Source organism: Agelaius phoeniceus, chromosome Z (genome assembly GCF_051311805.1).
Source record: "Agelaius phoeniceus isolate bAgePho1 chromosome Z, bAgePho1.hap1, whole genome shotgun sequence".
Classification (NCBI taxonomy): Eukaryota; Metazoa; Chordata; class Aves; order Passeriformes; family Icteridae; genus Agelaius; species Agelaius phoeniceus.
In genome coordinates, this window is record NC_135303.1 from 63888047 (window position 1) to 63960135 (window position 72089).

The 72089-nt window shown below is 36.9% G+C and overlaps 2 long non-coding RNA genes across 2 annotated transcripts; both read left to right on the forward strand.

The window, feature by feature from the left end:
- The first annotated feature begins 463 nt into the window (after positions 1-463).
- On the forward strand, positions 464-33202 carry LOC143692190 (uncharacterized). The gene is made up of 3 exons (XR_013180049.1): positions 464-523; positions 2258-2377; positions 32839-33202. It is a non-coding gene; the product is annotated as an uncharacterized LOC143692190 (long non-coding RNA).
- Positions 33203-56082: 22880 nt separating this feature from the next.
- LOC143692125 (uncharacterized) lies at positions 56083-62805 on the forward strand. The gene is made up of 3 exons (XR_013179991.1): positions 56083-56583; positions 58744-58794; positions 61787-62805. It is a non-coding gene; the product is annotated as an uncharacterized LOC143692125 (long non-coding RNA).
- The last annotated feature ends 9284 nt before the right edge of the window (positions 62806-72089 follow it).

Below are 72089 nucleotides of genomic sequence, written 5' to 3' on the forward strand. Positions count from 1 at the left end.
TTAAAACAGCAAAATTCTTCTAGTTATAGGAAAGGGACAAAAATTAAATTTGAAGCCTTAGTCTGGCACTCCTAACTTCAAATTCTTCAGGAATAAAGAAGATAAGACATTTATCCCTGAGCTGAAATTATGTTCTATCTATTTTGAGTCTGCTTGCACAAATGTGAGCCTTTCCAATGAGGAAAAATTTTTCTTTTTGTGGCAATGCTGTTGCAGAATGCCCATCTAAAGCAAATGCTGCTGGGTAGCACATTTAAAATAGCTGTATTTGCTGACATTTGGAGTTGGTCAGCGAGTAAGGATATTTACAGTATGTCCTGTTGTCTGAACTAGTACAGAATCACCAAAAAGTTGTGGCAAGCAGAGTTGCAAAAATTGTCCTACAGAAAGGAAATAAATCAATAGGAGCAAGGTCATGAAGAAGGCATTGGAAATTGTTGTTATGCAAAAGCAGCTTGTATCATGCATTTTTTCAGCTAAAATTCTGTGATGAAATTCATGATTCAAATCCAAACTCTCCACAGTAAGTACTGCAAATTATGTATTTGAAGTAATGGTATGAACTGTGAGCATATTCAACCCATGTCACTCTGTAAAAGATCAGAAGCATTGTTCAGGGTTTTTCCTAAAATTAGAATGTACTGCAGAAGTAGGAATATGTCCTTAGAGACCCTTGTTGGATAAAGCATCATTCTTTACCTATTTGAATTGTAAGATCAGCTTATATAAAAAGCAAGTAGTTCACTGCTTTTTCAAAAAAAAAAACAACAAACCAAACTCAAAAAGAATTAAAGGAACTGACATCATTTTTAATCATTAGAATACTTAAACATAATGTAATTTTTCAATGAGACCAGTACCTATTTTTCAAATTTAGAATTGAAATTTCTTTTTTCATTGTTAATTTTTATTAGCACATTTACTTGACTTTTAAGATTTATCCATTGCAAAAATTCAGTATGTACAGGAAACCACAATGGAACAGAGCAAATATCAGAAAGACGACAGTGAGAGTAATGAACTTTGGGGGAAATGGACTTGAAACCTATGTAATATAATGAATTGACAGAACTGAAATTAGCCTGATGTAACTTGAATTAGTTTTTGGAATCTGATTGCTGGAGTGATCAATGACCAAAAATTTATTATAGTGCCATTTTTAAATTTGCAAGCCATATGTCAAAAATCCTGTTCAAAATTGAGCCTTGCAAAAATGAAAATAAGTAAAGCCAATTGGAATGAATAATAGTAATAAATGGTGTCTGTATTTTCCAGAAATTGGAAACATTGGAGAGTGGGAATGAGATTTGTCCTTTTATATATATATATATATATATACACACACACTGTATTTGTATTTTCTGATTCTGCTTTGTACTGTCCCTTTTAAATATTACATGTTCCATTTCAGGAAAATATTCTGCAAATTTCTGAATAATCTGACACCTAAATGTGTGGTTGGTACATTGAAAAAAAAAGTATTGTCAGCAACACAAAGTAAACAAACAAGTACATCAGTGAGCTAAAAGTAAGAACACCAAACAAAGCTCCAGCAGAGCCATCAAATGTTCCCAAGAGGAATGCAGGTTAAAGAAAAAACCAAAACCAGTCCTGTACTATTTTTTTTTAAGTGAGAAAGATCAGGAAAGGAAAAGGTAAAACAAGTAACAGTAGAACTTACTGTCCAGTGCCATTTAAATTGCAAGTTATCTGCCTAGCTCAATAATATTGCAGTTTTGAAATCCTGAGTATCCAGAAATCTAGCCTACAATGAGACACTTTGAAAACTTGCATGTAAGAGCATTGAAGCTAAAATAGTGGTTAATCAGAGAAAATGAGTCTTGATAGCCAGACTATATTTGGGGAACAAAATAATTAATAGAAAACTATTGTGAAATACTGCTAAAGCAAATGTTGATCTGATGAAGTATCTTTTGAACTGAAAGACTTATTATACAAAATATATTAGTCTATAGGCTACATTACATTGAAAAACAGGAAACTGATTCATTCGCCTGTCCATTCCCTATAGTACCTACTGTTCAATATTCACTTACAAGTGTTAAATTTATCCTTAGGTGGGGTGCCAGATAATTTATAGTACTCCTAAGTAGAATGTATATTTAATAAAAAAGTAAAAGTATATTGGAATTTCAGAAATTTAATGAAGATGCAAACAGCTTATGAGTAACTTTCTCAGTGTGAAGTATGCCAGAATGCTGTGGGTAAGCTTAAATGCATTTTTTATCTCCTTTAGGTGCAGCAGATTTCCAACCAACACCACTGATATATGAGAAACTGAGGTGCAGCTACCAGGGAGATACTGGTGAAAAACATAAGAAGAGGTTTCACTTTTTAGTTCTATCCCTTGTTCTATGTGAGTATAGTCCCTTGGGGTGGTCAATGTAATGGAAATATTCCTCATTCTTAACCTTCCCAGTGTTTCAGTAGCAAATGAGCCAATCTATAAAGTAACAGAGCAAATTCTGGATTTATTTCTGTAGCATTATGAAAGCATTATTATTAAATTCACGACTGATATGGGTCTAGGACAGGTGGTAATAATTTATAAAGATGTTATTTCATAGCAGTATTTGAGTATTGACAGAAATAGAAACTAAATTAACAAAGATTATTATGCAATTCTACACTCAAGAAATTCTAAAACATGGAAAGTAGAAATATAGTTTCAAAATGCAGCCATTTGCATTTCAAAAATGACAGCAGCAGTACAAAGGGGAAGGAAGCTGCTATAAAACATCTGAGAAACAGCTTCTTTGAAAAGGTTCTTCATAAACAAACCCAGAGTGAGGCACTCCAGAAAGTAAAAGGGGCATGACTTGAGTCAGAGTGTTTGCAACTTTCCAATGTGACTTCAAAAACATCTTCTAAAACAGCAATAAGAAAGAAAGTACTCGGGAGAAGGAATGACTGAAAGCTCTTGTACACATATGCCTTTTTTCCTGACTCAGGTAGTAGTAACAGTTATCAGTGAAGTGCCCACTGATTCCTAGTTTACTGTGAAACAATCCTCTTCTCCAGTAGAGTTGACAGTTTCTCTTGGAGAGTTCTGGATAGTGCACTCGAGAAGAAAATGGGCATCATATCTGAGCAAATGGGGACTCATCTGACTCAGCTGATTTTCTCCTGAAAATAAAAAATTGGGCAATCATAATGGATTTCAAACCCCATATTTATGATGACAATTCATAGGAACTAAATCACTTGCTTCTAATCTATATGAAGAGATACCTTTGAGTTGAAGGATTTTTAGTCCATTTTGAAATATTTTTAAGGCTACTGAGGAAAAGAACCAGTACAAATAATTGCAATAGTTCTGGCTTCATTTTTCTAAGCCTCTTACCCTCCAGACAGGATAATTTACTGTTGAGCAAAGCTTTTAACTAGACAAGTGAAACAAAAATACACTGAGCTTGAAACAGCAACATTTGCTAATCAATCATGGTGAAGTAGATAATACAAGCAGTTAGCCTCAATTCTTACCAACTCAGAAAGTATGTGTGTGTGTGTATGCATGTGTCTGTGTCTGTGTCTGCGTGTCCGTGTGTCTGTGTCTGTGTTGATATGGACCTGAGCAAGCAGAAGGTCTGGGTTTCCATTTTCTCAGGCTTATGCTTGAGACAGTGCAACAGAGTGCAAATTTACCCAGGTGAAAGGGTAAAGGTCTTTTCTTCACATGACATTCTTACTCACTATTTGGTTTACTGAAAAGGTAGCCTTACTCTATGTTCAAAACTCACCTTGTTAAATTAATCCATCACAAAACAATAATAAAAGAGTTGTTTGATTATTCATTATTTATCTTTGATTTGCATTAAACAGTGTGCTGGTTCAAAAAAAGAAAAGATTAGCATCAATCTGATCAATATTTCTGTAGAAAGTTTTTCAACAACTAGAGGTAATATACACTTCTCTCTCTAAATTATATATAGTGATATACATATATATATATATATAAATGTAAACATCAGTTTATTGTTTAGAGAAAGGTTTTTATTGATAATGTGAGTCATTACAACAGTGTCTACCTGTCACATAAAAATATGGCTCTTTCACAGGTCTCCATTTCTTTTCCAGAGATTTTGAATGATTCATTTTGTAGTAGTTCCCAGGGAATTTTATTTTATAGATAGGATGCTGGTTATTGTCATGATCTCTTGAAAAATTTCTTTATCAGTACAGTGCTAGCAATTTATGTAAACTTTATGGTTTAATAGAATTTGTCTAATTGTGATGTGATTACAAGTGAAATAATTAAGCATTAATTATTGCCTTTTTTAAGATACACAGGATTTTCTTATGAGCACTTTTCAGAGATGGCTACTACAGTAAATATTTTAATTTCTTGATACTCTTACCTAAGTGTTCCAAATTAATAAGTGTTTACTTTTCTCCTCAAAATTGTAAAGGAACATACCAATGTAACCATTAAGATGTGTAGAATGGGAATTTTTATATCACCAAAATGTAATTTAATTGATTAACCTGATATCATTTTTTTCCATAGTGATCACCCTTCTGCTTAAAATATTTTAGAAGTAGTTAGTCACTATACCCTCTATGAGAAACAGGACTACTAATTAAAAATACCTAAGGAATCTGTTTTCCTTTTTCATGAAGAAAATTCATGGTGCCATTTTAAATAGTAAAACTTGTTTTTTAATTAGAATCTTACAGAAAATAATCTTTTGACCCGATCTTCCTTAATGTTTACAGTTTTAAGTACTGTTATATAGAATGAGGAAACAGCAAAAGAAAAGCTTTAAGAGCTCAAGTTCAGACTTTCTACTCAGTCATAACAGCAACTGAATTAAACAAGTGGAACTCTCCTGTTAAGGTTCTTTCAGAAAGTCACCAGAAATGTATTGTAATTCATATGAATCCTGCTTTCACACTCTGGTTGGCTCTTGCAGTTCTTGGCAGGTCAACCTAATTTATTATTTCCAGTCCTGCAACCTTCTCATCTGTGTGGTGGGTGATTCAGCTAGTGGCACATTTCCCTGTCAATCAGTAAACAAGTCAAGTGATACTCATTGTTCAACCAGAGAGGCCATCTTTCGATGAGACATATGAATAAAAGTATGATCTCGCAGGAGTTTGTAATACCTCACAGAACATTTTGCAAATCTGGGAACTTTGTGCCTTTTGCCTGAAGCTTAGTTCTCTAGTACTGCAATCAGTACTTAATTTTACTTTATAGAATATTCACAGAATACTTTGAATTGGAAAGAATTTACAAGGACCATCAGGTCCAACTGTTAAGTGAATGGCCAATTCAGAGATAAAACACACAACATTTTGTAAAATAACATTTTGTAACATTTTGATTAATTAAAATGGCAAAAATATTTGTATTTTTTCATGTTGTATATGCACGTTGTCTCATCTCCACATTACGAGTGGTACACATCTGAACAACTGTTTCTCCAATAAGAATTTTTCACAATCATGTTTCTGTTCATCTTCACCCTTGCATTAATGGTACATTAATATAGTGGATAGTAGTGTATATGTAGTGTGTAGTATATATGTAGTGTATAGTATATATGTAGTGTAAGTTTTTGACTTTATACTAAATCTGTTGTTTTTCTTTCTTCAGGATACAAAAAAAAATTAATCCATAGAAAAAGTGTGCTAATTTCAGTCAAAATTCAGTATTCATAGCTATAATTTGACTATCCAATACCTTGTACTGCTACAGCACCTGCAACTGTTTAGTTATCAAAGGGCTTCAAGAACCTTAGCTAAAGACACTAAATTAAAGTTGAGGCCTGATAGTAACATCTTCAGGTTAGCATCTTTCTGTAATGTGCTACAGTTTTCTTTGGGATTGTATTGAACTATTACAACATGCTTTTAAGGTAGGGAGGTAAAGTAATCTCCATTATATTGACATAAATGAAACCTTCCATTCAGTTACACAGAGACATCAAACTCTGAATAATTTCACCTAGACTCAGACATAGCTGTCCTCTTAAACTTGAAATATTTCCCTTCAACTCCATCTGTGAAGTGTTTGATTGCATGCCAAAGTCATTAAGTGATTGATTTATAACACTTCTTATATTGTTAAAATGAAGCCTTATTTTACCTCAGAAGCAGCAATACATTGATGATAGGTGAAGTGACTTTTTCATTATAAATTCCTTAGACACTAAAAACCTAAAATAAATGTTAATAATTTCTTCAATCATCTTATTGGATGAGAGAGGTTTCATATCATTCTCATATCCATTTTCCCTTTTGATGTTTTCCCATCCATGTTTCCAGATATTTAGAAGTTGTGTCAACTAAATAGCTATTTCAATAGTGTTTCTTGCAGTACCATTTATTAAAAACTATGTCATTTTCAAAGTTCTCCCTAACTTTTATACAAGAAAGTCAAAGTCACAGTATTACTTTTGAGGTTTAGATTTTTCCTAATGTCCTTCTTAATATCAGAGCTTTGACTAATGCTGTTATTCACTATTCTTCACTCCATTTCTCCAATCTGTGTTTCAAGTTTTCTGATCTGTTTTTCTTTATTTTTTTAAACTATTTTTTAGAAAGACATTGGCAAAATATAATAATCCATAAATTACTGGGCACAATAGCTAATTCCAGAGTAGAGGTATGACCTCTTTACTCCTGAAAACATTAATCAACTAATTTTTAAACAAATTGTTATCTTTTTGCAGCCACATTATCCTTATTGAAGTGTGGTTTTTCCATACATGTGAAATCCAGAATGTTTTGCATGGCTTAACTGGGATATGCATGGAAAAATGGCAGAATGAGGATTTTTTTTCCCTTTTGTGTTTTCTAACCTTGTTTCATAATTATTTAAGCACAAACATACTTCACTACTTGAAATTACAACAGATTTAAAATTATAAATGAGAAAATTTGATTCTAAGGTATTAATAAATATTGCTAATAATTACACTCGGATATTTGTCTTTCCTTGGAGTTATATTGTAGCACTTCTCTTGCTATGCAAGCATCTACTTCCCTATTGTTCTAATTTTGATCTCAAAGGATGCATCATCTGTCACTAAATGTTCAATATATAAGTGCTCATTTTGTTTCTTTTCATTCACTGTAGAAGCAGAGAACAAGAGTGTCCCTCTGGTGTGCTCATCAAAATTGTGATCTCACTCATTAAAATGCACAGAAACTGGCTTTTTTTCTTTTATCCACAGTCCATCATAACTTTATTGTTTGAATCTCATTAACACTCTGTTACTTCTCTTTCTCTTTAGAATTCGTATTTTTGTTTTGGTTTTAGATTTTTTTTTGTTTTCATTTTTGTTTTTTTGTTTTGCTGTGTTTTTTCTCCTCCCTTATAGGAAATTAATTAAACAGAAACAAAAAAAAATTATTGCATATAGATTTCTCAGCTGACTTTATGTGTCAGCATTTGAAGCATATCTTATAGTATTTATGTAACCTTGTACCATAATTTAATGGAAAAGTAAAATACTTTATGTCATTTAAACTTCATGGTTTTTTGTGCAAAATTATCAGTTATTAAATATTTTTCTATTTTATTTCTTATTTTATTTCTTTTTTATATTATTTATTATTCTATTTATTCCCATCTGAACTTTTCTTCTCATACATCTTCAGATATTAGTATTAAGATTAGAATTATTTTTTAAAGTTATTACCAATCTTTCCTTATCCTGGAAGTAAGATATCAAATCCAATATCTTTTTCCAAAAATTAATCAATCAGAAGTATTTTAGTGCTATATTATTTTCCAATGATCATCTAAGACTGTACTAGATGTACATTCATTCTCCATCTTTGTATATGTACATGCATGTACAGACATAAACACTACTTTTTCAGTATTATATTCTGTTTTTTTCTTTTAAGTCCCTCTTTCTTGGCAGAAAAGAATAGTGCAGAATTTGGGATCAAAAATGAATTAAGTGTATCCAGTCTTCCTCCTCTTTTCCCTTGGTAATCAATATTCACAATAAAACTTAGAAGTACTTGTGTACAGTTCTCTTTAAGACCCTGAATTCATCACTGAAAATGGGAAAAAGTGTTGAACATTTTTGCAGTCATTAAAATAAAATACTTTCTTTACATGTTACCTCATCTTATCTCTTGGACAATTTGGCATCCAATTACTGGTATGAATGTGAATGAGTATATATTTTTCCAAATCAATAAATTTATTCACTTAACTCAGAGCCATAACAAAGGAGTACCTATTGATCTGCAAACTGGACCTCACAGAATTTTCTATAGCTAATATACAAGTTGGTTGGCAATAGTCCCTGAAGATCTTCTTATCACTAGATAACAAGAGTTAAGGATCATTAGAGTAATGAGTGATTTGACTATCTGTCTTCACAGTGATTTTTGAAGTAATATTGTTTCTTAAAATCTTCTTCAAAAAAAAACCACAACTCTATCAATAATGTACTATTTTGTATCATTAGTTCACATGTTTGTACACACATAGATTTTGTATTTTTTTAAAAAACACAGTCCTTAGTATGTAAAAAGTCTTGAGCCTTGAGCTGTAAGGCAAATACTGCATCTTGCAGCATTTTGCCTGTAAATAAGGGAGTGAATTTTATGTTCATCAGACTTTGTAGTTATTACTTATTCTGGAACATGCCTTCCTGTGCAACTTGTCTACTCTACTGGAAGATGCTGTGTAGTGTCAGGAAAGTGCGGTAACTAAGAAAAAAGGGATTTTACATATCTTTTCACAAACACTAAAAGATTTTGGGGGACTTATCTTTCTTTTCTTTCTCTTTTTAAGTGTGACATTTATTAGAAATTTTAGGGGTCTTCTTTTTGTTTAAATAATTTCTCTTTCATCAAAATTATGCCTGGTTTTCAGAATATTGCATCAAAATATATTTAAATAAAATACATTCAAATCTTCATTTCAAATCAAAATGGAAAGTGATCCCAAGAATTTAACACCTAAGTTGTATAAGCAATTTTAGCAGGTATAAAAAATGTTTCATTATTTTTAATGGTATAGTTCCATTCCTACTGAAAGTGCTTATGTAGATTAAGAAACAAATTATCTGCAGAAGTCCACTAAATCCTTTGGAGTTATATTAGGAAGGAATTTAACTTCAAATACTCACTTTCAGCACTTCTAAAATCCAGTAAAATCTCTCAATTTTCATTTCATTACAAGAATATCTGTCACTTGGGCTTTAGCTGTAACAGCTTTCCTTTTTTCTACACATACATTTTTTTCTGTGGATGTTCACAAGCTGATGACTAAGATCTGTGAGTAATACATGAAAATTATAGCATAAACTTAACATGGGTTCATTTTTCATAAATTCCTTTTGGAAAACATGTAGCTTTTAAGCTGTTATATTTGTCATGTTATTGTGGAGTAATTTCCTCTCACAACATTCAGAAACAAAAGAATAATTGGATGAAAAAAATGGGTCAAGTGAAAATTTCAATTTTATATGACAAAGCCTAAAGTATTTTACCTTTTCTAAATTAGATGTGCCCTGAATAAGAAAAGAATATGTACGTTTGTGATAAATGAGCAATCACATATCTCATGATAAGGAGAGGAAGGAATATGTAAAAAATCTTACCAAAAGTCTGAAGATCAGAGCAGTAAAACCCATAGGTGTGAAATCATCTGATCTTCCCTGTTTCATGCTGGACTTAGGACTGTTTCTCCAAATAGAAGAGTCATTTGAATTTGGTGCACTACAGGGGAACAGTTGTGAAGCCTTATTATTTCAGTAAATCAATGCATAGGATCATCTTGTATCCATTCTGGTATTCCTGAGTTAAATAGAAACAGAGCTTATGATTTCCTCTTAAGCTTAGTATGTAATATTTAAACAAAGGCTTTTTATAACAACAACAGTAGTTAGCCACAATTGACTGATACCGTAGAGCTAACACTTTAACTCACTCCCTAGTATATTTATAATGTTAAGAAAAGAAAGTGGAAAAATGCCCAAATATTATTATTATTATTATTATTATTATTATTATTAATAATAATAATAATAATAATAATAATAATAATAATAATAATAATAATAATGCACTGAGGCTAGATAAAAGGCATTCTTTCCTCACATGTGAACTGTACCAAACTGTATATATCACTTGCAGCCTAAAAGAAACATGAACTAATAATTCTTCCAATCAAGAATACTTAAACAAGAAAAGCTGGCAAAAGCTATTTGATTTCCCTACTAGGATGATGCTAGACTACTTTTTGCTTATGACTGTGTAAGATTTCACTTAGGAGTACCTTGGTCTATGAGAATTGAAAAGGCCAAGCAAGAAAGACCAGCAGTTTCCCTAGAAATTTCTGATACCTGAACTTTCTTCAGTTTAAATGCTAACTTCTTCAGGATAAAGGAATCTTAAAAATCAAATGGCTGGGAAATGAGATTGCAAATTAAATTCAGCATCATGGATTTGCCAAGGAATTTAAACATTTTCTATAGGAAGTGACCATCTCTGTTTTACCATGGTCACACAAAACATCTTGGCAGTGTAATGAAGTATTCTTTGAAAATGTACATTTTGGTGAGCCGGAATAAAAATTTTTAAAAAAGGGAAGAAAAATTGTGGGAATCATGAGGAAAAGATTGGAAGCATAACAGAGGACTTCATTGTGAAACTTTTTAGGAGTTTTTTGTTGATCTTTTGAATACTGAGTGTAACTCTTGTATCCTCTTTCAAGAGTTTCTTTGTAGAACTGAAAAATTTTCCAACAAAAAATTGAAGATGCTCTGAATTATTGAATGGCTTTGTATGAAGAACAATTAAGTAATCTTACAGCTGAAAGAAAGACTGTGAGGGACATTTGTGATAGAGCGTTACAAAACAGTAAACGGTACAAACAGAAATGTAAATAATTGGCTCGGCTAGGCAGATGGTCCCATGAGAGGCAGCTGTCATGCTTTAGAATGTGTCATAAACTATCAGATATCCCAGAATCATTTTTCAGCCTTCCATCAGAGGACTGCAAGTGATTTACATGAGGCAGCAAAAAAGTCTCCACACCAGGGGTGGCACTTGGAGATTCCCATCTAGCCTGAGTGTATATTAAGCCATTAAAGTTTGTGTATCATGTGCTTCATACAGCCTGGATGGATAAAGACTCTGATCGTCACTTTGAGCAATGGGTGGCTTCAAAGTTGCAACAATCAAGTCTCATTGCTGGACCCACAGGTGGTGGCATCTGTCATCACTATCCTCTCTTTCTCTTTCTCTTTCTCTCTTTCTCTCACTGTTTCTGTTTGCAACATCTTCTCAAGATATATTGTAAGACTGACTAAAAAATTCCAATCAATGCCTTATTAGGTGCCTTGGTGTTGTATTGCACTAAATAGTTTATTTAGTTGGTGTTTTGCGCTGGGTGATGGGAAAATTGTACTGAGTATGGTATGTCATGTAGAGTGTAATCTCCCCTCTCCCACTACATGGTATCCCCTCCCTTTTCATATCCCCTGGTGGTCTGTCCCATGGGTGGCCCTCCCCTCACCCCTCCCCAGTGGTATCCCATTGGCCGTGGTCCTCTTTCCCCACCCCCATCCCCCTCGGGTATAAAAACCCACTGGTGGTACAGTTTAGTCTCTTTTTCTATCGGGGTGGTTGCCGCTGCCAGCAGTGTCCTACCCCAAGGCAGTAAACTGGACACTCATCCCCACGTGGAAAAGAGCGCTTCTCATCTCTTACTTTCGTCTATGCAAGTCTGTGTGGGCCAGAGTCCAGAGCTAGCTGGATTTAGACTCATATAAAGCCCAGAGACCCACAGATTACTGCACCTTGTTATATCTGGATAAATTAAAGATGGACGAGTTCAAGTTAGCTAAGTTAAAGTTTGTGAAGTGCCTCCACTTTGGATGTAATTTTAAAATTTGACAAGTACCTTATTTTGCTTTAATATTCTAAAGTTTGCAACCTATAGTTTTTTATTGATCCTCCTGAGAGTTTATTATTTCTCTTGCACACGATCCAGATTGCATCAAACAACCTACCCCTACAGCCACCAATTGGACTGAGGCATAACACTTAAAAGGCAAAATGCATTTCCAATAAACTTTGTTTCTTTGGCCTGGCCTCCAGCGTGCTTATTTCATCTTATTTCTCATCTTTAATGAATCAAAAATTGAAATAAATAGAAAGGCATAGTATAGATAATTAGTGTCTTCCTTTTGCTCTAGTAAAGCATATACCAGCAATGATCACAGATTGTAGGCTAAATTCTTGAGCATTGTTGCAACAGGTCAATATTTAAGAACATCATACAGTTGTACCTATGAATTTTTCAAAAAGATTTAATGGAAGCATTTTACCACAGAGGGCAGAGTCCTCCTGACATATATGATTAAACAATTTGGGAGGTGGAGAGGTTTATTAGTTTTTTAAACAAATTCTTTTTTCAAATTCTTTCCAGTAATATGATATTTCCATATCTAGACACAGGTTCTAGAATGGGAATATGTTTCCACTTTTTTTTTTTCATAATAGAATTAATATTTTCCAGTGAAAGGCAGTTTTTCCTTGATAAAACAGAAGGTTTTCTTTTCATGTTTCTGCATGCTATATTAAAATAAAATTAAGCAAAAAGATAATCAGCCTGCCCATATCCCCAAATTCCCTTCATAAGTCTAAAAAATATGAACTTTCAGTATCTTTCTATGATACTGAAATGCAAAATGAGATGCCATACAAGCTAGATGCATGACTGGGAATTTATTCTCCTTCAGTTCTTCAGCTACATTAAGAATAGAAATTGTGACAAATCTTATACAGACAGAAGACTTAAAAAAATGTCCAGTAAGGGTTGTTAACATTGTAACTGTTAAGTATCCCTTCTCTATTACTTCTTCCTCTGCTGGATGTCTCAGTGGACTCACCATGCAATATTCCTCATGCTTATCTCAAGTAAGGATGGCTCTGCTCATATAAGGGAGAAATTCTCCAATCAGAAATGCAACACACAATGTTTTTCACCTGCAGGAGATAGAAAGGAAACATAACATATTCTAAAGAATACTCTGTTCATCTCTTAAAAGTTTGTGTTTTGACCACAGTAAGATAGTGCAACCTGATACACCCTTCAGGTAACTTCTGATAGCCCAAATATGAGGCAAATAATTCCAAAGCTGAATCTTGATGAAAGACTAAAATGCTTCTATGTCATTACTATACTTGATTTTTAGACCATGTTACTCTAGACTTAGAAATTAATCAAACAACTTTCAATATTCAAAAACATTTCTGCTGATGGTTTCTTCTCTGAAATATATAACTTTTTCTATGTCTTTTGGGCAGGGTCCATTATTGTTAATTTTTCTTTAAGCCAAATAAATCCTTTCCTTCGGCTTAGAGCTTTTGTTCCTATTTATATCCTGGCTTTTCTTGTTCAGAGCTTCATTGTTGAATCAAATGTTTCTTTAGTTTTCTTTGAAGATTCTTTCACTGTAAATAGGTGGCATATGTCAGGATCCCTGTCAGTCTGTGGCTAACTCAATACACATTGCAGCAATTTTTATTAAATTAGTATAAATTAATAAATTACACATAGACAGTGTCTTGGAATTATCTTGGGATAACAAGAAAGAAGAAAGAAAAAGAGCATTCTCATTTATATAATTTAACACAGAATTCTTATAAAAGTTTATAAATCAACTCATAATCTTACAAAAGTTTATAAATGAACTTAAAAACTTATTTATCATCATAATTTTTTTTTAAATCAGTAGCATTTATGTTCCTAAAGCTCTTTTGAAAATTAATCTATTTGTCTAGATCAGTTCTAAAATCTGGTTTTGATTCTGCTGCTAACAGTCTGCAGGAATGGGATGAATTAATCCTAATCTCAAAACCCTAATCTCATAGAAAAGGAAAAAGAAAAAAAAGGGCTATAGTGATAGCACTTAAATGCACTTTCATGACAAGGATCAATGTGCTCCTGAAATAAATGCATCAGCCTTCCTCCACAGACAGACACTTGCTATCTTGCTATCTTGAAATGCTTTTAAGAAAGGGAAGGAGAGGAAAAAAATGTCCAAAGGTTGCTAAGACCCTGGAAGGATTTCATTTGTTGTTTGAGTATATAGAAAAAAAATCTTTGGGAAATCATAATTCACACCCTCAACCCTGTTTTCTCCACTGTATCTTGTCCTGTCCTGTAAATCAAAACAGAAGGCAACATGATGCTTTCACACTACTAAGCTGCATTGTTACAATAATGGGTCACTGGAAGAGCTGTTTCCCCTGTCCATTCACTGCACTGACTTGTTATTATTGAGGGATATTTTCCTGCTGTCTTGACACATAACACTTCATGTCTGTATTTCCTTAGGTACATTTGGAGATCTCTGAAATGTCTTTCCATCATTTCCTTAGTCAACATCCTTTTTTCCCTTGTTACTTTTTTTCAGGACATTTTTCCTGGGTCTTTTCTCCAATAAGCATGTGGGGCATTGGCAGGCATTTTCCATCAACATCTGGGATGTCTTTGCTTTCTTTAACAAAAATCTAAGATAAATGAGGAGACAGAAGAAAATAGAATCTTTGAAAAACTTAACTAAGTACAAGATCAATCATTATGGGACTCCTGTTTTTTTTTAATCTGTCTGAAAGACACAGAGTATTTACAACTGCTGTAATAGTTAAAAAATGTGAAATATAAAAGGAATCCATTCTACACAGAATCTGTTATTTTTTCTTCCTAGTCATCACACCTAATCTATTAATATAAATGTACATGACATTCATGACAGTATTACAAAGCTTACATCCCTGTGAACTTTTCTACTGTCAACATATCTAGTCAACCATCCATAAAACTTTTTTTTACAATGTATTACTTCTTCTGCTTTGTAAGTGCATATTAACATTACAGCAGTTAGGCATATGCTCTTTTGCTATAGGAAATATGAGACTTCTTTTAATATAATCTTTTGCCAACACTTTGCCATAGGCAACTTTCTTAAAATTTAATAAATGTAGAAACTTTTGGGTTGTCTCTCATGATGCAATCACAGACTTCTACAAATTGGTATATTCTCACAAATTCTTTTTGTTCATAATGATACCTCTATAAACATAGCTCTTGGCCAGTCCAACTTTGGGGTTTTTTTGGTTTTGTGATTTTGTGTTAGTTTTTTCTGGTTTTTTTTTTTTTTTTTTTTGCTAGGTTTTGGTTGGTGGTTTTGTTTCTTTGTTTGTTTTATTTCAGTACAGAGCTATGACCTGCAGTAAAACAAGAGTACTTCATAGAATTTTTTAGGAATTGTGCCTAGATAGCTTTCATCCACAGGCCTGCCAAAAATTGTAATCCAAATACCTGATGAGGAAAGGACAAAGGAGGAAGTGCAACCACATTAATGAATTAGTATTAAATGTTAGGAAAATCTGAGAGTTGCAGTCTCACGGGCTTGGGCCTGTAAGTAGAGCAGATAGAAAACTGTCAAAATGCCTCCTTTCCTTGCCAAGGGAGACACTGGATAGAGTTATTTATATCGTCCATGCTTATCTTACACCCTTATTCCAATTATGTGATTCCTTCTGCACCTAGAAGAACAATCCTTTGTTAAGCTGTTGCTTTGCTTTCCTCAAGGCTGCTCTTGCGTCATATTTGTATTAATCTCTGTGTAGGTGTGATGGTTTCACAGCAGGGAAAGCTGAGACTGTCTAAACCCCTCCCTTCCCCCATCACAAAGAGGGGAAAAAATAGATTTTAAAAAAAATTAGGTAGGGGAAACTACAAGATATTAAAAACATTGGAGTCACAATTTTACCATAATGAGGTAAACCTAAAACAGCAGTAAACAGAACAATGAAAAGAAACTTGTACAAAAGAGGAAAATTGTTTAGCCTGTAAAAGCAAGGCATGTGTGCAGAGCTCCTGGAACAAAGACAAAATGGCCTCTGCCTTCTGGGCAGCCCACCTGCTCTTAGAACAAAACCAGGATGACTGCTATGCCCAGGCAATTCCTCATGGCCCAGGAGAACAAAGATGCGGGAGAGGTTCTCCTGTCTCAACCCTCCCCGCCCCAGGAAAAACAGAAAAACAAAGGGAACAAAACAAAAACTGCAGAGCTACTTTGTTTGAATCAGGGGGTTCTGTTACGAAAATGCTGACTTCTATTATGGTGGTGTGCGTTCAGGGGCTTTCCTTCACGGTGCAGAAACAAAAATGTGCAGATTGGGCAGGCTCTCTTCCCTCACCCTGTCCCTTTTCCTGTGCCTGTGCCTGTGCCTCTCCCTCTCCCTCCCCTCCCTGCAAGAAGAAAAAAGCAAGAAACGTGTTGTGAAATTTGCTGTGAAGCCACTCCAGATTGCACAATGTCATTTCCAGGACAGTGGCACAGAGACCCCCTGATGAGTCCCCTGGGAGCCCACAGAACACAGAGGAGGTCCTCTGTGTTTCCATTCTCTGTTTTGAAAGGTTCACTGTTCCACTCCCTTTCTGTGAATGGAGTAAAAGGTAAGGTTCTGTTTCCAGTGTCCGTGTAGTCGCCTGGAAACTGCCCTCCTCCTGGGCCTCTTCCCACCCCGCAGCAGGGTGAGATCATGGCTATGATCTAAAACGGTTTTTGAATAAACACCACTGAAAACTCCACTGCCTTGCCTCTGTACCCAAGACAATGGGCAAATAGGAGGAAAACAGTGAAGATAAGGTTGCGACTTTGAATAGAGAGAGGTGTTAGGGAAAGTAGGACAAGAATCATAATGCATATGCGCGCACACTTCTCTGTGTTAGAAGAGACTATAAATGTAGGTCTATTTTATTCAGGGAACTTTGATACACCCTTCCATTTAAAGAAAAGCATACTGCATAGAGAACGATTTTTGTATAACCATGTTTTAATAAGTTTATTTCTTTAAGTTAGAAGCAAATGGCTGAAAAATTCAAATACTGGTGATATATACTGCAGTTGTCCCCATTTGCATTTACATGATGTCTTTGTTGGAGATCTCAAATGAACTATGGCTTCAAATGAATTTATATTAATAAAGAGTTGCAAAGGTTTCAACACTGCATATGTATAACTGGCCACCTCACATTTTATAAAACTGAACCAGATACAAATTAAAGAGGATTTGTTAGATTATTGTAAAAACATGATTAATGGGAAGCTTATGCTGACCCTAAGGCTTAATGAGAGTTACAATGCAGAATAGAAATCAGGATAATCCTGCAATAGTGACACAGGAATAATGGTAAACTATAGATACAAACTGATATTAGCTGAAAGTATTTATTGCTTCAAATTTACACTTTAGAGAAGAAAGTATTTGCTAAGAATGCCTAGTTAAAAAATACTATCCAGAGCCTTATTAATGAAAATAAAAAGCCCGAGTTAATCTCACTACACAAAAGGAACAAGCATGTAAAATGAGACATAATATTGAAAAGGGGGAACAGAGAGACATTTCTACTCTGAAAATATTAAGTAATTCAAAAACAGAGTAAGCAGAACTAGATGTTAGAATAGACAATTCAAGGTAGAGTGGTGCATTTTGGGGTACAGGGGACGCATCTGAAAAGCCTAATTCTCTCACTTTTGGTTTAGAACCACTCAGTATCATTGGGTAAATAGGTGTTCATTGAATAAAAGCACATCATAACCTGTCTAGTGATGTGTGAACTAAGGAGGCTACAACAGGAAAACAAAAACCCTACTAACTGTGGAGAGCAGTGTAAAATTTTAATTCATCATGCAGTGAAATAGAGAGTAGAAGAGATCTGTGCATGTTTTCCTTGCCTTTTAAGAAAATAGGCATTTTACCATGGACAGTGGGAAGCAATAGTAAAGTCTAACGCAAGCTGTAACATCACAGCATCGACTTAATAAATTATCAATTAAAATCTGGGAAAGAATTTCAGAGATATAGCACCATGTTGACAGCATTTTTAGTCAGCTTTCTTGAATACACAACATGTCGATGTAATTGAATCAGGCAGTGATTCAGCATTGAGCCAGTCTGCAGCCTGAGTTTACACTGCACTGTTCTACACAAGAGATGTCTCCAAAATAGTAAGGAATGGAAGGGAATTCGTGCAGTGCCATCAGTGATGAAAAAAGCAACGACTTTTTTTAATTAAAATAGAACTGCTCTGGTTTAATAATAATTGTAATGTCCCTTCATTTTGCAATACATAATGACAAAAGGTTTTGGCTTTCACTGATTCTCCTTTCACTCTAGAAAAGAGAAAATTACATTAAATATGAGAATTAACTTAGCACTTCTGCTAGGACATAATTGAGATGCAGTAATACTGAGAGAACCTATTTGGTAAGCAGTATTTGTGCTTGGGGGAAAAATATATTCAATAAATACAGAGCTTGCCTGTAAATACCCTTCAGAAGTTGTAATGTCCAAGGCAGCAGGCAAATCTTTAACAGATTTAATATTACTTTCTTCTGGTGAACCTATCTGTAGTGAGTCACAAGAAAGCAAGCAGAGAGACCAACCCTCCAGGGTGCCAGAAGGAGCATTTTTGTCATTCACTCTAAGTGACAAAATACCTTGTTTGTAGAAGTCACTGTGGAAACAGAATGGTGAGGTTAATATATTGCAGCCTGTGAATGCCCAGTTTACATCTTCAACAGAAAACTTAAAAAGAAAAATTTGAAATTTCCTATAATGTTTCAAATAACATGAAATGTTTTGTACAATGATCAAAAACCTAAAATTATTGATATTTTTAAATAGATATACTGCCAGATACACTCATTGGCTAAGACTATAAGACAGGAAGGTGGCAATCCCTTCATGTGTCTGCAGTATTTGATATTAAAGTTCTGCCTTTTAGTTTCACAAAAGCAAAAAACTCATATAAATTTTAATGTTTCTTAGTTGTATTATTTTTCTTTTATGGTCAATGCCATGAAGGGTTCTGCATGATAAGAAAAAGAAAGGATAAACTAGACCATGAAAAGGAATGTTCAGCAATACTTTTTGAAAATGTTGACCTGTATCTTGAATTTTTTAGAGAAGAAGGTGGTTTTATTTCAAAACTTCTGTACAAGAAATCTTATATGTAGTACAACAAGTTTACACAGCAAGTATATAATGTGTAGAGCAGTAATATAAGTATACTGTGTCTGCTGAGTACTTTAATAACTTTCAAACCATGCATAATTATGTATGAGTTTGATAAGGAAAAAATCATACATTGAATTTGTCAACAGACAAAATTTAGATTCATGCTGTTATTCTTTGCACAGGATTTGTTGGGATAAAGAAATTCCCAATTGCCACAGGGACTTTGTTTTACTCAGTGCTATCTGAATTTTCATAGATAATTGCAGCCTGAGAAATTTACTCCAGCATGTATTATTACTGCTTAAGCATCATGCTAAAGAACAAGCATCACTCACCCTCTTTTTCTGCTTTTTACTTTTTGTGGAGCGTATTGTCTAATTTCACCTATACATTTCATCATAAAGAATGAGCAAATCCCACCTAAAATAAGAAAAATTAAAGGGAGACAATTTGTTTACCAATTTAACTTCATAAACTTTAAATTATTTAAAAGAAAAAAACATGGTGAATCAGACAAAAAATCAGAGAAAAGTAGGAAGATATTTCTGTATTTAAGGAAAATGGTGAGTAGCATGTTATGGCATCCATGCAGTGTTTTAAAGTCAGTTCCTTTGGTCAGACTCAATTGCCAAGCAGCATAGCTTTCATAAGTCTGCATCTGTAATAAATATACCAGGATCTGTACAAACAGAAATAGAAAGCTTGGGAGAAAAAAACCCAAAGAGCAAGTAACCCGGAGAAAAAATAAAAAGGTTTTGATTCTCATACCTTGCTTTAATAACACCATCAAGTTCTGCTTTGTTATAGGTTGGTTGTCCAAACAGGTGTCCTAAAGGTGCCATCAGGCGTTTGAATGCCAGCCAGTGTTTAAAGCATACCAGTCTTATAGCCATTAATTGAGATACTGCAAAAGTCCAATATTGTCTGCAGAAAAATTAGAAATACTTTGTTCACCTCAAGATTAGAACAGCAGAGGGAGCTGTCAATCTTTTCAGGAACAAGGACATAATGATATCCAGGTTCAGAGATGGGTATGTATTATCCAATCAATTCTAGAGCATCACACAGGGATTTAGTAGTTGTTTGTACACTGTCCAAATATACAGATAAATGTGGACTTACCTAACTTCATAGCTTGACCATGGCTGATAAAACAGTGCACATAGTTGAAAATCAGCCAGAATTTACACTAGCTCTAGTTACTATCTATTGAAATCTAGCTGCCTTTCGAATTTTTAATATAACTTATTTATTATGCTTTTTTCCTTCTATTTTTTTTTCTTTGTCTGTTGATAAATTCCTAGAACTTCCCTTTGGCTTCTTCAGGCTCACTTTCAAAGCTATATATATCCTACTAATATGTGAAACTCCTCTTGACTGCTTATTAGTCAATGGTGCTCCAAAACACATGATAGTAAGGGCAAAATAAAAAATACATGCCAGCAAAAATTGCAGTAAAATTAGAAAAAGGTCATGTTCCAGTCATGAACTAGATACAAAGAAATGAGCAATGAATTGTTTCTTCAAATTATCTTCCCAGCATTTAAATAGCTGTACTCCTTTCACTTTTTCTCTTGAAGCAACCGAGGCTAGGAAGGTTTTTTAAGTGTACCAGTGTGATGCTTCAGTTACAGAGTATTTAAGGAAAAAAAAAAGGTCATTAAATGTTAAAAGACAGATTTATTCAGTTTCAGCTCAACACTACTTGAGACATGGTACAAATCACCTCTGTCTGTCTTCACTTGACTGTTAAATTTGCCCAAGGCAATCCTTTTTTAAATCAATCTTAGCGGTAAAGTACATGATACCAAAATTCAATAAGCTTTAAATCAAATAAACCCCTCTCAGGTATAAACAATTCTGCATTAATTTGAAAATCAACTATGTTTTAATTTACTGCTAATACTTATTTGAGTAAAATATTAAAATAACAAGTGTAACACTTTTCTAATGAACATAAGCTTTTGGAAACAGTATCAGAAGTTTAAACTAGAGCCAATGGGCTAAGTGTTAACCTATTAATCAAAAAAATAGGGGTAAAAAGACCATGAACGCTTGAAAAATTTAAAGAGAAAATTAGTCTTATTTTCTCTGTGTTGCAGTCTCTAACGTTCATTGTACTCCATGCTTGCATGTTTTTATTTATGGGTAAAGTAGAATACGCATCTGTTTTTGGCAGATGTGTATGGTCCGGCAATATGAAGAGCAACTGGATTCCATTATCTTCATACCCCAAGGAATTCTATACCACTATTTTAATATTAAGATTATTTTATGAATGCGTTGTAGAAATAACCTTAAAATAAGGAAGGTTTATAAAAGAGGAAGGTTCATTGTCTCTACAGCTCACGCGATTTTCCGTGTATTTTCAGTGTACTTTCAGCTACTTTTGCAAAAAATGTTGTCCTCCAACACATTATGATTTGGATTATGTGCTATCACATGTTCTGGCTAGCATAAAAGAGTATTTTGAACTACTCTCAAAATAAAGAGTTTAAGGTCAAAAATGTCACAGCTACACAGAGACTTGTCTCAGATGCTGAGCCATAATGCATTGACAGAGATCAATTGGAAATGGAAAAATATGATTTTTTGAATTTCACAAAGACCGTGGCTATTAAATACAGCATTCTGCTTAGTCAACAGTTATTTTTACCATCTTACATTTAATTACATATACAAGTGAAATTTTGATGCTAGAGAAGTTCCTTTGACCACAATATCAGATGTGTAAAGCAATATATACTGAGATGTGTATTAGTGCCAAGATACAGATGCTTTTGCAAGTCATTTGTCCAAAATGTTTGAAAAACTATTTTCTTTTTTTTTAATGCAATTTAAAAACAACATGCTAGAGAATATGGTCTTCTATACTGTGAGTCAAACTGGATTTCCTTTGCTTTGTTTGAAAAACCTGTGCAGTATATGGGCTGTTAAGGTCTTCAAATATTTTAACAAGATAGATCTTCTTTGTTTTGTTACAGTGTTCTTTTGTGCAGTGTAGCTACTTCACTTTGCCCCTGACCACTTAATTGCTAGGAATTTATTTCCTCTTTTTTCTTTTCTCTTTTTTTTTTTTTTAATTTTCCAACAATAATTTTATGGGGCATTCTAAGTCTTGAAGCAAAACCAAATTAGTTAAAACAGTTAGAGCTGCTATTTGAATTGGTGTATGAAGTTTGTAATATGATACCATCTATATAATCTATCACTTTGCAGAAAATAATTACATTTTTTGAAAGGCCTTCAATTCATATTAGATATTCATAAGTTGAAAAAACCCTAAAAACTGGCAGTTCAGCATGTAAATCTCAATGTTACCCACATGTGAATTGCTGTAAAACAATGAATAAATGTGATTGAAGCACTTTCTGTAGCAGCTGCATAAATCAGCTTCTCTGCCTTGATTCTTGTTACTTTATACTTTTATCACAATGAGAAGCAAGCTTTTAATGTCATAACAGAATCTGAAAACACTAGTGGTTCCTTTCTTTATTGAGCTTTTTGTATACTGTATTTATGTGAATGTGATGTTCACATCCAAGAATTACATATTGATATATATACACATATATATGTATATATACATATGTATGTATGTATACATGGTAATAAACATTTCATAAACTATTTCATCCCTGTAAACATGAAAACTTGCGCAGACTGGCTGCAATCATCTCCATGAATTGTTAACCAGGGATAAAACTGGATTCCAGTAGTATGTACGTCATCCTTAAATCCTTTGACCAGATACTTCAAGTATCAATGTCCTTATTATTTTTCCCTATATAATTTTAGTAATTTTGGCAAACAATTTTGCTTTCTGACATTTCCTTTTTCTAACCTTTGTTAAATTTTATGTAAAACTTAAGTTTTATTCTGTCTTTTAATATTTGAAAATATTAGAATTTTTTTTTTCCATTTAAAGCAGTCTTATCTTGAGAGTGCTTAAAATTAAAGTTTCCTTACTCTTTGTTTCTTTGCTTTTTTCATAGTTTTGGTTTTGTTTAATTTTTTTCAGTGTTGAATTATCTGTATTCATTTTCTTCAGCTGGGCTGAATACTTCTGTTTTAATAAGGAATGTGTATCAGAAAGACCAAGTCAGTGATAAACCTCAAGGTGAAAAGGCCTCTTGGATCTTTCCATCTCACTACTGCTTGTACTTCTACAGAGGTACCATAAAAGGATATAGCTGCAGAATAGGTGACGTTGGAATATATACCCCGAGGTTTTCTAGCCCGGATTCCTTCTAAAGTAGGACTACTAGCATTTGATTGCCACTAGGGGGTGGATGGGGGTGGAAGGGGAAAGGAAAGAAAAAAGGAAAAAAAGGAAAAGGAAAAGGGAAAGGAAAGAAAAATTAAAAAAAGGAAAAGGAAAAGGAAAAGGAAAAGGAAAAGGAAAAGGAAAAGGAAGGAGGAATGAAAAGGAGAAGATAATGAAAAATCATTGCATAAAGTCCAAAAGTTTTATTTTCTTTGACCGATCATTGTGCACCTATGGTCATTCTTGCCCTATCTTCTCTCTTACCTGAAGATAGAAATGCTCTCTTCACTGAAATATTCTCCTCATATTGGAGTTACTGCTTTGGATACAATCAATAAATTTTGACGACTGCGGGTTCAGAATATTGGAGTGCTGAAACTCTATGGCAGTATTCTCTTGTTTTTTTCCTATGTTAAAGCTCTGAATATTTCCTTAATGGGCTTCTAATGAAAGGCATCTAGCACATATATTCTTATATTTTGATGTCCCCTGAGTTAAACACCTTACATGAATTTAGAGAAAAAAAATCCATAATTTTATATTCGTAAAAGCATAAAAAGATTATTTCTTCAATCTGAAGAATAAGCAACATCTTGACAAGTGTAAACTGTTGTCACAAAAATAAAAATTAAATACATAACTACTTGTGGAGACTCATTCACATTCATTTTAATGCTCTTAGTCAGATATTTTAGTCCAGAATATTAAAGTGATCTTTGTTGGATTTAAGAGACCGAAGTTCTTTTCAGAACAATTTATGAAAATTGAGAACTTCGTGACCTGTTTGTGAGAACATTTTCAGAAACTGAAAATTATTTGGAAATATCTTACCTTTCTTCATCTTCTTTGAGAGCTGTTTTCCTTTTTTCTCATTAAGAAAGATGTTGCTATTATTAATAGCAGCATAGTGCACCTGTAAAATATTAGAATTAATTTCCTTTAAAAAGAAGTAACTTAATTTTCATTTTTACAAGAACTATGAAGTTTTACTCTTCTTCTAGACTAAGTAACTGCATAAGCTATTTGGAATTTGACAAAAATTCTGAGACCCCACAGCTTTACAACTATAATAATTCCTACTTAAATGGTATAATTTGATCCTGAAGTAAATTATCTGCCTCAAAATTAAATGTAAACATTTTATGTGCAGATCCAGAGCTGTAAGTTCATAATGGTCAAATATTAAAACTAAACGGTGTTCTTTCTTTTTCTTTTCAGTTTTAAAATTAGTTCTACATAGTCAAAATACAGTTTATAGGAACAAAAGTTGTTCAGATGTACACTTTTTGACCAGAAGGAACCCTAATATGCCCATTTGTTTCCTGTGCTAGCGAACTGTCCCTTACTTTTATGTTGATTGACCATGATTACAGTGTTTTGGAGAGAGAGGTTGTAGAACTATTGAGACAAGTATTTGATGTGATAGAGTATACAATCTATGGGTATCTATCTATCTATCTATCTATCTATCTATCTATCTATCTATCTATCTATCTATCTAATCTATCTATCTATGTCCCTTAGCAGTGGCTCATGGAGATTGAAGAAATTCCTAGAAGGAAGAGTGTTTGGGTAACAACATAAAAAATAAAAGTGTTTGTCACATAAAAAATTTAAAGTTTAGCTTTCCTATTCAATGACTGTCAGACATTTAAAGAAAAATATTTCTGAAATGAAAGCAAGCTGTATAGTCAGGCAGAAGTGACCTTTTCCATCAACATATATGTTGATGTTGTAGAAAAAGTATTATGACCAACTAAACCAATGGAAGATTTTTGGTGAATGCATAATCAGACACCTTTTAATTCAAAGAAATTATATGGGAAGAAATGGAAAATATCAGTCAGAAAGACTGTTCAAACATTCAAAATTGTTCCTGCACAGAAGCATTCAGGCTCTGCAAAAACCTCACTTTTGGAAAGATTTCAGGAGTAACTTGTAATCCCACTGTCTACTGTTGGTGTTGTGGTCGAAGTTGACAATGACATTTCTGTAGTCTGCCAGGTGAGAGTTTGCCATGGTGCAACTCCAACCAGGTGCCAGGCCCCATGCAGCCATTCACTTACTCCCCCACCAGTAGGACTGGTGAGAGAATCAGAAGGAAAAGGGAAGAAAGCTCATGTGTTGACATAAAAGACATTTTAATACGAAAAAAAAAAAAAAAAGAAGGCTATGCCCAAAAGCAAAGCAAAACCAGTAATTAATTCAGTGCTTCCCATGGGCAGGCAGGTGTTCAGCCATCTCCAGAAGCAGGGCCCCATCATGTACAGTGGTGACTTGGGAAGACAAATGCCATTGCTGCAAATATCCCCCCACTTCCTCTTTCTTCCCTGCACTTCACATACTCACATGATGCCACAGGGTCTGGAATATCCCTTTGGGTCAGTCGGGGTCACCTGTCTTGGCTGCATCTCCTCCCAGCCTCCCAGGTACCCCCAACTTCTAGTGGGACAGTACAAGAAGCAGAAAAGGTCCTGGCTTTGTGCAAGCCCTGCTCAGCAATAACAAAAACATCTCTCTATTATCAACCCTCTGTTCAGCACAAATCCAAAAGACTGCTCCATACCAGCCACTGTGAAGAAAAGTAACCCTACCCCAGCTGGAACCAACACAAAATTATATCAAGAGAAAGGAAAAAAAAAATTAGGTAGTGAAATCAAAATTTGAAAACATATTCCCAGCTACAATTTGTATCTAATTACTTTGCTAGGAGAATGAAATAGGAGTAAAATGAATAGATAATCTATGAGTGATTAAAATGTAAATTGTTTTTGATAACTGATGCTGATTATGTCTGGAGAACTAAATTTCATAGGTTTTGGGGATTTGTAACAAAGGACATTTTTTCTGCAATTCAGATGAATTTATTTCTTTGTAGAATGGTATGAGCTGTATCTGTGGCTGAGATCCATGGACACAAGTATTTCTTAATTCACCCAACTTTGTATGTCAGGTGGGCCTTTATTTCATAATTTTTAAAAAGTAAAGGAGCCTTTCTAAAAGAATTAGTGAAAGAAATATTTGGAAAATAAAATCCCAGGAAACAGTGCACAAGGAATATCAAGCTGTTTGGTTACTTAAGAGATGAATGAAACTGAGACCTGTGAAGGATATATTATTCAATAATTCCATGACATTCATTAGTGGAATTCACTCTTGGGCTGGTGGAAGGCTGTGAAGTGCTGGTTCTCCCTGTGTAAATACTTCTGTAGACTTCCAGTAATGCAGAAAAAAAAAATTTTTACTCTTTTAAAATACCTGTGATTGACTGAAGACTAATTGTTTTACTCTTGAAGGCTGAGAACTGCAGACATTATGGGATATTGCTTGGACAGTTTCTGGCAGGGCTGTTAACACAGATATTCTGAGCCCTTCAGGTGATAATCACAGAACAATCTTTCCTTCCTGATGGCTTTAATCTATAAAGGGTTATGAGATCTGGGATAAAATAATCTGAAAAATCAACATCTTGCCCACAGCACACTGTTAAAGATGTGATGAACAGAACCATTCCTGCTGGGTCTTCCCAAATACCCTGCATGGTTCTGCTGGCTTTATGGAAACACTACATGGAACAAGTCTCTTCTTTTTGCCTTCCTTTTTCAGACACTTGAAAATATAGTGAATGAAGGTGGATGTATTTATGGGTGCATTTATTCCTTTATTGCATTCTTTGTACACAGAGGGTAAAAGCATAGAGAACAAAGTGGATTCAGACAAACAGAACTCAATAAACTTTGCTGATGTGGTCATTTTAAAATAGATAAAAATTACTGTTTGTTTTAAAGCTATAAAAGACTCTTAAAAATGTACATAAACAACATGCAGGAGTGCATAATCAGAGAATATGCCCTAGTTCCATTAATACACTTCATTCTGCAATTAAGAAAAAAAAAATCATCTATTGAAATGCTTTCAGCACTTACTCCCAAATGTTTTTAGATTGCCAAAATATTAACTTGCACATCAAAGAAAAACTAGTAATTCGTCTTGTCTACCTTACCTGCCAATTCAGACTCGGTTTCTCATCAATGCTGTATTTGTTCTCATTTTTTTCACCACTGTAGTTTTTGTCAGTATAGCATATTTTCTAGTATTCTGTCTTACTGAAGCCTTTTTTACATTATGAAGGTTTTGTAGTTAGTGTTTTTTCTTGGGAATCTTCCTTCAACAATGAAGGAATTTCTGGACAAATATTGTCAGTAGTCTGTTTAGTCTTGCTTTCTAACTACAGGAAACCCAGTTTTTCTTATTTGGACAGAAAATACCAGTTTACTGATCAATCCCATTTTAAGTTTTGCAATCTCATTCTACCAAACTTTAGAGTTTTTTGAAATGTGGGGTTTTTTAGAGAAGTAAGTATCTGGTAAGAAGGAAGAAGATAAATATACTCAAATGGTCTCATGAATCAAAATTCCTTCAATAGTCAGACTATTCAATCCTTCTGAAAAGCTTATAGGATTGAGTAGTTGGCATAAAGATACTGAGACTTGCAATCTTTTACCAGAAAAATATTTTAAAATACCCTGCATACTGCAAATTTTATTCCTATTACAACTTTTCATTTGCTACACCTCATCTGTTCATTCACCCTTGAGAGTGGCAAAATCTCCTTGCACTTAAATAAGTATCATTCCATTTTTCTTTTCACATGATTTGCCATTCATTTATTTTGTAATTTTTTTTTGTTTTATAAAACATTAATAAATAAAACAACCAAAAACTAAAACAAAAAACAAACAAAACTTTCCTTAAAATACTGATGATAATGCTATTAGAACCCTCACAATGATTTATTTGAAATGCTGGATAAGCTAAATTTTGCATTTTATGTTATACAGAAGACAAGTGGATTATTGCCTTGTAAAACAGCATGATAAAACCATTTTTGCTTCATTAGAGATGCACAAGGTTTCTAATACCCCCCTGCATTATTATGTTCTGTACATAAAAAGCCCATGTTACCTACAAGTGGATTATGTAACTCCAGAAGCTTATTTCATCTTAAGCTGTTCCTGAAGATCCTCTGTTTTGATTTTATATATTTTACTTTTAATACATTTTTTGTTATAAATATGATGTGAAACATGATTATGTTAACATTGATATCAGAGCATGCAAAAAATGCTGACATTAAGTGTATCTGATACAACATCCTGATGAGTCAAGTAATTTTAAAAGGTGTAATTTATTTTATAAATTCATTACACAGAGAACACTGCCAGAGGCTTTTCTAAGACATTATGGTATTATTCTCCTGTGACAACAGCTCCAGTACTAGCATTACCATTAGAATAGGAAGATATAAAATGGAAATATTGAGAATTTTTGGCTGCCATCTGATCTTTTTGTTTAAGAAATCCCAGAAGTATTCAGTAAAGAGGGGCATTTTACCATTCTCTGTAGAGAATGTAAATTACTAGACTTGAGAATGGCATGAACTATCAGTCATACTAATAAATTGATATGGACATAAGACAAAGGTATAACAATCAGCGCAAGCAATTCAGAAATTAATCCTATCTCTTTCCTCCTTCTAGTTTTACAAAAAATCCTAATGAAGGTTTTGAAAATTCTGTTACACAGAAGAACAGTTTAGCCTATTGTATCTGTAACATTCATGAATCAAAAAGAATTATGGAATTTCTGGATTGGTAGACAAAAGCACTATAAGTAATGCAAAAATGCACTTTCTTTTCCATTTTTTTATGAATTAATCTAAGATTAAATAACACCAGGCATAATAATGTGATTCAGGATTCAAGACCTATTCAAGGACATAGGTCACAGTCCGAGTTTTCTTGCATTAGTTTCTTATCTGGGAGCAAATATTTCTGCACATTTGAATTTCTGCATTTGGTACAATCTACTATGAATGAAGGAGAATAGAGGCTAGATCACAATCCTTTTCAAATTTCTCTATTAGGAAGTACATTTGCATTACCCTTAGGGTATGCAAGGTACCCTAAGGAAGAATGTTCTTCCTATATTTTCTTCCTACTTCAAACCTTCTGTGTTTTGGCAGATTTTGGCCAACAAATCTTTAATGCTACTTAAGTATTGTTTTTCTCTTAAATCACTACAGGTATCAGAGTTGATCCTGTCTATAGGTATTTAGGGGCTTTGAATTATGCCGATAAATCTGGTGACATATATGCACATAATGAAATTTTACTAAATATACAGCAAATCATTATGCAAAACATTTTTCACAATACTTTTAGGATTCACACCTGTACTGAGAACTTTGTGTCCCATTAACTAGGTTACATTAATTATACTACATTGAATTGTTTTTCTATAAAGAAAGTATTATAAAAATAAGTTTGCCTGTAATGTTTAATGAGACTAACCAAAAATATTTGTATTGTAAATTGCATTGCTCCTCTTTTAAATTACAGCTTCTCCACAAGTTTGAATAAGCTCTTTCTTTTTCTGTGACTTGTGGTTTTTTAGTATGTTTCTATATTCAGGAACACTTATCCATCTTACTTTGATCAGGCTTTACAAACTTAAAACAGTCCTATAAAATAACCACACAATTTGAGTGAACATCTCAAAATAATTAAGACTTGAAATTAAGTTTGATCTGAATCTTACTAATTGTGGAGTCGAATATTTAAAGAATAAATTCTAAAAGAGGCTTTTAAACTTGTTTACATGTTTCCTGAATCAGAGTAAGGAAAGTGAAACACCAAACTAATTGCTAGCATATGTAAGCTGAAGCTTTCTTTTAACTCCTAGCAAGAGAAACAGACAAGGGACTTAAAAATAGAAAAAACTGTAGGTTTCATTTAACTTTTCCTACTGGAGTTCAGACTAAAATGACTGAGTAAAAAAAAGACACTTATTTAATGGAATTCAGGGATTATTATTGTGATTAGAGGCAATTTAACATGCAAAAGTATTTGCTGAATACATTACTCCATTAATTTTTGTTACCGTTCCTCAGCTACACTAATGAACATCATTTGGCCAGTTGCACAGACAACCAAATATTGAAGAGAATATTTTCCACTATAGTTTATAAAATGATAAAAAACCTGTTTTATTAACATCTACACTCAAGATATAAGACTACTTTTGAATACAACCTCAGAAATACTGAATTCTATCATATTTTGGGGTTCAATTTTTTTTTCTGTAATTAATTTTTGCAATCCTCCAGTTAAAATTTTCCAGTGTTAAGAAACTCACTAAATTGAAATATGTTTTGTGTCTTCTTGTGGGGTTTGGACAAGTTTTTGTTGTCATCTTGTTTTGATTTTTTTTCTCCTTGTCTGCTTCTATTGGCTCAGCATCAGTCTGCTTAAAAGCCTAGAACTGTCCCTTGTCTTGTCATTGATAGGGACTAAAGGTCCCTTTGTATGGTGGGAGAGGAAGCCTTTACTCAAAGCTCAGTGCAAAAGTGATCCTGTCCTTCCAGTATTCTCAACCAGTCCCCAAAAGAACCAGAAGTAGTCCTGTAAATTTTAATCATTCATAGGCATATGTTCTACAATGTGGTCTGAATGAGAATGAATCATCACATGCAGCATAACTGGATTAAAAAATGAACAGCCACACAAACAAAACATACAAGAGATTCCAGATAAAAAAGTCTGAATCCATTCTAGGAATAAAAATCACCTAAGGAGGGATTGGTATAGGTATATACAGTTTCCCTGTGTGGACTGTTGAATGTGTGATGACAGAAACTACATACATGCAATGATCAAAAGTTATTAAAAAAATAGATACATTATTTACGTTGAAAACATTGATACATTTACATTGAAAACTGAGAGTTTTCAATGATTGACACTGTCTGCACTAAAGTGAGTGCACATTACTAAAGATGGAACTTGACAATCAGGTGTATCCAGGACAGAGTTGTGGCTGTGTGTAGTATTAAGAATAGTTTATGGAATACTCATTAGTTGGGGTCCAGCCCTCTTGACTGGCTTTGCTAAACCTTGACAGGTGTGAATGTCCACGGATATCCAACGTGAACTGATCGACATACTAGAGGAATCTATAGACTACAAACCACAGCTCTTGACATCCTATTTACAAGAGAAGAAATTGTTGAGGAAGATATAATTTGGAACCATAAAATCAGGGCAAAGAAACTCATGAACCTGTACTAGTAAAAGCATATATTACTTTTAAGCACACGTATCCAAAAAAAAAAAAAAAAAAAAAAAAGTTAAAATTGAGGCCTTCTTTCCATGAGACAAAATAGGCAGGGAATAACAACCTAAAACAGAGGCCTATGCTTTTTCAATTAAAGTCTTCTATCCCTGTGTATATCAGGTGACAAGCTACTTAAGAAGCTTCTTTTTTCTATTTAAGAAGTTTTTAGGAAGCTTCTAGGCAAAAGGAGGTACTATAAATATGAAAAATAATAGTTCTACAATGGCCAGAGTCTAAGGAACTTATTCCTCACTGCTAGGAAACATGTCAGTATTCAGTGCAAAGTAAGTTTGTAAGGGAATTTGAAGTCATCACAACACACTTTAGATGTGACATCATGAGAAGGATACACACTATATGTGCCAGGAATGGAGACATGAGAAATATACCAACAACATGCTAGTTATATGAACTGAGTAGCCAAGAGAGAATGTATGTGGGGAAGGATAGGGACAGAAGGCACTTTACATCCCCAAAGATGCCTGTGAGATCCTATAAAAAATCTCTTAAGAAATTTATATCTGGGTTATTTAATGTCATGTTGATTTTTATGCCAGAAACTACACACTGATAATGAATAAATTTTTTGGTAGATGATGTGGTAAGATACTCCCTAAGAAGGCTTCACTGAAACCCAGTAGTTTGTTTTATAAAGTAAAGCAGTTCTGCTATTTTGAAGGAGCACCACTGAACAGTTTTGACCACACAGCACCAAGTGACACCTTGGGGATCATAGTGCAGCACTTTGCAAGAGCCACACAACTGAAAAAATTGCGTGCTTCTTGTCCATGGAGATAAATCTAAAAGCTAACAGGGAAAATGGTATTTAAGAGGCAGAAACAACCGACATAATGTCAAGCAAAAGAGGTTTCTGTAACACAAGAGACAAAAGTTTCTGTATGCGAGAAAAACAGGCATACATCTAACTACCAAAAAGGCATCGCAGGAGAGCAGTCCCCTATTTATAATGAACAACACATTGAATTTATTAATGACAGGCTAGGGATAACAACAAAAATGGAATAGAGAAGAGAAGTACAGTGACAAAGAGAGACTGAAGGAGTAAGAATACACTTGAGGAGGCAAGAACAAGTCCAGGACCAAGGCAGTTTAGATTAAATTCATTAACTGACCCCATACAGGTAAAATAGCAGGAATAAAGTCAGGAAAGTACAGAAGCCATACACAAGACAGTCCAAGAAAATTGTGTACAAAAACAAATTCCTTATTCCAACAGCAAAAGTACAAATAAAAATAAAAATACAATATAGCAACAGTAAAACCTGCTTTACAAAAAAAGGTTTCCTTTTCTTTTTTCTTTTTCTTTTTATAATTTTATTCTATTTGGTCTGCAGCTTTCAAGTCCTTAGCAATGGAAATATCCAGCAGGAATTCAGGCCAGATTCCAGCTGAACTTTGACTTCAAATTCAAGAAAGAGGTTCAAAGGAACTATAGGGTGATAAATCTCAGTCCCAGGGAATGTGATGGAACAACAAATCATGGAAGCCATTCTGAGAGACATAAAGGACAAAAAAGACATTAAAGACTAGCAGACATGGATTTAGCCAGGGGAAGTCCTGCTTGACTAACTTGGTAACATTCTGTTATGGCTGTCTTTGTAGGTGAGGTGAAAGCAACTATTTTCTGCCTAGAATGTAGTGAGGTTTTCAGCATGGTCTCCCATAAGATTTTCTTAGACAACCTGATGAAGTGTGGTCTATATGAGCACTGGTGTAAGTGAGTATAAGGTGAGTATGGTCTAGGCCCCTTTTCAGTAGTGTCCATGAAAGGACAAGATGCAAGGGTCACAAACTGAAACACGAGAGGTTTTGCCACAGTTTGAAATCAAACCTTTTAACAACGAGCATGACCAAGCACTGACATTGTTTCATCATAGAACCTGGGGAGTCCTTGGAAATACTCAAAAGCTGTCTGGATTTGGTCTTGGACAAACAGGTTCTGGGTGACAATGTTTGACTCCAGAAGGCATTTCCAACATCTTCCAACCAGTGATTCATGGAAAGGTTTGAGGACAATGTTTTAGACCTGATGAATTTGCAGTTTCCAGTAAGTAATTTCACTGGATAACCAGAATAGGCTAGCAATAAGAATCAGGCCTCCTTGCAAGGTTCCATACTTCAAAGTTCTATTCCCAAAATATTATCCCTTGCTATCACAAAATAAAAAGAAGTAAAGAAGACATCTCTAAAAGAATGAAAAAGTTAACAAAATTTTTTTGAAAATTTTCATGGAAGAGAGAGGAATGGAATTCAGAGGAGAAGTCTTTGGGGATGGTCATGTGTAACAACTCAGACTGAGAGCTATCTGCAGCATCTCTAGAAATACTTGACTAAGGAATCTTGTTTTGGAAACATAAAGATCCTTTTATTAGGAAAGTGACAAGATACACTAAAACAAGCTGGGCTGTAGACAGGTGTGACACTGTGGGGAGTCATTAAATGAAGCAAACCCATTATATGACACCTGGCAGCCCTGAGAGTGCCTGCTATCTTTTCATGACAGAAGAGAAGGATGTAGAGAAAATCCAAACCTGTTTTGTTGCTAAAAATTTGGTCTTCAGGGTGAGAGAATAAACCAGACAGAGATCTTTTAAGTGATTTTGCCATTACAACTATTGTTATTATTAATAAATCAAATTAAATTTTGTATGAATGTTCATTAATCTCTGGAGGAAAATAGTTGTTTGGAAGTGTCTACGTAGGTCTGTCTGTAGACTGTCAGTAAACTATATGAGTGTATGAAATGGTCTGCCAAATAGCAGCCACTATATGGGAAAGAAATTGTAGTCTTTTTTGGATTAAATTAATGCTTCTCTTTTGGGCAATTCAGCTTAATTTTAGGAGATGAATCACAGGCTTAGCTTTCTATATTCTTTTTCCTAGTTTTTGGGTTTTTTTTTATAAATCATATAATATTTAAACAAAATCTTTTTTCTTGTATTAATAAAGTGAATACTGCTTTGCCTAGTTTGTTTCCTGGTTGGTTTGGTTTTTGTTATGAAAGAACAAGAGGAAATGGCCTCAACTTGCAATAGAGGAGGTTCAGCTTAGATATTAGAAAACACTTTTTCACTGAAAGAGTGTTAAGACATTGGAGTAAGTTACCAAGTGGTGAAGTAACTGGAAATAACCAAGAGGCACCTTGATGAGGCACTTGGGGGTGTGATTTAGGGGTGATTATGGTGGTGCTGACATTTGGACTAGATGGTCTTGAATGACTCTTCCAACCTAAATGATGCTGTGTTTCTGTGAACTTGATGAAGTAAATTTTGTCATACTCCTTACACAAAACTCAGGTTATAAAAGTTCATCACACCTAACCCATTTGAATAAAACATATTTATAATTCTTACTTTTTTTTAAGTAAGCAGGTAGTTTAGCCAGATGTAATTTTTAGAAACAGGCAAAAGACAGATTAAAATATTACCAGTAGTACATAAATATATGCTGTCTTTAGTATATTAGTAATATTTCTTTAATTATTAGCAATGCTTCTACAGTGTCAAGGCTTTCTCTATTTCCCATTCTCTACTCATTCCCACAGTGAGTAGGCTGTGTTTGAGCAAGAGGTTCAAAGGGAGATATAGCTGAGCAACTGAACCACATTTGCCACATGGAAAAAAAATTTAACCTCAGGTAAAGGAAGGAGGGGGATGTCCCTGCTTATGGACATGGGAATGTCCATGCTTATTGTAATTTTCTTGCCAAATAATTATTATATATAGTCATACCCTACTTCCCTGGAAGTGTCTAAACCTATAAACAGATAAGCATTCTGCAATAAGAAGTAGTAACTGAATTCCTCTTTCTGCTTTGATTGCGTGTGCAGGTTTTCCTTTAACTATTAAATTTTCACCATCTCAATAGCTAAGTGTCTTCACCTTCCGTTTTCTCCCTTTTCTTTGGGCAAAAGGGGTCATCAAACATATACTGGGTTTGCATGAAAATTTTTTGCTTGTAAGAAGGTCACATCTTGGCTTCCATGAGATGATGACAGAAGTTTTCCTTGTGTCTGACAGTGCCAATGCTTGCCTGCTTGAAGATGGTCCCACCTCTGGTTAAGGCTGAGCCCACTGGCAGTAGTGATAGCGCCTCTGAGGCAGTGTATTTAAGAAGGAAGGATAAAGTTGCTGGCCAAGACTAAATTACAGCCAGAGGAGTGAGGAGTAAGAATATGTGAGAGAAACAGCTCTGCAGATACCAACACCAGTAGGGGAGAAGGTGCTCCAGGCACAAAAGCAGAGAATTCCCTGTGGCCTGTGGTGAAGACCATGGTGAGGCACCCTGCCCCTGCACAGCCCAGGCAGGCTCATGGTGGAGCACAGATCCACCTGCAGCCCACAAAGGTCCCTATACCAGAGCAGGTGCCTGAAGGAGGCTGTTACTGCATTGGAAGCCTGTGCTAGAGCAGGCTCTGGGCAGGACCTGTGACCCCATGGGGAGAGGAGCCCATGCTGGAGCAATTTTTCTGGCAGGAATTGTGACCCACACTTCAACAGGCTGCTCCTGATGGACTGCATCCCATGAAAGGGAAGGGGCTGTTCCTGAAGGACTGCACCCCTTGCTGAAGCAGCTCTTGCAGCCCATGGGAAGGGAAGTTCACATTCAGGAAGTTCATGGAGGACTGTCTTCCGTGGGGAGAGACCCTACACTGGAGAAGGGGATGGCTTTGAGAAGGAATAAGCAGTAGAGATGTTTGATGGACTGACTACAAACCACATTTCCCATCTTCCTGTATTGCTGCTGGAGAGGAAGTAGAGAATTTCAGAGTGGAGCTGAGCACAAGAAGAAGAATGAGATGCATGGGAGACATTAAAACCATTGTTTTATGTTTTCATTATCCTACTCTGACTTGATTGTTAAAAAATTCAATTAATTTTCCCAGCTTGGGTTTATTATGCTATGACAGTAAATGGTGGCTGATCTCTCCCTGACCTTAGTTCAGCCTTTTGTCATAATTTCTGTCCCCTCTCCAGCTAAGGAGGGGAGTGCTAAAGCTGATTTGGTGAGCACCTTCTGTCCGGCCAGAGTCAATCCACCACACAGAAACTGTGTGACTGTAGGCAAGGTCAACACACCACAGGGGCTTTCATGCTCTTGCTGCTTGTCTACTTGAAAGTTCATGCTGTTTCTGTCTCCCTCTGAATTCGCTAATCCCTGCTCAGTGATGTTTAAATTGGTGATATATGTACACCAAGTAATTAACAGTCTTTAATACTCATATTCTAAACCAGTTTTAAGAATACAATACCATGGCATAAATACATGGCATGAATTTAGCACAGGTGTAATGGTCCATGATGAGATCTACACCTAATCAAAACCTACACACTCTCAGTTTAGCCATTGCCCCTTTTCCTATCACTACATGCTCCTATCCAAAGTTTCTCTTAGTTCACTTGTAGAATTCTTCATGTACTGGAAGGTGCTGTAAGTTTTTCCCAAAGTCGTCCCTTCATTGGGCTGAACAATCCCAAATCTCTCAGCCTCTCTTCATAGCAGAAGTGATCTCTCTGATCAACTCCTTGGGCTTTCTCTGGACTCTCTCTAAGAGATGGTGAGGGACCCAGTGCTGGATTTAGTAACTCTGGTGGGGTTTCACAAAGCAGAGTAGAAGGGGGGAATCACCTCTCCCCACTTGCTGGCCACTCTGCTTTTGATGCAGACCAGACTATAGTTGGCTTTCTGGGTGTGAGTGCACATTGCTGGGTAATGTGGAGTCTCTCAGCAACCAACATCTCGCTCAATTCTCTGCCCAGTCTGTATTGTTTGTACTTGGGCTTTGGATTGCCTGACCCAGCTGCGGCATGTTGCAATTTGCCTTGTTGAACTTCATGAGGTTCACATTGACCCATCTCTCAAGCATAGCAAGGTGCCTGTGGATGGCAGCCCTGCCCTCCAGTGTGTTTGAAAGGACAAGACGAAATGGCACTACACAGCTTGGTGTCACCAGGAAACTTGCTGAGGGAGCATTCAATCCCACTGTCCACATCACTGAAAAAAAAGTTGATCAAAGAAATTAAAGATTTAATGGGACAAATCTTAAATATACATAAGTACTTTCGATTTTATGAATAGACTTCTGGGCAGGGTACAGAGAACAAGTTCACCTTAATTGTTCACCTTAATTGTTCACTTTAATTGTTCTCTATGAGTTCAGATACAGTATTAAACAGTCAAAAAGAATTTGATAGTTGGGCATTATTCACTGAAGCTCCAGGAAACTGATTTGCTTACTTTATGCCATTCACAAAATTATTGTTGATTTTCTGTTATTTTGGTTGTTGTTTTCTGTTATTTGGGATTTTTGTGGTTTGGTTGGAATTCTTACCTCCTTTAACTACTGCTGCAAATGAACACAGGATTTCATTGGGATTTTGATAGTGATATTTTGTTCTATTCTCAGAAAACTCAAATTTCATTTAAAATTATAGGTCCACAGTGTGACAGTTTGCACAGCTTTTTTATTCCTGGACCTTGATGTAGATTTTTCAAGTACTAATAACATTTTTCCATTTGTATTTTTTTTGACCCTTTTTGCACCTGAATACCAAATTGCTAGTCCTGCACATGAGTTCTTGTACATTTTTCAAAAACCATTTTTATTAGTAATTAAATATTTTTTTCTAATCTCTTCATGCTCACTGTGTCAATTACATATTATAGAACCTAATCTCATGATTGTTTGCCTTCATCTGTACTCCTTAGAAGGACTTTTTATATTTTGATATTCTAAAATAAAAACAAATAACTTTGGAAGCATAAAAGCTGGCAAAAAGAAGTAAAAAAACATCATTTGGTTTTCCAAATGAAAAAAAAATAAAGACCGTGATTTGAAAAGGACAGTCACCAACAGGGAGCAACAAATAAGAGTCTACCAAGGAAGCTAGAGGTTACCAGATTTCATGAGACAGAAGAAATTTATCTAAGCACTGAAAAAACAGTGATGTGATTGCAAGACCAGAAAGTTTTACACAATTCTTACAAAGTATCATGGTGATTGAGAGAGATACCTGACAAATGGAAGAAAATTATTCAGCACGTACCCATGGTTTATTTAGGTAGCTGAAGCCCATTCAGTCTTACTTTTCTACTGAAAAAGATAACGGGAAATAATGTACTTCAAAACATATGCAAGACTAGATGCTAATTAGAAAGAGTACCACTGCAATCACACTTAATCAGCATGCATGCCTGCTATGATTAAATGGCCAGCTTCGTTAACAAGAATTTGTAATATACCTTTATTAATGCTACTGACACTATTCCCCACAGCATTCAGTTTTGGAAGCACAAGGGTTATGGGCTGGATTTTTAGCTACACTGAAAATTGTCAGGACCCTTAATTTAAAAGGCAATTAATCAGTGGCTTGAAAGTCATTATCAAAATAAATGCCTTGGCACTGGGGCTGATATTGTGCATTTACTTTATCAGCTGCATGGGTTATAAGATCGAAAATGCCCTCCGCAACTTTATCTATGATACTAGCTCAGTAACAGTGTTTGGCATGTCGAATGTTAGCACTTCAATTCAAAGAGATCTGGAATACCTCGAGGACCAAGCCAGAGTTAAAATCCAGAACCTTTCTGATGTTGCAAGAGGGAGAAAAGGAATCTCCAATTAGGCTTATACTTGAGGGCAGGGAAATGTTTGCCCAAGTCCTGCTGAAAAAGACCAGTGGATCCATGAGTGCTGAATTCTACACAAGTCATCAGCGCGCTTTCATGGTGAGTAAAGCAAAAGACAAACCTTTCTACTCCATGAGGAGTGTGGCCAACAGATTTAAGGAAATTACAGTCCTCTATGCAGCAGGGTCTAACATGGAACATTTCACCTGGTTTTGCACACCACACACATCTGAAGAAGGACACTAATATCTGGGCCGTGTTCAATAGAAACTACTAAGATCAAAGGGAGTTTAGAATAAAATGGACTAGTTTAACCTGGTGAAGAAAAGAACAACAGATCTCCAAACAATTGAGAGGATGTTAAGGTAATGGAACAGAACTGTTCTAGAAAGCGGTCGGTGATAGAAAAGGTATTGTGGCCACAAATTTTGTCTTGTAATGTTTAGTCTGGATATTACGGGAAAAAAAATTCATGAGGGTGATAAGGCAGCACTGGAAGGGGTACTGCAAAAGCTATGCAATCCCAGTCCTTGGAGGCCTTCAGGAGAAAGACTTCTATAATATTAAATGTTAAATTGCTGAAAATCTGTATTGACTTTCATTCTATTTCTAAAACTTGATTTAATGCTGGCTTAAAATATGCAGTTTTACTTCATCTTAAAAACTTCTGCAAAACCACTGAAATACCTCTTGCCAACTCCAAGTATATGTGATGCATAGCACCTCACATGGTTAACATGAAACAAACAGAATAGTACTATTTATAGGCTGATATTATTCATCCAACATATTGAAACTCCTGTTTCTTTACAAAAAGAAAAGGCCCAGATGGAAGAAATTATTTTTCAAGCAGACTATAAAAATTTGCAGTACATTCTTCTTGAATTTTAAATATTTTAAAAATAAGATCTTTACATTAAGAAATTTTAATACTTTCCAAAATACAATATTTGATAGTGCAGCAGCATATTTTATTAAAAAAAAAGAAAAACTTTTAAACCTTACCAGCCCTGATACTGTTTAATTTAGTCACCTTTTACATATTCGACAAACAAGACTTTTGCTGTGACTTTTCTAAGACTGACAAGTGAGTTTTTGATTATGTATGACCCATGTTGAAATCATGTTACTTCTCCAAAGCTGATACCTGGGACGAGCACAAAGTTTTTTCACTGGAAGCTTTTTCTGACTACCTTTTCAAACTCTCCATTCAGGAATAAATACTCCATGTAGCAAACTTACAGTATAGAAGTCAGAGATTATGGCATTACAATGTCATTATTTTAAGTAAAATTTCACCTGCTTGCCTGTTTTGTTTCAAGGTTTCTCTTGATTTGTATAACTGAAGTTGCAAATAGATAAGTATTTTCTGTGTGAAAGACAAAGCCAAAATACAATACTTGTCACATGTAAAGATATTGGTATTGGCAACAAGGTATGAAAGGAGAAACAACATTCTTTAAACAGAATATTGGTATTGCCCAATATAACAATGAATTTACATAGAATTACCATCAGTCTTGTCATGTTTAATTCAGTCCAAGACCAAATAAAATGATACATATTTTTCTATTGAAATCTAAATTATAAATTACACCAGAATTAGGGTGTCTGTTTCAGTACTTTATCCTTCTAGTCTACATAAAGTGGAAGACTTTTACCTTATGTTGGTTAGTTGTAGGTTTGGAATTTTTTAAAAATTATTTGAAGTTTCCAGAACTGCCAGATAATTTTTATGGTCTTTAAATTCTTATGGAATGTGGAGCTTTTAGCTTAGCAATTTAAATTCATATATTGTAGTCATACTGTCCCAGGAGGTCTGAACCACTTTACCTTGTTTCTGTAAAGAGTATATACTGGCATATTTTCATTATTAGATCAAAGGAATAGTGCATTACACAAAGCCAGTTGCAAATGAGTTATCAAAATTGGCTGCAGTATACATATTTTAATCAATTATAATTCTGTTTTTTTGGAAATCAATAAAGGAAATTAAAAAATGAGACAGAATACTGAAATTAATAAAGTTGTGAAATTTTATTTAAAGCATATTAATATATATATTCATACACAGTTGACTGGAATGAACAGAACAGATTTTGTGGTTAGGCAAAGGAAGGAATTAAGGAAGTGGTGGAAGGAAGTGGTGGAAGGAAGGTAAGAAATGGCAGAAGGAAGGGAAAGAAAGAAAGAAAGAAAGAAAGAAAGAAAGAAAGAAAGAAAGAAAGAAAGAAAGAAAGAAAGAAAGAAAGAAAGAAAGAAAGAAAGAAAGAAAGAAAGAAAGAAAGAAAGAAAGAAAGAAAGAAAGAAAGAAAGAAAGAAAGAAAGAAAGAAAGAAAGAAAGAAAGAAAGAAAGAAAGAAAGAAAGAAAGAAAGAAAGAAAGAAAGAAAGAAAGAAAGAAAGAAAGAAAGAAAGAAAGAAAGAAAGAAAGAAAAAGAAAGAAAGAAAGAAAGAAAGAAAGAAAGAAAGAAAGAGAAAGAAAGAAAGAAAGAAAGAAAGAAAGAAAGAAAGAAAGAAAGAAAGAAAGAAAGAAAGAAAGAAAGAAAGAAAGAAAGAAAGAAAGAAAGAAAGAAAGAAAGAAAGAAAGAAAGAAAGAAAGAAAGAAAGAAAGAAAGAAAGAAAGAAAGAAAGAAAGAAAGAAAGAAAGAAAGAAAGAAAGAAAGAAAGAAAGAAAGAAAGAAAGAAAGAAAGAAAGAAAGAAAGAAAGAAAGAAAGAAAGAAAGAAAGAAAGAAAGAAAGAAAGAAAGAAAGAAAGAAAGAAAGAAAGAAAGAAAGAAAGAAAGAAAGAAAGAAGAAAGAAGAAAGAAAGAAAGAAAGAAAGGAAGGAAGAAAGAAGGAAGGAAGGAAGGAAGGAAGGAAGGAAGGAAGGAAGGAAGGAAGGAAGGAAGGAAGGAAGAAGGAAAGGAAGAAAGAAAGAAAGAGAAAGAAGAAGAAAGAAAGAAAGAAAGAAAGAAAGAAAGAAAGAAAGAAAGAAAGAAAGAAAGAAAGAAAGAAAGAAAGAAAGAAAGAAAGAAAGAAAGAAAGAAAGAAAGAAAGAAAGAAAGAAAGAAAGAAAAGAATCCAAAACTTACTAAATAATTAGTCTAGTTTTTATTTCTTCAGACTGCTGAAAAAGTCCTTTTGAACTGATTGGGTTTGTGGATTTCTTTGTTTTGGGTAATGAGATAACAAATCCAATTGGGGGCAGCTAATTTGCTTAATACTCATTACTATTGTCATAGGCTGTGACACACGACCTCTTTATTAGTAAGCAGAAAGAAACAAATTTGTGAGATCAGCCAGTGTCAATAGGAGTTAATCAGTTTCAATATATTCACAAGCTAAACATTCTCTTCCTTTAGAACATAATCTCAAAGGAATCATTTATGTGGGATCATACTGAGGAAAGCAAGGAAACTTTAAATGGCATGCTTGATTCCATTGGTTATAATAGTCTACAGATTAATTGAGATTATTATATTAGTCCCTAGGAAGAATATTCACATAAGCCATAGAAGAGATTTTTTCACCTCTCCTAGAGGTAAAACAGTGAAACCTGATGTGAGTTGAGAAAACAGAACTAAAAAATCCCACAACATTACAGTTCTCTGCTTTAATTGTTTCATGGCTATCAAAGTAATTCCATAGTGAATATCTTTATAAAAATTATAAAGCTGATGCAGCTTTCTTTACCACAGAATGGTATTTTTATTTTTATTGTTATGGATTACATTTTACCATCATATGATGAGAATGCAGCCATCCAAAGGAAGCAGTCCAAAATATGTTTTATTTTACATACATGTTAGCCGAGGCTGAGTCACGTGGCCTAAGTAGAAGGATGAGCCCAGTAGAAAGGGGAAAAAACAAAAAATAAAGCTCTAGAACTGGCAAAATATTAGCAGTACCTGTAATTAGTCTAAGTAACATGCGGAGATTGCATAAACAATATGCAATCACTGGTTAAAAAAAAAGAAAGAAAAATAGTTTCTGAAAAACTATGTATCAATTTCCAGATATTTTTGATAGATCAGATCAACTTTTTTCTAATTGAGTTTCATTAGCAACACTTCAATCCACACACTTTTGTCTGTAATGCTCCCACACACAGAGACAAGACTAAAATGCTATCTTATTCTTTGGAGCAGGAGGAGGAAGAGAATGGGTAGTGGAGGAATAGGATGACATGCATGTTGTAAGGTCTGTGGTGGCACCCACCTCCATAGAAAGACAAGGTAGTTGCTAATGAATATAATTTGTGTGTAGAAGGAAACCACAGTTCACATTCACTAATTAACTATGCAATGAATTTCTGGCTGTAACTTACCAAGTTTCAAAAGGTAAATGCACAAAAATAAGGAAATTATGGTTTGAAGTTTCATTCAATATTTATGTTGTCATTGTGCATGTGACTAACTATCCAAAACAACCTTGAAAGACTTGTATACCACAAACAAGGTGGAATGAACTTCAAGAAGGAGAGAAAAGTTCCCTCTAAGGAAAAAATGGGCACATTTCAAAAAAACCTTGATTATACAAAAAAGGACTATGCACAAATTAAAGACCCCCAGGGGCAACTTCAACTTGCAGCCAAAATCAAGTTTTGCTGCTTTACTCTGTTGGCTAGTTTCTAATTGCACACTGCAATGAAAATCGTTTATAACTAGAAAGGTCCCATAACAACATGGCAAAGGCACAGGGGCTGCAACAGAATATTAGAGAAACTTACACTGTGGGCGATCACTAGTTACTGAGGAAGATAATAACTGCTCAGCTACTCTGAAATAATTTAGTCATAAAAGAATGTTCATTAAAATAACTTTAAAGAGTGTTTTCAATGTGGTGTGCAGGGACTTAGCTGCGTGATTCTTTTTAATATTAATGGGAATTGCGTGGCTAAACCCACACACACTGTGATGAAAATCTGCACTTAAAGTTTTAACTAAAATCCATAAAAGGAAACAAATTCAGGTGAAGGCTTAATTCTGTTTTGCCATGTTATTGCTAATAATACAGTATGTATGATTAGTGCATAACATTCCTAATAAAAATGCAGCTACACCTAAGCTCATAATGAAAGAAGTTAAGGAGAGAAGGAAAGGCTTACCTCTGTAGCAAAGCACTGATTAAACAGAGAGGACAAATATTGATGGTAATATATAATTCTTCATTGTACATTGTTTGTGTAGTAGGCTGCAGCACAAATGTGTTGGTGAGCTACAGAATAGTTTAATTGCATGTTTCAAAAGAGAGGAAGTTAAAAATATGAATGAAAAAGAGAAATTTTAATGTGTAGTGGAAAAAGCTCTTCTTATCAGACAAAAATAGAAACACCTTCCTTTAATGAGAATTTACATGCAACTCTTGGAGCCTAAATGTCTCAAAAAACATAGGACCCATGGTGAAGCCAGTTCACTCTTATTCTTCTCAGCTATGCTACCCTAGACTGGCATAAATATGACTAATTGGGCTGATATGAAATAGACTTCTGATAAAAAAGCTAGAAAACTGTTAGATTTTTTTTTTTAATGGTCTGCAGTGACAACAAAGAGCCATATCTGAACTTCACTCAGACCAATAACATACAGACTAGCAAACAAAGAGGTGAAAAAAGAGCAGGTCCTATTAAGGCAAATTTTTAGTCCATTTTTACTGGTAACTGCTACTTTCATCCTCATCGTGAATATCAAAGATATTTGTTCTCCACTTTTATTATATCTTGTGTTTGGTGTTTTGTTTTGTGAGCAGAGATCTGGGGTTTTTTGTGTGAATGTGAGAGAGACTGTGTTGAGAATTAAAAATTTCAGTAAATGTCAATTATTTATAACAGCAATGCCCTGAGACTTTATTTGAGTCCAGTTTTATCATATGAAGAATAGATTGGAGCTATTGAAATTTTGAAACATGAAAATGAAAAAGCAATGGATTTTCTATTATAATCACACTTGTTGGAAGCCCTCTTACCAGGAGGCAGTAATGTGAAGAGGAAGCTCAGCATATAAAGCTTTTATTATATCTTTTATTTTTTAAAGAGCGTTATGAGAGCTTAGCATTGCTTTTAAATGGTTGACACTATAAGCGTTCCATTTTAATTGGCACTTCTGTGATTTATCACTATATCATGTTGGGAACACCACATTAGGCCGTTGTAAGTGAATAGCAGGCTACTACTGTATATCTGACAATACCTGAAGATTTCTATTGAAGGCACCTATTAAGAAGAGACACCTACTAAGAGAGTTCACATCCCATTTTTTCTCACTACTGTGTTGTACTGAATTGTACTGAATTGTATCCTTCCCTCCTGAGCAGAAATATAATTCTTGCTATCCTGGCTATCACACTGCCATGTTTTCCTGTTTTGCAATGGCATGAACAATATGATTTCAGTTTCTAAACTGAGAACACCAGGAAGTTTAATCCCACTGAAAGTAATTTTCTTGATCATCTCATCTTGTTATTTCCTCTCTAATCAGAACGGTGTTCTCAGTCCTCACCAGTTTCATAATGCTTGAGGTAAGACATTATATCAAAACCTGGATTTAGATCAAGAGTGGAGTTTCCTTGTGCTGAGGTTTGGAAATATATTAAGCTGATGCCACTGATCCTGCCATGGCTCTCTTACTGAATGAATTTCCATCTAAAAGCAGTCAGACCCTGAGGCTGTAACAAACAAATATTGCCTCTAGTCATTGGTTCAAACCCCTAGCCCCATTTGTCTCTTAGTGCTGTTTTCTAGCCAGCAGTCAAGTGTTAGACTGATGATCCTCAGCAGCATTTGCATGACTCCATTTTAGAGAGCTTCATTGTTCAAAACCTTTCTAATCTGCCTCAGATAGCCTTATTTCAGGATCTTGATTCTAATTTTAGAAAAGCAATCTTGACACATTGTGATACATGTAGACTTACCTTAGTATTTTGATCTGGCCCAAATGATTTCTTTTCAACTCCTACATTGCATATTGCATTTTTTGCATTGGCATCTGTTACTCTATGTACCATCTGTCTTTATCGACACTTAGGTACACAGATGTGCTGTTGCTGTGCAAAATGTTAGAGATAAGTTTAACCTTCCATTTTCCTAAAAATTGTCACAATAACATTAATACTTGGTCGACAGACAATATTTCCTCTTATTTATTTCAAGTGGCCTTTTGTAGGCTTTTCTCATTCCAAAAACTGAGATTTTCATGAAAGAAAACCCCACCAAAATTATGATGGTAATGCTATCATCTTAGTTCAAGGTTATTTTCAATATATTTGTTTTAGTGCCAGTAAGTTGCTCTGTACAGAGCCAGAGTTTAAAAAAAAAACAAAACAACCTAATGGAGACTTGCCAAAAAAAGAGTAATATAATAGTACCTTATAATGGATGCAGGTTACTGCAATGCAAACTTATTTCTCACCCTTGGGTATAGACTCCTGTATGCATACATGCAATATTTAAAAAGATTAAATTGAAGGAAAGTTTATCATATATAAATGGCCAAGAATTATGTCAGAGAAATAAGAAAAAGTCTTATATGTTAGCTCTATGTGTACACAACTTAGTAGTGGGATACCCATGATGCCATGACATAGGGATACTAAATGCAGTCTCTTTGCCACACTTACTTTTAAAACTGAAGTTGCCCTAAAGCAAAGCCAGTATACAACTTCCTAAACAAAAAGTATGGATTCAAATTAATTTTAAACTATTGTAAATAATTAAATTACGTTTAGATTCTTGGAGAGTCTGATCTTTGATATTCCTATTATATAAGTGAAGAAGATTGAGATAGACACCTAACATAAATCATAATATCTTACAATTTTACATATAAGTAAGTTTCCTTGTTAGGAAAAAGGAGTAATTTTTCACAGAGTTTCATTCAGATTTATAACATTTTAAATGTTTCTCAGGTAAGTATTCAACAGTAACAAAAGTATGACACTCCACCCACTTGTAAAAATGGCTGTATTGTTCAATGTCACAGTATTTCAGAGACACAAGCATAGGCAGCTGCTGGAAAACAAGAAATTCCTCAAAGGAATTTCACCAAGGAATATCATGCTTTCTCTTCCCCTCTAAGTAAAACTATATCCACTGTGAACACATTGCAGGAAAAAGGTCTATAAATTAAATCACAGTTTGAAATTTTGATTTTTTTTTACTTGAATTTGAAGAGTTAAGAGAAAACCATAAGGATATTTCTCACCTGAACTTGAACTTCAGCACTAGATCTGACTTCTAATTTAAATCTACAACATGATTCATAACAATGTGTTGTTTTTCCAGACTCCACTCAAAATGTGCGTATGCCTTCACAAACACACAGTTTCTCTAAAATAACTGTATGACAGAATGCTTTCCCAAAAGCAAAAGATATCTTAAACTAAAATATTTGCATGCATTCTTTTCTATACATCTTTAACATTTCTATACATTTTCCTCCCACTAGCTTTAAAGTGGAGACCAAAGAATAATGGTCAATGACATAATTCCTCTTTGCTGAGAAACACTGCTGGACAAAACATGATGGAAGTGGACTTGCCACATGTGTGTCTAACTGTACTGCAAAATGCAAGAAAGCGTGCACCAGGAAAAAAATTACATAGAGAAAGATAAAAACAAAATTGTCGTAAAACAGGTATCCATCACTCCAAATAAATCACATGTACATAAGTCCAGCCCCATCCAATCTTAAAGGAAGATATTATTCAGATAGAGGAATTCTCTTATGTTTAAATTCTTCCCAAAATGATTTAAATGACTGAGCTTGGTGTTTATCAATTGTCTGTAATATTTTGCAGTGCTTTTGTCTTGTATAAGAGAAGAAAAAAAGCCATGAGAAATTACAAAACCAAGGTAAGCTTATTTCTTATAAGAAATTACAAAAGCTAAGGTAAGCCAATATCTTACCTAAGATTTTCCCTTTTTGCCTTTTTTTAAAAGGGCTTTGGTTTATATTTTGGTTGTATTTTATGTATTTATATATTAAATTGCAAAGTTATTATTTTAGACTATTTGACTGAATATTGTCTCAATCCATGAAGATAGTATGGTAGTCCCAATAAAGCATTTTTTAAAATCAATGTGTCCATTTTCTCACACATTCTGACTTTCAGCTCAGTCTAATTTCTCTTCCATTCTCCAAACAATTTGATTCTACAAAGGGCTATGCTGTCCCATTTCTCAAATTTCTGATTTTTTCTAGTTTCTGTGCCAGTCACAGTACTGCTCCTGCATTGCTCACTTTTGTCCTTATATACACAACACCCTTAGGTCTTGTACAGATGAGAAATAATAGCAAGACATAAAAGTACTGCTTCCTTTCTTCTTTTTTTTTCCTTCTTTTTTTATAGGAAACCTTTCTTTTCCTCACATCCATATTTCTCAGCAAATTAGTACCAGCTGGACAGAAGAAAATTTTATAAAGAGATACATGGCAAGTAAAACTAAAAAGCTCTGTAAAACTCCACACTGTATAAGATTGGTACACTGTATAAGCAGGCAACCTCTCATACTTAAACCTATTAATTCCTTATAAGAAACTGAATATCCTAATCTTAATCTTGCTTATCTTTGTTAATGCCATATACACATGTAGATGGATAGCACATAAATTTTCTTAAACGTTATTTCCTGTGTACAGTTTTCTATCTCTTGCTTAAGACAAACTCTATGTTTTCCTAAGATACATCATTTGAATTTGAGGGGCCATGGATCTCAGGTCTTCTGAGGAGCCATCTATCACAGGTCTTCTGTAAAAGGTAAGAGAGACAGCAAAACATATTCCTGGGGCAGACAGAGGAGAAAATAGGAAACTGGAGGAAAGTGTCAGAATAAGTAGTATCAGCATGAACAGAAACAGATGTAAAGTGAAGATTGGGAAAGTGAAAGAGAAAGCTGCACAGAACAAATAATGTAGTCCTCTGCATATGTAGAATAAGAAATCAGAGGGAAAGTATTACTAATGCACTAAAAGAAGAGAAAAAATGTAGTCCATGGAAAAGCATGACTCTAAAATAATAGAGCTCTGTATTACTTGATAGGTGAAAAATATCTTTGTTAATAAAAAAGATATTGGTATTTCTAGCAGATAAAATTTTATTTTATTTCCCTAAATTTTGAAGGTCTACTTAATAGTCATATGGTAACATCAGATTGCAAGGTGTCTATACATTTAGTGGGAAGGGGAACTGCCTATGGAAACCACTTTTCATCATTTGGGAAGCTGATGGAATTTAATTTGCAGAGGATCTTTAAAACCTACCTATTCCTAGTTTTTCATTATAGCTTGAGCCCACTTTGTAGAATTTACTATAATTTTGTATTTTCTACTTTGTTTTTTCTTTTATTTTTTTCTGAAAATTGTTCGTTTCAGTGCTTAGTCCTTGAAAACAATGAAAGAACCCCAATTTTCACTAGTATTATTTGCATTACATGTCAATCTGCAGACACCCAGTACTGTTGATGATAAGATATATAAATTCAAAATCATAAAATCATAATTAAAACTGGGGAAGGCAGGAAAATCAAACCAAGAAAAATTTGATCACAGAGACAAGTAAGGGAAAGTAATTTAAGTGTAGAAACAAGCAAACAAAAATTCTCCAAAGAATGTTCCAAGAAAAATGTTTCAATGATGCATCTTTTCAATTTTAGGTAGAACAGAAGACTGGCAGATGTATTTGACAGTAATTTCAAGAGTCACTGCCGTGAACAGTGCATAAGTGAAAGAAAATTTAATATTTATAATTATTTGGTAAACTTATGCATTGATATTGGAAAATGCTTTACTGGGTAGAGCTGTTGTGTAAGATGCCTACAGCATTCTACAGAATGCACAACCAATTTACTAAACACTATCTTAAGTGCTACAATTTACTAAAAGCTTTACTAAAAGCTTAAGCATATTTCATGTCATTTCACTGTTAGTTTTTGTATCTAAGATGTAGAAAATGAAACTTATTGCATAATTTAGAATTGTGGGAATAGTTAAAATTAATAAAATTAATTTGTAATAAAAGCCATTGTGAGTACATCTGAGTATTAAATGTACTCAAGAACCTGTGCAACTTTACATAAAAGCATATAGTTAATCAGTACATTGGTTGACTAGTTTGGAGCAAATTGCAGCACAGGACTTCAGGACAGAAATTTTTTCAAATTCTAGTATAGCCACTGCTAGACTTCTCGTACATTAGATGTGCCTGCTGCTATGCCACTGCATTCCACAGAGAAATTATTTCTCAACCTCTTCTGCTACACATGTAGCATATATGTGTATATCACAGAATCAATAGGGTTGGAAAAGCCCTCTGAGATCAAGTCCAACGTATGACTGAATACTACCTTGTCAACAAGACCCCTGACATTGAGTGACACATGCAGTGTTTTCTTAAAACACTTCCAGGCACGGTGACTTCACCATCTTCCTGGACAGCCCATTCCAATGTCTAATCACCTTTTCTGTAAGAAATTCCTCCTTATACCCAATGTAAATGTCCCATGATACAGTTAAAGACTATGTCCTCTTGTCCTGTCACTATTTGCCTGCAACAAGAGGCCAACCTCCATCTGGCTACAACCTCCTGTTGACCAATTGTAGAGAGTAATAAGGTGTCTCCTGAGCCTTAGAGTAATTACTCTTAGAGCCTTAGAGTAATTACTGTCCTGAGAGTGATAAGGTCTCTCCTGGCCTCTTCTCTAGGCCAAACACCCCCAGCTCACTCGTCTGTTTTTCACAGGACTTAATGCCTAGACTCTTTCCCAGCTTTATTGCCTTTCTCTGGGCCCAGAAAATAGGAAATCATAAATCCTAAGGGTTGCATACCTGACCGCATATGCCAACATGAAAAGCAAGGTTGTAATATTTTGATCAAGAAGAAATTAAAATGATAACAGGAAGAGTTAGGTTGGTTAGATGCTAGTCCTTTTGTTGCTGGTTAATTTTCTTTTTATTTTTTGCTTGTTCTCGTTTCTTATAAGTTATGATACCTTAACTTTGAAACCTTACCACTAAGCATCATTTTGTCAGCAGTTGCTGTTAATAAAATATTTGCAAAACAAATGGAGAGAAGCAGAGCAGTAGAAAGAATACATGGTGGCATTGATAATGTTATAGTCAAACCTTATATTCTTTGTGAACTGGATTGGCTTTCTTTTGCAGAACTGATTCTTGGCATTTGCAAATTCTTTGAGACCTTGGTATTCACATCCTCTGGAGTGGAGTGGGATTTTTTAAGGACACTTAAGAGTGTAGTTAAAGGAAAATACATAGCTATAATACAACTAAATATAACTGAAAAACAAATAGAAAAAAAAATTACAAGATATGACTTGACATACCTTTGCATAGCTCAATTATCAGCTATATTTGATCTCTTTTCCACGCAGAAGACTGCATTCCTATTGTGTATGACTTGTATGTTGCATACAAAATTGATAGAAAATGCAATTCAGCAGTGGAAGCAAATCAACAGTCATCTCATGGAATATTTTATATAAAACTCTAAATAAAATTGTGTGATAAGGGAATGGACACAGATGATTATGGCTTTTTTCACCGTCTATTAGCACTTGAGATCTTAGTTATTCCCCAATACAATACAGAAACTATTACAATTCCGACTCAAAACGTCAAACTTCCAAACTTCACCATGTCGATTCCTTCTGCTTAATGGTAACATTAAGGTTACCTGTTAAAAAGAAAGGAAAAGGAAAAGGAAAAGGAATACCAAACATAACAAACAAATAAAAGAACCCCAACCCCAAAGAAATCAGGAACAATTGTGTGCCAGCATGCCATTTTGTTTAGGTTTATCTATATGTCCCTGCCTTTTTGAAAACTCAAAATGCACTCACTGTAGTAGACAAGCTATAGCCTCCTAAAAGGGTTATATTTTTCTTTTCTCCTTATGCAGCTTCAGTGCTACTGTACTACCTGCAAAGGACTCTTGAAGAGTGACTTATTTTGCCATTGCCATTTGCCATTGCCATTTGCCATTGATAAGAACTGTAGTTGAAAACCCAATGTAATAATGGGCCATGATCATCCGTCAGTAATGGGCCATGACCCTCCAGGGTAGCAGCGATGAACACACCCCACCATTACAGGTGAGCAACCTGCATTTGCAGAACTGAGCATGTTCCGGGCATGTGATGGACTCAATTCACATGCCATTGTCATGGCTCCCCCAGTGCAGTGAAACTGCTGAGCCAGTGCCACAAAGCAGCGCTCAGCCAAGATAGTGGGGAGCACGTCCCAACAGAGCTCTGCCCAACGTCTGAGGAAGGAAGGATCTTCATAGGATGCACAGATTCCTGCTGGAGACTACCTTTCTCACTTTTTGCAATTCTTCACTTTTCCATACTTTTCTATCTTTTCTCCTTGCTCTCTTTTTTAAAGTGAATAAAAGTGAAATACCATTTTGATTTTGTAATCAAATGTTTGACCTCATTTATGTATTAATCTCACTCTGGATATATTCAAACTATCCCTCTGCTCCATGTTCATGGTTTAGAATGCATACCTGTATTGGGACAATGCCATATAATCTGAAGTAAATATCCCCATAGCTGCACTCTAGAAAATAACAGCATCTACTTCAGTTTGGGACTCTTTATTTCTCTTTTTCTGAATGCAGAGTAAATTCTCATTCTAGCTACAAAAGAATGCTGTGGCATTTTGATCAAAAAAGCAGCTGTATTCAAGTTCTTCACCTATATGGCATAGAAGCTATTATCAAATTACAGTTCAGAAATTATGGGATCTAACAGTGTAATGACACAAATTTGCATTTTTTTGGCTAACATCTAGAACACAAGAAAAAGCCACAATTTGGGAATAAACAACAAATAATATCCTGATAAATTAACTATTACAAAAGCCCCTAACAAACCAGAAAAGCTCTCTCCCTCAAAAATCACAAACTGTAACAAAGCTGGGAGATTATGAGAGACCTGGTAGGGAGTGATTTTTGGTTAGGTTTTGGGGATTTTCTTCCTATGTTTCTCCTGATTTATTAATTTTTTTTTGTTTTAATTTAATGAAATTTAAAGTACCAAAACAATGTGAATCCTTCATTTGCAAAGTAATTCAATTATTGGAGAGTGAAAATATTAGAGTAAAAACATTGTATTTTAATTTTGCCACCATAATTGGCTTCATGAATGAAGGAAATATAATTGAGGTTCTTGTTCAAGTAGGTTGCTTGGGGCAGATTATCATGAAATGATGCTGAATTACCAGCTTTTTAATATCCATCCATCCATCCATCCATCCATCCATCCATCCATCCATCCATCATCTAATTATCTATACACGACATAGATACATAGATAGAGAGATAGATTAGATAGATAGATAGATAGATAGATAGATAGATAGATAGATAGATAGATAGATAGATAGATGGATGGCAGATTTACTTTAGAACAATTTGCTTGCAATGGAAAGAAGGTATGAAGTCTTTTGATTATTTATAGAAATGTAAATATAAAGAAGTTTTAGATATTACATAAGAAAATATATAAAGAAAATAAATGAATAAGAGTAGATAGTGGATAGGAAAGTCATCACCATCCACAGACTGAGCAATGAGATTTGATTGCTGCAATTTCGAGGTCCTTTGGTCAAAGTGATGGTTGAAGCCTTGCTCCATCAATACTGGGTGAAGTTTGTGAAACATAAAGTGAGTTACTATGTGTTCAGGTTCAGATGGGAATGCCCAGGTACCGCCCTTGGTAAGGAAATGGTTTCGCACTGTCTGATGCAACACCTTGCAACATTGTGGACTATGCACAGTCCTCTGCTGGAAAGCCCAAGAAATGGGTCTAGAGGCCCTTTGGGAGTCTTTGATGGCTCATGACCCATTCTAGATATGACAGCTGTTTCTCATCTCACCGTAGTTGAATCAATTCTGCCTTGTCAGAAGGGGTGAATATCTTCAGGCCTACATGTGACTGTTCTAATACCTCCCCTTAGCAGGAGGGAGTTACACCTGAGTGAGCTGTGTTAGGGAGTAAATTGGCATGATTAAAAGAATTATCTCATCTTGCAACATCTGCTTGTTTTCAACCTTTCCCCTTAACTGACTCAAAATCCAGCTTGTTACCAAGCAAAGGTCAGTTTTTATGATCATCGTCTAGTGGTAGTGCACATTCCCTCTGCACCTGGGCTGTTCCTGTGCAAGTCTCAGGTTTTGCCATTACACTTCCCAAACCTCCCCTTCTCCCCTTCAGTTTCAGGGATGCAGTGGGTGCAGGTGCAGTGGGTGCACCTGGCTGCAGCAAAGCACTCTACTGTGTTTGCAAATTGCTGATGATTGGGTCATTAACCTTTAACCCTTTCATTTAACCTTTAATTTAACCACTTTGGTGTCTCACACATGAGGCAAAAAATTTAGTTTCAAGAAACAATAATTTCTTACATCACTATATTCAAGATCACTGATTAGTAAATACCAGTCAAAATAATTCTTGATGCATTCAAATTTACACAAAGCCTAAAACTGTGGTAGGTTTGCGCTGATACTACTTTTCAGAAGAGCAGTATTGGCACCATTGTAGAAATAAAGAAGTGAACAATTTTCTGCTTTTCCTTCTACTTAAGACCGAAATCAAACCAAGCAACCACCACCTAAATCCACAAACCTCAAAAAAGCTCCCAAAACCCAAATCTCTCCATGTGATGAGTTCATGGGTATTTACATTATTCCATCCTAATTCAGCAACCAGTCATGACATCAAAGAAGGTCAGATGCAGTAGCAAATCTTTCATAAGGAGAAAAAGAATATAGAGATCTATAATATTTTATAGATTAACTTGATGATCTTTTTAACAATTGTGCATAGGAACAGTTGTTCAGAAACCATTTATTTGGAATCATAAAGTGTTTTGACAGGGAAATTAATGTGTGTTTTCTTTATAAGTATCAAGTTCTTTCACAATTCAGACACAATAACAATGTCAATCTTTAGTTTCCCTTTTCAGATTCCTAATAACGCAGTAATAAGCCACTGCTAGTGGAGGGAAATGAAACAACCAAAAAGCAAAACAAAATCAAACTCACAAACTGAAACTGAGCAAACAAGAGAAGAACCCAAAAAAAGAAAAAAATCCAAGAGACTAAGAAACCATTCTCCTGCTACTTTCTATCTTCCTGTAGACATTATTTTCTTAATACCAGTGTAGACTAGCAGGTATTGCAAGACTCTTCTTCTAAACATTTTCATATTTGCTATGATAGATTATTACTGAAATACTGCTCAATCCATGGACAAAGAATATCTCCTCTTGTCAGTTATTCTAGCAAAACCAAGGAAATTTATCACCAAGGATAGTTTTCAAATATTTATGTGCAGTAAGGAGTACGAGTGTTTCTTCTCAGCACCAATATTATAAAGCAAGTTTGTAAATACTTTTACAACTAGTCAGGTAAGACAGACCATGGGTAATGCACTGAAAATCTTATACAGGTTTTTTAATTTGCATATGGTGATCTTCTATTTTGAAGCATTAAAGAAAGAAAGGAATGATAGTCTGTAACATTGTGTGTTTTACATGGGTTTATTGTAAAGTTGGTTATTTTTATAAGTTAAGAATTTGGTTTGACCCTCGGTTCCACCCATGTTCTCCCTCATAATGGTTCCTTCCACCAGTTACCTGTCAATCAATGTAACCAACCCCCTTTCCTTTTGAGAAATTTCCATGTCAGTCTTCCCTTACCTAACATATGATTTGTCCCCTGAGCCTTTTCCCTCCCCTGGGCCATTCCTATTAGTTCAATTGTGTCCCTTGCTCCTCCCCTGGGCTTCGTTCATTGGTCCCTTGTGTCTCCTTCCATTACACCCTTCCCCTTTATGAGTGCATCCCTGATGGTTTTTCCCTGACTGGGAAAATTTTTACCAGGCCTGCCTGGGTCAATAAAGCGCCTTGGCACCCACACGTGTGTCCACTCCTTCCTTCCTTTGCCTCAGTACTTTGCAGTCCTGCTCTCGCCTGCGTCACTACGCCACAGACGGAGCCACTACTTGGGGTTCTTGCAAAGAACCTGGGAGTGGCGGGATTTGTGGTCTCCACTGGTCACTCTGGGAGCAGCTAGCCGCACCCGTCAGCTCCTGTGGCTGCGGGATAAGACTGCAGTTGGCGCACTACCATGGGGCAGCTTCGCCCGAACCCATCAACTTTGGTGCCGAACGTGATGCAGCTTTGAATATGTCGCTGGTGCAACGTGGCTTTAAAGGCATCACAGCTTGGAAGGAGCTGCCTGACGGAGCTGGACTTGTCCTGTGGGCATCAGCCCTTTTGGAATTATCGGTTCCTGGCAGCGCCAACACCTCCACGGGAGCACGCTGATTTTTGTCTGGCGGTGCTCCCGGGGAAGCGAGGGCACACTCCCATCTTGCAGCGTGCAGATAAAGGAACGCCTTCCTGGACTGGGGACTGGTCCTGCTGGTTTTTTTCCTGAAGTCAGCGGTCTGGTGAGTTTTCCCCTGGTGGCGTTGGGACGGACCCAGCCAGGAGGGGCTCCCTTTAGGTGGTTGGTTATCCCAGGGGAGGGGACACACCGTGCACAGCGTGAGCAGTTGCCACTGCAGCTTTTGGGACCCTTTTCAAAGTTTTAAGTTTCTGTCTCCAGCAGTGAGTGGGTGGAAGTGTTCAAGTTCTCAGCATGGGTAATAGGCTGTCTTCTCAGCAGAAGGAGGTATATTTCCAAGTTGTGGGATTCCTGCGGGAGGAGGGTGAACAGTTTTCTAAAGGGTTAGTCAAAAGCTTTGTCTGATAGATGTTTTCTAAGTTCCCGTAGTTGACCGCTAAAGAGATCAAAGAAGAGAGTTTCTGGAAGGCAGTGGGTTGCGAATTAACTGAAAGTACCAAAAAAAGTGATCCTACTGTCAGGGAAGGGTATATACAGCTGTTTCTTTTAAGTATTGAAGTTGTAAAAAATAATGCTGCAATTCGCGAACGGGAAAGTGGAGAATGTCCTGCGGCAAGCTCCCCAGTTCTCCCTCAAACCCCATCCCTGCCTTCTTTCCCTGTTCCCACTTCACCTACTCTGGGTGGAGGGGGGGAAGCAACCCATCCAGAGCAGATGCAGGGCTGCTACCATCTCCCTGGCTTCCCCCAGTCCCCTCGGTACCCTTGCCCTGGCAGTGCTGGCCACACTGTCGGGGAACCTGCTCCTAACCCTCCTTCCAATCCTCTTTTCCCAGTTTCTGAGCCCAAAAAAGTTCAAGGTCACTTTAGTGCCCAAACCCCGTTCCTCGCACGATCCCAAGACATGCCACAAGATGGTTGCCACCTCGTGGTAGCCACTCCCACGCTACAAAATGGCTGCCATTGCGTGGCTGGGTGTTTTACTCCCTCTTTGTCATTGCAAAATGACCACTGGCACGTGGCGACCATGCCCGCGCCACAAAATGGCTGCCACCTTGTGGCAGAAGCTTCTCCTTCCCTCAATCCCTTCCGCCACACCCTGCCTCCTAACGCCACCTCTTTCCCCTCCTCTTCCTCTGAAGCGTTTACATTGTTTCCTCCCACATATGATTACGTAACGCCTCCTCCCACATCACCTGACCCCTCCCCTTTTCCCACGGCAGTACTATCTGCTCCGCCCTTGCTCCACGTGGCCTCCGCCCAGAGTTCTGCCCCTCACCCTCAGGGTGCCGCCCCTTCTGTTCCTGTTTCCCACACCCCGCCTTCCAGTTCCCATGGTGATGGGAGCAGCTGGGGTGGGGGGCCCTGGAAAGCAGGATGATTTAAGTAATGCAGAGCCTTTGTTCCTCACACCAGTTACATATAATAGAAATGGGACACACTCGTGGTATAAGCCTCTTTCTTATGATAATATCTGGGATCTCTGCAAATCCAAACTGGAATTTGGCCCAAAAAGCAAGTTTTTTCAGAGCATTTTAAAGACAACATTTTCAAGAACATTAGTTCCCAAAGATATTAAACGGCTCTTTAGTTGTCTACTCACTCCAGCTGAGTATCAATTGTGGGAGAGGACTTGGAAGAGGTTAACAGGGGACCTCCTCCCAGAGATCCAAAAAAGTGAGGACTATGCTGTGGATGTTGAGGGCCACCCAATTACAATAGATCACCTTATGGGTGAGGGGGAGTGGAGTTCTGCGCAAACGCAAGCAGCAAAAATTCCCCGAGAATTCCTGGATTTGGTGAGGGCTACGGCCGAACAAGCCTTCTTTGGAATGCCTTCCAAAGAACCTGCAGTGCCTTACATTGCCATTAAACAATCTTTTTCCGAACCATTTATAGATTTTGTTGACAGGGTAAGAGCTGCAGTTGAGAAAAGGGTAGACAGCCCTCAGCTACAAGAGCAGCTCATTCTAGACATTGTAACCACCAATGCCAATGATGCCTGCAGGAGGGGGTCATCCTTGCCCTTCTCGTGTCACCACTGCCCACACTCACTCAAGTTATCGAGGACAGGGAGGCGAACATTCTAGTCACCATGTTCAAAAAAACTGAATGCGCAGCGTGTCCAAGCCCTGCGTGATTATATAAATAGGGTAGTTTGCGAGGGGTCAGCTAATCATAATAACGTTTGCCAATTAACCACATCAGATTGTCTTGAACCTTACCGACTCAGACTAACTCACTCTATTGTTTATTCCAATCAGGACTGGCTCGAGATTGGCGCGGAGCCTGGACTTCTCCCACACATTCAACAGGTAGAGACCAACAGGTGCATTCCATCCATCGATTGCAAGTATCTCGTTGTCGGGGACATTAAATACACTCCCTTGGGGGTTGAAGTCGTTCCAGCAGTCCTCACACTCCACCCAGAGCGCTTCACCCTCATGACGCACTGTGTCCACCCCCCCTTTCCCTGCCAGAAGGCCAGATCATCACACAAACTATCCCTATACCACGTTTTATGTGCAATGACCTGGACCTTTCTGTCTTTTACACTGAGGTGCTAGGAGAAGAAAAGCCCCTCATGTGGTGTGGCCTTAAGAGCAGGGGTCAATCTATTCAACTTCAGGGGATGACGGACACGGGAGCAGACGTGACGGTCATTCCTCCACACAAATGGCTGTCATAGTGGGAACTGCAAAATGTGAGTAGCTCAGTACTGGGAGTTGGGGGCTTCCAATTGGCACGCAGATCAAAGAGCATAGTGCAAATTATGGGGCCGAATGGGCAATTAGTGTCTGTATGCCCATTCATTTTGAGTTCCAAGTTTACCCTGTGGGGGAGAGATGCCATGTCACAATGGGGGGCGAAATTGGACTTGCCCACTCCTCAGCATTTTTAGGCGTGGCCACTGGGGAGGACCCTACCCTCAGACTGAATTGACTTACAGATAAACCAGTCTAAACCAGGGTAGAGCAGTGGCTGCTGAGCAAACAGAAATTAAAGGCGCTCACTCAGATTGTGGAAGAGGAACTGGCCAAAAGCCACATAGTGGAAACCAACAGCCCCTGCAACTCTCCTGTTTTTGTTATCAGGAAGCGTGGAGGTGACAGGTGGTGCCTTCTCCACGATCTGAGAAGAATCAATAATGTCATTGAAGACATGGGTTCCCTCCAACCAGGGATGCCTTCCCCATCTATGCTCCCACAAAATTGGAAATTGGCAGTTATTGACATCAAAGACTGTTTCTTTCATATTCCCCTTCACCCAGATGATGCACCACAGTTTGCTTTCTCTGTGCCCTCCATCAACAGAAAAGATCCCATGAAGCGCTACCACTGATGCGTTCTTCCTCAGGGAATGAAAAACAGCCCTACTGTCTGCCAGTGGTATGTTGCTAGGGTTCCATCCCCTGTGCGCGCAAGGGAGAAAAAATGCATAATATATCATTACATGGATGATATCCTTATTTGTGCCCCTCATGACGACACACTTGCATGTGCCTTAGAGGACACTATTACAGCCTTGTCGGTGGCAGGATTTGAGTTGCAAACAGAGAAAGTCCAACACCTACCGCCTTGGAAGTATCTGGTCCTTGAGATCACCCACCATACCATTACACCCCAAAAAATCCTAATTCACACTAACCCTAAAACCTTAAGAGACCTGCACCAATTCTGTGGATCCATAAACTGGATCAGGCCCTGGTCAGGGCTCACCACAAGAGATTTATCCCCTCTCTTCAACTTATTAAAAGGGAGGGAGACCCTGGATCTCCTGAGGGCCCTGACTCTGGAGGCCAGGGCAGCACTCGAGAAGGTCCAATCCATCATTGCAAGTCAACACGCCCACCGGTGTCATGAGGATCTGCCTGTCAGCTTCATCATTCTGGGTAGGCTACCGCATCTTTACGGGTTGATTTTTCAATGGGACATGGACCAAAAGGATCCCCTTTTCATTATAGAGTGGGTGTTCCTTGGTCACCAGCTGTCCAAGAGCATCACCAAGCCACAAGAACTGATGGCTCAGCTGATCACAAGGGCTAGGGCTTGCCTGCATGTGTTGGCGGGGTGCGATTTTGCATGCAATCACCTCCCTATCCAAACATCCATGGGGAGGATATCTTTGGACACTGAAAAATTTAGACCGGTCTAATGAGAATTTGCAGTTCGCCCTAAACAGCTACACAGGCCAAATTTCAATCAACCATCCAGGCCACAAATTGTTTAATGTTGACTTTAATTTGGTTCCAAAAGAGATTCAAAGTCACCGCCCACTCAAAGCCCTGACAGTTTTTACAGACGCATCTGGAGGATCCCACAAGTCAGTCATTACTTGGAAGGACCCTCAAACTCAGCAGTGGGAAGCCGATGTGCAGATTGTGGAGGGTTCTCCACAAGTTGCTGAGTTAGATGCAGTCGTCAGGGCCTTTGAGAAGTTTCCACAGCCTTTTAATCTAGTAACTGATTCAACCTATGTAGTAGGCGTAGTGTCCCGGGCAGAACATGCAGTGCTCAAAGAAGTTTCCAATCCTGCCATCTATCGCTTGTTCTTGCATTTAATACCCCTGGTTTCCCACCGAGAGCAACCCTTCTTTGTAATGCATGTAAGATCACGCACTGACCTCCCTGGGTTTATTGCCGAGGGAAACCACAGGGCAAACGCCCTAGCTGCACCACTGCAGCTGGCTGGCCTACCTAGCATCTACCAGCAGGCCAAATTAAGCCATCAGCAATTTCATCAGAATGCCCCAGGGCTATTGGAATTGCCCTACGCCAATTTCACCTGCGGTGAGACCGAGCCAATGCAATTGTGGCCACCTGCCCAAATTGCCAGAAGACGGCTTTACCATCATTGGGTCCCAGGGTGAACCCTAGAGGACTCTGCAGCTGCGAAGTCTGGCAAACTGATGTCACCCAGGTGTCTGAAGTTCAAATATGTCCATGTATCTCTGGACACCTTCTCAGGGGCAGTCTCTGTCTCAGCCCACACCGGGGAAAAAGCGGCAGATGCACAAAAACATCTGATTCATGCCTTTGCAGTTTTGGGGATCCCATCTACCATCAAAACAGATAATGGCCCAGCTTATACCTCCAAGGCATTTGGTGAGTTTTTGCAGGAATGGGGGGTACGACATCAGATGGGATTTCCACACTCCCTCACTGGTCAGGCTGTAATAGAATGCACTCACCAAACTTTAAAGCAAGTCCTCGCCCACCAACGGGGACATGTCCAAGCTCTGTCCCCACATCTCAGACTTTGTAAAGCGCTCTTTACTATCAATTTTTTGAACTGTTCTTTTGACAGACCGAAGCTGCCAGTCCTGAGACATTTCCATCAGCAACAACACTACGGGTTAAAAGAAAAGCCGCCTGTCCTTACTAGGGACCCAGACTCTCAAGAAATCCAGGGTCCGTTCCAGCTTATCACTTGGGGTCGTGGATACGCCTGCCTGTCCACGCCCTCAGGTGGGTCCCTAAGAAACTAATCAAACCCTATGCACCAATAGAGTCTGTTAGCGCGCCTCAAGCTGTAACCCCCCCACGAAAACGCCGCAGGAGGGGAAGAAAACTCCTGATATTATCTCTCTTATTCATTTGCCATTCATTGTTATGTTTGTTTTAGTATTCATTATGTCTTCTGTTCTCATTTCATTTCAGGCACCCACAATGCTCCTCGCAATTGTGGATGCTGTCCCGCATGAAGAGAATAATTTACTCTGCTGTCATTCATTTCTTGCCGTCCTTGTGCTTGGGTGTCTTGAAGCAAGTCATCACTGCCTCCACCACAAAGCTTTCCTCAAGCATGCAAGATTGCCTCTGCTGCCATTGTTACAAAGAGCAATAGCTGGTGGGAGAGCCAAAAGGCAGAGAGCATCAGAGTATAAAGGACTGGACTTTACACCTTTTACAGCACCCTCTCCATGAACTGGACTCTGTTCCTTTTTATAGTGCCCCCCTCTCCTTTTAAAACAAAAAAAGGGGAGATGTAACATTGTGTGTTTTACATGGGTTTATTGTAAAGTTGGTTATTTTTATAAGTTAAGAATTTGGTTTGACCCTCGGTTCCACCCATGTTCTCCCTCATAATGGTTCCTTCCACCAGTTACCTGTCAATCAATGTAACCAACCCCCTTTCCTTTTGAGAAATTTCTATGTCAGTCTTCCCTTACCTAACATATGATTTGTCCCCTGAGCCTTTTCCCTCCCCTGGGCCATTCCTATTGGTTCAGTTGTGTCCCTCGCTCCTCCCCTGGGCTTCGTTCATTGGTCCCTCGTGTCTCCTTCCATTACACCCTTCCCCTTTATAAGTGCCTCCCTAATGGTTTTTCCCTGACACTGTTACTGGCCCTGCCTGGGTCAATAAAGCGCCTTGGCATCCATAAGCGTGTCCACTCCTTCTTTCCTTTGCCTCAGTACTTTGCAGTCCTGCTCTCGCCTGCGTCACTACGCCACAGACGGAGCCACTACTTGCGGTTCTTGCAAAGAACCTGGGAGTGGCGGAATTCGTGGTCTCCACCGGTCACTCCGGGAGCGGCTAGCTGCACCCGTCAGCTCCTGTGGCTGCGGGATGAGACTGCAATAGTCATAAAATTCCTTCCCTTTTATTAAACAAGAAAGGGCCTTGGGAGTTAAGGAGATGGGAAAAGGGGGAGATTAAACCCTGAAATTTTAATAAGAGAATAAAATACTTATAAAGAATCACAGAATCACTAGGTTGGAAGAGACCTTCAAGATCATCCAGTCCAACCCACTCCCTAACACCTCAACTGAACCATGGCACTGAGCACCGCATCCAATCTTTTTTTAAACACATCCAGGGATGGTGACTCCACCACCTCCCTGGGCAGACCATTCCAGAACTTTTTCATTCTTTTGTAAAAAACTTTTTCCTAATGTCCAACCTATATTTCCCTTGGCGCAGCTTGAGACTCTGTCCTCTTGTTCTGTCAGTTGCTCCCTGGAGAAAGACACCAACTCCACCTGACTACAGCCACCTTTCAGGGATTTGTAGAGGGTGATAAGGGCGCCTCTGAGTCTCCTTTTCTCCAGGCTAAACACCCCCAGCTCCCTCAGTTGTTCCTCACAGGGCGTGTGTTCCAAGTCTCTCTCCAGCTTCGTTGCCTCCTCTGGATGCATTCCAGCGTCTCAAGGTCCTTCCCAAACTGAGGGCCCAGAACTGGACACAGCACTCGAGGTGTGGCCTCACCAGTGCCCAGTACAGGGGAGAATGACCTCCCTGCTCCTGCTGGCCACACTGTTCCTGACACAGGCCAGGATGCCTTTGGCCTTCTTGGCCACCAGGGCACACTGCTGGCTCATGTCCACTCAGTTGACACCAGTACCCCCAGGTCCCTTTCCAGCCACACCGTCCCCAACCTGTAACACTGCAGGGGGTTATTGTGGCCAAAATGCACTTGGATTTATTAAACACTTGGATTTAATAAACTCCATCCGATTGGACTCTGCCCAGCCATTCAACTGTTCCAGGTCTCTCTGCAGAGGTCTCCTACCCTTCAACAGATCGACACACAGTCCTTACCTTAGTGTCATCTGCAAATTTACTAATGAAAGACTCAATCCCCTCATCCATGTCATTAGTAAAGATATTGAACAGAACTGGCCCCAGCACAGACCCCTGAGGGACACCACTGCTGACTGGCCCCAGCTGGATGTGGCACCGTTCACCTCCACCCTCTGGGCCCGGCCATCCAGCCAGTTCCTAACCCAGCACAGAGTGCTCCTGTCCAAGCCGTGGGCTGCCAGCTTGTCCAGGAGTGTGCTGTGGGAGACTGTGTCAAAGGCTCTGCTGAAGTCCAAGTACACAACATCCACAGCCTTTCCTGCATCCACTAGTCAGGTCACTTGGTCATAAAAAGGGACCAGGTTGGTCAAACACGACCTACCCCTCCTAAAGCCGGGGTCTGATACCCTGGCCACCCTGTAAGTTCTGTGTGATGAAAATCAATATAAACTGTTTCATGACCTTACTGGGTACTGAGGTCAGGCTAACTGGCCTATAATTACCAGGGTCCTCCTTCCCACCCTTTGTGTGAATGGGTGTCATACTGGCCAGCTTCCAGTTATCTGGAACCTCTCCAGTGAGCCAGGACTATTGGCAAATGATGGAGAGGGGCTTCACAAGCTCATTTGCCAGCTCCCTCATCACCCTGGGATGGATTTCCTTTGGGCCCATAGATTTATGAACATCCAAGCATCTCAGCAGTTCTCTGACTGCCTCCTCCTGGACAACAGGGGGACCATTCTGGTCCCTGACAGCATCTACCAGCATAGGTACTAAAGAGGAAAAACTGAGGGGATAGAAAAAAGTAGCAAAATTGATTACTGGGGAAGCAAGATGAAGTGTCTTTAAACTCTTGGAAAAACACAGTATGAAGTCTCTTTATATCATATATAGTGTGACTTCATGTTTTAGTTTTCAAAAATGTATTTGTTTTTCTAACATTCTCAACTTCATTAACCATTCTATTTGAGATGGATGAGAAGTCAGAGAATGAACTTTCCCTCCTCTCCTATCACAAACATGTATAACATGTCTTAAGCATCAAAATGGGATTCTCTTATTTTCTTCTTTTTTTTTTCCTCAAGAAAAACTCAAACAAAGCTGAATGGTGACAGAGGAATAATCTACCAATATAAGTTACCTAAAACATCCTATGTTATCTTGGGCAACTCTCTTGGTAACATTCTCAACAAATTTGTAGAGGAAGCTCTGGTGCTGGAGCACAGGAATCACTTTTCAGCTATCAAAACTTCTAATATCTTCTGGTACACACTGTACAGTAAACTCTTACCTTGTGCTTTGGCAGGTGATCAGTTATTGTGCCAGTGGTTGTGCTACAGTTTAGCCCTTCCTTCATGCAAATGACATGTTTTCAATCACAATTTTATTAAATAAAATCAATAAAGCAGTAATAAAATGTAATAAAAAACATACTTCTTAAAATCAAGAGCAACAGTAATTAGCACAAGACATACACCCTCTGCATTCACACACGAGCTGTCACTCTTAAGCATATCTACAACCCACTGCATGGCTGTCCAGCAGAAGTCAATCTCCAGCACACATCCCCCAATGGATAACAGGCCCAGATCAACTGTAAGGATGAAGTGACAGAACCACTGCCTAAATCTGTTTATTATATTTTGCTTATGGTCTCCAGGTTGCAGTGAATCCAAGGAGGTGGCTCTGCTGTCACAGCACAGCCAGGTCTGTGGGCAAGTGGTGCCAACAAACTCTGGGGTCTTTGGCACATCTTCCCTATCCAGCAATCCCAAAGATTTACCACATAAAGTTTATGATGCCTGATTTCTGTGTGCCTGTCCATCCAAGCATTATTTTTCTGGTGTCATCCAATCATTTACCATCTCACCCACTTCTCCTGGTTATTTAATTGGTTTTCCTTTTTTTTTTTGATCAAAATCATGTGAGAGCAAACATACTCAATATATAACCAAAAAATTGTTAGTAGGACTAAAATGTAGATTCAAATAGTTATTACTATTTCACATCAGGTAAAAGAAAAAAGACAAATGGAAAAGAAAAAAAATGTATACTACTATATGAGAAAAATATCTACAACAAGAACATTACTACAATAACATTATTATTATTATTATTATTATTATTATTATTATTATTATTATTATTATTCCTCTTATAAACTCAGTTTTGCTGGCATCACACATTTTAACTGTTCTCCTGTGGTGTTAAAATTCATGGAATCACACTGGTGTTAGAAGGGAAACAAGAACTTGATTTTTTTCCATACCTGGTCTGAAATTATTTAAAGGCACAACAGAAGATGGTTTGTAACAGTAAAATCTCCATTTCTGGAGATCTTCTGTCCTGTATTTTAAATTCTCAGAGCCATAGCCCCTGAAATGTGGTCTAGTGCAGCTAAGTTTGACCTGTTTTGTAGTAATTATTCGCTCAACAAATATAGAGGATCAGATATGCAGTATTTGGACTAAATGATTATTTACCCTTATATATTAATAAAAAAGATGTTTAAAAATCCTGCATAAAACCTTCAGGTGTATCAAATACCACAACCTCTTAAATTGCCTTATGATATTAGAAGGCAAAGTTTGCAATGCTACACAGCAAACCTAGAGATGCTGATATAGGAGAAAGTAATTTGTTTTTAAAGGGAGAAAACAATACTGGTTTAAAATCTCATCAATTCCTTACAATTTTTTATTATTTTTTAATTACTTTCACGGAATGTAACAAAAGTCTTCAATTTTTTTACTAGCCTTCCCAACCCTACAGAGGTGTTAACCTATAAGTAAATACTGAATTTTTTGCAATGCCTGCAAAAAAAGGCATAAAATATTCTTGATACCCTTTAATCACTTTCATTCCACTTGAGCATATTTACTGTGTCACCCTTCCAAAGAAATGCATCACAGACAGCATCTTGTTTACATTTGATGATGAAGTTGGCATTCTATTCTTTTACTCATATTAAACTATTGCCACGCAGCTCCTTACAATGAGATAAAATTTTAAATTTGTATAGAATTTATGTTAATTGCAGCTTTTTTGGAAAGATAACATTCTTCATCTAAAGATGTGACTGTACATGTTTTCCATGTACAGTCAGTGACATCCAAGATATTGGGAAATCCAGTCAAAATATTCATTTTTTTGTTTATTTTCTCAACAGAATTTCTGAGATGGCTGAAAAGTGAAAGTGAGACAGGTGCTGCTCACATATTTTAGATTAAGCAGTGCAGATACCACCATTGGCCGTATGAGAGTGCTATTTCTTGCCAGCATCTCAAATTATTCTCTGCTTAAGTAATTAATAAGCTTATCATTTCTTGGGTGCAGGATATGGACACTAAACATTTAATAACAAATTCATTTGCAGGATATTAAGTTAAAGAATATGAAATCTTTGTGTTTTACTTATGCTAAAGGAGAACGTGTTTTGCAAAATCACAGAGGAAAAGGTATTATAACCTTCAAAAGCAATATAGGTGTAAAATCTCAAGGATCAATAATATAACCCATGCAATTTGATAAGATAAATAGGATACTAGTGAAATCCTATTCCTTCTATAAAGGAAGGTTAAATCCATCTATAAATTATAGTCTACTGATTTTAGTATACAACTTTTAGTAAAGGATATAATTTCTCTTTTTATGCATTTATGATTAAGTTTTTCTTTATGACAAATTTTACTGTGCTTAACAAATTAAAAAATCATAGGTGCTGACAGAAACTGTGCTTGTAAAATAAAAATCTATATACTAGCTATTAGGTAAATTTTGGACATTTATATAGTGTTTGAACTTTCAAGTATTAACCTCAGTGCCACTGTCAATTCGAGGAAGTTGTCCAAAATGGATTCATTTTACTGAGTACTGGATAGGACTTCTCAATCAGTTTGATTAATTCATTTGAGTCTTTGTGTTAAGAGAATTGCAAAAGTGCATGGTCACTCATATATTTGGTGAATATGCACTCACTCAAGTGATAGTGCATATTCACCAAATATAAAAGCACACACTCTAACAGATACAGACCCCTTTCAATAGAATAACATACCCATTAATTTTCAAACAAATCCATGTTGCTGATGTAATAATCTTATTTTAGAACTATCAGCTGCAGATAAATTGGGGACATAAGTATCCTGCATAATCCATTATGATTCAAATACTAATTTTTACCAAATAATAATGTTTAATCATCACCGTGACTCTTAAAATGCTTCTCAAAACTTCAGTGACTAATACAAGAAGTGTGTTTGGCTAATGCACTAGTTGGCTGATATATTCCTGAATTTAAGAGTATGTACTCTAATGCTGGCAGCTGTTCAACAATTTGGAATCAGCATTATAAACAGGTGCATATAGTGTAGTTATGGTTACTAAGTCAGTTTTTCCTTTTTACAAGCTGCCATGCATGTAGGTTGCTTCACTTTTTTCCAAATGCAATAGTCATGTTCTGTCCTTCTTGCATGAATTTTTGTGTGCATAAATTAATCCCTTGAAATTGTCTGTAAGAATGCAAATCTTGTCTTAGGTTTGACGGAAATCCTACAGAATACAGACTGAGGAAAGGAGTAAAGAAATACTATAAAAAAACACTAATTCGTTTGGAAAGAGAAATTACTATAATAGTTCTATGCAAATCAAATCGCTTAATACTGGCCTCATGGCTAGGTAGTGAAAAAGGAAATCTGGTATTCTGTATCTTGCATATTTTCTTGCTGAAGGGCAAAATACTGGACCTAGTAGTGTAACAGTGGTGGTTATCTCAAACAGAATCATCAAGATTCCAAGAGATTTTCAAGATGACTGTGTCCAACCATCTGCCTACCACTGCCATTGTAACCACTGAACCACTAAACCACATCCTCCTATGTCAGGTCCAGTGTCTACCTGAAGGGATGGTGACTCTTCCAGCTCCCTGGGCAATCTATTCCAAAGCCTGACCTCTCTAACAGTGAAATTTTTTCCCTTTTATCTAATCTGAACCTTCCCTCTCAAGTTAAGACTATTTCCTCTTGTCCTTTCATTGTAGGCACGATAAAAGAAATTGGCCTTCACATCACTAAAAACTCTTTTCAGGTGGTTTTTAAGAGAGATGAGGTCTCTCTGGAGCCTCCACTCTTTGAGACTAAACACACCCTGCTTACTTACCCATTCCTTATAAGACTGTGTTGTGAGAGGCCCAAAACTGAACACAGTGTGCTCAAGGTGAAGCCTTAACAATGCTGAGCACAGGAGGATAATCATTTCCCTATTTCTGCTGGCAGCACTATTCCTGATTCAGGCCACTATGCCACTGACTTTCTTGGCCACCTTGGCACTCTGTTGGCTCATGTTCAGCTAGCTGTTGAGAAGCACTCCCAAGTACATTTCTGCTGAACAGTTTTCAGGCCACTTCTCTCCTAGCCTGTAGCACTGCCTGGGGTTGAAAATCAAGTGCAGGACCTGGCACTTCACCTTACTGAATTTCATGCAGCTTTCTTAGTCCATTGATCTAGTCTGTCAAGATCTTTCTGTAGAGCCTTCTAACCCCCAAGCAGAAAACAGTCCCACCTAACTTGGTGTCATCTGCAAATTTAGTGAGGGCGCAATACTGATCCCCACATGAATGAAGATTTTAAGCAGAACCAGCCCCTAAACTGAGCTCTGGGGAACACTGCTAGTGACCATGCACCAACTGGATTTAGGTCTCTGTCTGGGCCCGATTGTCCAGCCAATTTTTTACCTATCACCCAAGCAAGCCTCAAGCAACCAGTCTTTTTAAAAAGGTGCTATAGGAGACAGTGTTAAACACTTTACCATATTGACAACACTCACAATCTTTACCTCATCTACTAAGCTGGTCACTTTGCAGTAGAAGATCAGGTTGGTTCAGAAGGACCTTTGTACGTCAGTGTTGTCTAGGCTCGATACCCTGGTCCTAAACATGCCATGTAATTGCATTCAGAATGATATCTTCCATATTCTTGCTTGGAACCAAGGTAATGCTGACAGTCCAGTAGTTCCCTAGATCATCTTTCTCACCCTTCTTGCAGATGTTACACTTGTTAATTTCCAGTCCTCTGGAACTTCCCCAGGTAACCAGGGCTACTGATATCTACCACATGATTGAGAGTAGTTTGGCAAGTTTTTAACCACTTCCCTCATTACCTCATTCACCCTGATGGTGGATCCCATCAAGGCCCATGGATCTTCTCAGTGTCTAAATGGCACAGCAGGTCACTAACAATCTCTTCCTCCATTATGAAGGCCTCATCCAGCTCTCTATTCCTTACATCCACCTCTGGGGGCTGGGTATCCTGAGGACAACTGGTTTTGATGTTAGAGACTGAGGAAAATAAGGCATTAAATACCTCTGCCTTTTCCTTATCCCTGCCACTACACTACTCTTAACATTCAACAAATGATGGACTTTCCTTGACTATAATCTGCTGCCAATGTATTTATAGGAAAACTTTTTTATTGTCTTTAAGTGCAGTAGACAAATTAAGTTTTAGTTTTTAATTTTCTCCTGACATGATCTCACAACATCCTTATAGTCCTCCCAAGTTATCTCCCCTTCCAGAGATGCCAGATTATCTTTTGTGCCTCTAAGTTCCAGTGTAAATTCTCTGTTTAACCAGGTTGTGCCTTTCCCCTGATGACTTGTTTTTCTACACATGGGGACAGCCTGCTCCTGAATATTTAAAAAATTCCTTTTTAAAGCACATCCAGTCTTCCTGGACTCCTTTGCCCTCCAGGACTGGCTCCAAAGGGACTTTGTCAATCAATCTCCTAAACAGTCCAAAGTTTGCCAATCTGAACTCCAATGTGGAAGTTCTGTTGGTTGTTCTCCTTATTTCCCTCAGTATAGGAAACACTGAAGTTTCATGGTCACTCTGCCCAAGACAGCCACCAACAGCCACATCATGTACAAGTCCTTCTCTCTTCACAAACAGCAAGTCTAGCAAGGCACTTCATCTTGAAGGCTCATTTATCAGTTGTATTAGGGAGTTGTCTACCACACACTCCAGAAACCTCTTAGGCTCTTCCTGTCTGTTGTGCTGTATTTCCAGCAGACATCTGGCAAGCTGAAGTCACCCACAAATGCAAGGGCTGGTGACTGTGAGACCCCTGCCAGCCACTTGTAGAACACCTAATCTGCCTCTTCTAGCTGGTCGTGTATAACAGATTCCCACCACGGCACCTGCCCTTCTGACATTTCCCAATCTTTACCCATAAGCACTAAAACTTGTCATCTCTATCATCATCACTAATTTCAATACGATCAAAACACTCACAGAGTACCACATTATCACCCTTTATGCTTTGCCTATCTCTCTTAATACTGCAGTTGTAAGAGTCATCCTACCATGTTTCTGTGATAGCACCTACCTGGTAAGTTTCCTGCTGTACAATTGCTTCCAGCTCCTGCTTGCTGCCTAGACCGCATGCATTGGCATAGAAGCTCTTCAGCTAGGCTAATACAATCATTATCATCTCTAATGAGCCTCATTTTATCTTCTTCTCCATTTGAATCTAATTTAAAGACTGGTCAATCAGCCCTGCTAACTCCCAGGCCAGAATCCTGTTTCCACTCTGAGTCAGGTGTACCCCATCCAACATAAGCAGGCCTGGTGCCATATATACTGACCCATGGTCAAAAATCTCCATGGTATCTATGGCACCAGCCTCTTAGCCACCTAGATATCAGTCAAGTATTCCTACTCCTTTCATTATTTCCCCCTAACACTGAAGGAATTTTGAGGAGAATATTACCTGTGCACCTACTCCTTTAACCAAATAGCCCAGTGCCCTGAAGTCCCTTTGGATTACCCTGGGAATTCTTCCTTCAATCTTGTCTCTATCCACTGAGAACATTAACAGAGGGTGATAGTCAGAAGGCTGTACTAAAATCAAGAAGCTTTCCCTTATATGGACCCCAGGGAGAAAGAACACTTTCCTGTGGGTTGGCTCTGTGCTGCATATTAGGCTCTTCCACTCAGCAGGGAGCCTTCTACAACAATTACCCTTTGTCTTTTTCTTTTTCAGAGCTTGTCACAATGTGCTTGGTCACCTGAACTGGCTTAGGCAACCCTTT